The 72,089-nt window shown below is 43.2% G+C and overlaps 1 long non-coding RNA gene across 1 annotated transcript; it reads right to left on the reverse strand.

The window, feature by feature from the left end:
* Positions 1 to 27,358: 27,358 nt before the first annotated feature.
* On the reverse strand, positions 27,359 to 45,423 carry LOC117506062. The gene is made up of 3 exons (XR_004559359.1): positions 45,260 to 45,423; positions 44,656 to 45,160; positions 27,359 to 27,475 (listed from the first exon to the last, which is right to left on the reverse strand). It is a non-coding gene; the product is annotated as an uncharacterized LOC117506062 (long non-coding RNA).
* Positions 45,424 to 72,089: the final 26,666 nt, after the last annotated feature.

Below are 72,089 nucleotides of genomic sequence, written 5' to 3' on the forward strand. Positions count from 1 at the left end.
CATGAAAAACCCCAACGGTCAAAACGACCCCCTGTGAGCAAGCACTTGGCAACAGTGGGAAGGAAAAACTCCCTCTTAACAGGAAGAAACCTCCAGCAGAACCAGGCTCAGGGAGGGGCAGTCTTCTGCTGAGACTGGTTGGGGCTGAGGGAGACAAATATGATTCAAACCACCGCAGCACAGTGCCCTTAATACCTAAGCATAATAATAATACTATAATACTTAATACTATAAGCATTTCAAGCTTATAGAGTCATACTTTTGTTTTATTTTGCAATTTCAACCAAATAATTAAAGAAATAAGAAATATATTTCTCATTTTCTTTGTATCTAAGCACAAACAGCAGACAGAACAGCACGTCAGCTGCTTTCAGCGCTCTGTGAAGCCATAGAGCGCTGAAAGCAGAGATTAGAGCCGACAGAGATGCACCGCACTCTGACTTAATGAGAAAAAACCCTCCAGAAAAATGCTTCATAATCCAGAGTTGCTTCTGTGTCGGCAGATGCTAATCAGGGATAACTGGCTTGTGGCGGCCAAGCGTTCATAGCGACGTCGCTTTTTAATCCTTCGATGTTGGCTCTTCCTATCATTGTGAAGCAGAATTCACCAAGCGTTGGATTGTTCACCCACGAATAGGGAACGTGAGCTGGGTTTAGATCGTCGTGAGACAGGTTAGTTTTACCCTACTGATGATGTGTTGTTTCAATAGTAATCCTGCTCAGTAATAGGGGAGGAATAGAGGAACTGCAGATTCAGACATTTGGTGTATGTGCTTGGCTGAGGAGCCAATGGTCCGAAGCTACCATCTGTGGGATTACCATCCCTTAGTTATGCTGCTATAGACGTAGACTGCTGGGGGGTTCCCATGATGCACTGAGTGTTTCTTTCTCTTTTTGCTCTGTATGCACCACTCTGCATTTAATCATTAGTGATCGATCTCTGCTCTCTTCCACAGCATGTCTTTTTCCTGGTTCTCTCCCTCAGCCCCAACCAGTCCCAGCAGAAGACTGCCCCTCCCTGAGCCTGGTTCTGCTGGAGGTTTCTTCCTGTTAAAAGGGAGTTTTTCCTTCCCACTGTCGCCAAGTGCTTGCTCACAGGGGGTCGTTTTGACCGCTGGGGTTTTTCTACAATTATTGTATGGCTTTTGCCTTACAATATAAAGCGCCTTGGGGCAACTGTTATTGTGATTTGGCGCTATATAAATAAAATTGATTTGATTTTATTTGATTTAATATACTCAGAAGTTCACAGCTTAATTTACAGTTTAAAGGCTCCCTGTTTCCAAAACGTTTGGAGAAAAACAGACAGTGAGACTGGGCGGGGGGCAGAATAGAGTCCCTGACTGAGGAGGCGAACATCACCTCAGAACACGGCGCCATGTTGACTCCAGCAGCACTAAAAACAGTTAAACAATCAAATTTACCTACAAAAACAGTTCATGATGATTTATGGAATTAATTTAAAGCCTGATTTATGCAGCTGCAGCTCTGTAACTCCGTGTCATACAATCACGTGTGTGATAGTTTTAAAGTTCTCTGTCTCTGGATTATGATTTATTCTGGACTAATTTGACCCTCAACAAGTTTTTATTTCTACAATCATCACCTGCAAATCAAAGGTAAACTGAACAATTTCCTCTTTTACCAACCAAGTTTTTAATGGAAATTCATTGTGATCAGACAAGACATTTTATCTGATGTGAGCAAAAAATCCATTATACAAAATCCGTTATATATGATGTTTATTACATGGAAAACAATACAAAAACTGTGACTGTGAATATGTGGTTTATACGATGACGGTTTAGGTGAGTTTTACTGAACATGGGACTGAACAATAAATTTACCTCTCAAAGCTTGATGATGAAGTCACTTCCATCCCACATGACTTTATTTCCCCAAATGTTTCTTCTGTTTGGATCTGAAGGGAATCTGTACATTTTGAAGCCCTTGTTGTGTCTATTTGTGCCTCCAAACGCACAACAACCCAACATTTTCAGTGAATAATTAAATAAAATCACTGGACTTACATGCAGATTAACAGCCAACACTATTTTGAACCCAAGATGGCACCTGATTTTTTCGACTCGTCATGTCGACTCGTCACTCTTTCTAATCAAGACACGAGGGCAGAGGAGGAGTGAGGGAGGAGCCTCAGACAGTCACTGACAATCAGTCAAATCAATCCAGCTTCAGCTCTTGTTCATAAGGAAATTAGAGGTTATATTGTTTAAAATAATAATAATAATAATAATAATAATAATAATAATAATAATAATAATAATAATAATAATAATAATAATAATAATGCTCTCCCACTGAAACATGTTGGGAAATAAAACTGTCATGACAGAAAAACACTGCCTGCTTCACATATTAATGTGTTTTTAACCTTTTCAATGTTATTTATTTTATTAACGTAGACTTTGACAGAAACATTTAAAAAAGAACTTTGGCATTACAAATATTACATCATAAATGTAATTTTTTTGTCTATTATTCTTTCCTTCAATGCATTTAATACCACTCAAAATTAATTAAATAGGGTTTGCCATAGGGTTTGGGATCAGTGCAGCGTCTGCAGTGATGCGGTCGCTGTATCGGACCGTCGTGGTGAAAGAGAGCTGAGTAGGGGGGCAAAGCTCTCGATTTACTGATCGATCTACGTTCCGATCCTCACCTATGGTCATGAGATTTGGCTCATGACCGAAAGAACAAGATCGCGAGTACAAGCGGCCGAGATGAGTTTCCTCCACAGGGTGGCTGGGCGCTCCCTTAGAGATAGGGTGAGGAGCTCGGTCACTCTGGAGGAGCTCGGAAGTCGAGCCGCTGCTCCTCCACGTCGAAAGGAGACAGTTGAGGTGGCTCGGGCATCTTTTCCGGATGCCCCCTGGACGCCTCGCTGGAGAGGTGTTCCGGGCACGTCCCATTGGGAGGAGGCCCCGGGAAGACCCAGGACATGCTGGAGGGACTACATCTCTCGGCTGGCTTGGGAACGCCTTGGGGTTCCCCCGGAGGAGCTGGGGGAGGTGTGTGTGGATCGGGAGGTCTGGGCGGCTTTGCTTGAGCTGCTGCCCCCACGACCCGACTGCGGATAAAGCGGAAGAAAATGAATGAATGAATGAATGAATGAATGAATAGGGTTTGCCAATAACATTTTAGATGTTATAAAACCCTATTGCTTCAGGGGGCTCTGCCCCCTTGACCCCCGCTGGGGCCCCCAGACCCCCGGCTGTGAGTCGTGATCATGTAATTTACCCGGCACTAAAATGGGTCTAGCCTGTAAAGCACAGTAAATTCTTCTGAGTAATATATATATATATATATATATATATATATATATATATATATATATATATACGAGGTCTGTCAATAAAGTATAGGTCCTTTTTATTTTTTCAAAACTATATGGATTTCATTCATATGTTTTTACGTCAGACATGCTTGAACCCTCATGCGCATGCGTGAGTTTTTCCACGCCTGTCGGTGACGTCATTCGCCTGTGAGCACTCCTTGTGGGAGGAGTCATCCAGCCCCTCGTCGGAATTCCTTTGTCTGAGAAGTTGCTGAGAGACTGGCGCTTTGTTTGATAAAAATTTTTTTCTAAACCTGTGAGACACATCGAAGTGGACACGGTTCGAAAAATTAAGCTGGTTTTCAGTGAAAATTTTAACGGCTGATGAGAGATTTTGAGGTGATACTGTCGCTTTAAGGACTTCCCACGGAGCGAGACGTCACTCAGCGCTCTCCAGGTGCCGTCGTCAGCCTGTTTCAAGCTGAAAACCTCCACATTTCAGGCTCTATTGATCCAGGACGTCGTGAGAGAACAGAGAAGTTTCAGACGAAGTAGGTTTCAGCATTTTATCCGGATATTCCACTGTTAAAGGAGATTTTTTAATGAAAGACGTGCGGACGGATTGCAGCGTCGGCTCGCAGCCGCCGCGACGCTCCGCCACAGGAAAAACACCTCTGTTGGAAGCCTTAAGGACAAGTTGGAACATGTCCAGCTGTTAAACAATTTCTCATATACTCACTCCACTGAAAGCCATCAAAAGCCACCTGGATTTTACAAATGGTTATCAACACGGAGGTGTTTTTCCTGTGCCGCCACACTGCGTCGGCTGCGTCCCGACGCACGGACCCGTCCGCACGTCTTTCATTAAAAAATCTCCTTTAACAGTGGAATATCCGGATAAAATGCTGAAACCGACTTCTTCTGAAACTTCTCTGTTCTCTCACGACGTCCTGGATCAACAGAGCCTGAAATGTGGAGGTTTTCAGCTTGAAACAGGCTGACGATGTCGCCTGGGACCGCTGCGCGACGTCTCGCACCGTGGGAAGTCCTTAAGCGACAGTATCACCTCAAAATCTCTCATCAGCCGTTAAAATTTTCACTGAAAACCAGCTTAATTTTTCGAACCGTGTCCACTTCGATGTGTCTCACAGGTTTAGAAAAAATATTGATCAAACAAAGCGCCAGTCTCTCAGCAACTTCTCAGACAAAGGAATTCCGACGAGGGGCTGGATGACTCCTCCCACAAGGAGTGCTCACAGGCGAATGACGTCACCGACAGGCGTGGAAAAACTCATGCATGCGCACGAGGGTTCAAGCATGTCTGACGTAAAAACATATGAATGAAATCCATATAGTTTTTGAAAAAAATAAAAAGGACCTATACTTTATTGACAGCCCTCGTATATACATACACACGAGGTCTGTGAGAAAAGTATCCGACCTTATTATTTTTTTCAAAAACCATATGGATTTGAATCACGTGTGATTGCATCAGCCAAGCTTGAACCTTTGTGTGCATGCGTGAGTTTTTTCACGCCTGTCGGTTGCGTCATTCGCCTGTGAGCAGGCTTTGTGTGAGCACTGGTCCACCCCTCTCGTCGTTTTTTTATTGCGAATAAATGTCTGAACAATTTGGAGCTTTGCTGCATCATTTTTTTTTCCAGAAACTGAGAGAGACCTCCAGGTGGACACTGTTCGAAAAATTAATATGGCTTTAAGGGATGATTTATGGGGATTAAACAGATTACGGAGTATTACTGCCGCTTTAAGGACGGCCCACAACTGCTGAGATCGCGGCGCGCTCCCAGCGCCGATCAACATGCTCAGACCCCACTGAAACAACCAGATCATTTCCAACGTGAAGGCTTTGTTGATCCGGGAGGTCGTCTGACTTTCACAAAAAGGCAGGAGACATGGACATCAGCACTTTTTCGGCACATTCCACTGTTACAGGAGTTTTTTCATGGAAAGAAAAGTGGAGGGACGCGCCACGGAGCTGCTCATTATGCGGCACAAAACCACCTCCATGTTGGTCTCACAGGACGGCATTGAGATGGCTTTCAGACAGATTCCGGTTGCTTTCCAGTCGTGTGATTATCTGATTGTGCTTGTGCATGAGCTGGACATGCTGGAACATGTCCTGTGAGGCTTCATCACGGCGTTGCTTTGCGCCATGCGACACACGGTGGAGCCACTCCTCTTTCCATGACAAAAACTCCTGTAACAGTGGAATGTGCCATTCATTTCTAAACCGGGCGCTGTCTTGATGCGGTATGTCATCTGACTAGCACAGTAATTGTGAAAAGACGTGGACATCAGCACTTTTTTGGCACATTAAGACAGACGTGCGGAGGAGTTCCGCACGTCGCGGTGGAGCCGCACGGCGCAAAGCAATGCCGTGATGAAGCCTTGACATAGTCAATTGTCTTCCGGGGGCCAGAGCAGGCGACATTGAAGGAAATTTGAAACTGCTGGCTAAGGCTAAGCGTAAATTTGGTAAGATTGTAATTCACGTCGGCAGTAATGACATCCGGTTACGCCAATCGGAGGTCACTAAAATTAACATAATCGGTGTGTAACTTTGCAAAAACAATGTCGGACTCTGTAGTTTTCTCTGGGCCCCTCCCCAATCAGACCGGGAGTGACATGTTTAGCCGCATGTTCTCCTTGAATTGCTGGCTGTCTGAGTGGTGTCCAAAAAATGAGGTGGGCTTCATAGATAATTGGCAAAGCTTCTGGGGAAAACCTGGTCTTGTTAGGAGAGACGGCATCCATCCCACTTTGGATGGAGCAGCTCTCATTTCTAGAAATCTGGCCAATTTTCTTAAATCCTCCAAACCGTGACTATCCAGGGTTGGGACCAGGAAGCAGAGTTGTAGTCTTACACACCTCTCTGCAGCTTCTCTCCCCCTGCCATCCCCTCATTACCCCATCCCGTAGAGACGGTGCCTGCTCCCAGACCACCAATAACCAGCAAAAATCTATTTAAGCATAAAAATTCAAAAAGAAAAAATAATATAGCACCTTCAACTGCACCACAGACTAAAACAGTTAAATGTGGTCTATTAAACATTAGGTCTCTCTCTTCTAAGTCCCTGTTGGTAAATGATATAATAATTGATCAACATATTGATTTATTCTGCCTAACAGAAACCTGGTTACAGCAGGATGAATATGTTAGTTTAAATGAGTCAACACCCCCCGAGTCACACTAACTGTCAGAATGCTCGTAGCACGGGCCGGGGCGGAGGATTAGCAGCAATCTTCCATTCCAGCTTATTAATTAATCAAAAACCCAGACAGAGCTTTAATTCATTTGAAAGCTTGTCTCTTAGTCTTGTCCATCCAAATTGGAAGTCCCAAAAACCAGTTTTATTTGTTATTATCTATCGTCCACCTGGTCGTTACTGTGAGTTTCTCTGTGAATTTTCAGACCTTTTGTCTGACTTAGTGCTTAGCTCAGATAAGATAATATAGTGGGCGATTTTAACATCCACACAGATGCTGAGAATGACAGCCTCAACACTGCATTTAATCTATTATTAGACTCTATTGGCTTTGCTCAAAAAGTAAATGAGTCCACCCACCACTTTAATCATATCTTAGATCTTGTTCTGACTTATGGTATGGAAATAGAAGACTTAACAGTATTCCCTGAAAACTCCCTTCTGTCTGATCATTTCTTAATAACATTTACATTTACTCTGATGGACTACCCAGCAGTGGGGAATAAGTTTCATTACACTAGAAGTCTTTCAGAAAGCGCTGTAACTAGGTTTAAGGATATGATTCCTTCTTTATGTTCTCTAATGTCATATACCAACACAGTGCAGAGTAGCTACCTAAACTCTGTAAGTGAGATAGAGTATCTCGTCAATAGTTTTACATCCTCATTGAAGACAACTTTGGATGCTGTAGCTCCTCTGAAAAAGAGAGCTTTAAATCAGAAGTGTCTGACTCCGTGGTATAACTCACAAACTCGTATCTTAAAGCAGATAACCCGTAAGTTGGAGAGGAAATGGCGTCTCACTAATTTAGAAGATCTTCACTTAGCCTGGAAAAAGAGTCTGTTGCTCTATAAAAAAGCCCTCAGTAAAGCTAGGACATCTTTCTACTCATCACTAATTGAAGAAAATAAGAACAACCCCAGGTTTCTTTTCAGCACTGTAGCCAGGCTGACAAAGAGTCAGAGCTCTATTGAGCTGAGTATTCCATTACCTTTAACTAGTAATGACTTCATGACTTTCTTTGCTAACAAAATTTCATCACCATAAAAGCCGGAGTACAACTCCACCTCCCCGCCGAGAAATCAGCAACCAAGAGGTGATCTTCTCTGTGGTAAATTTCTCTGCTAACGTAACTCTTCCTTGCAGCTGCTTGCCCTGTGGTGTTCTTATCGGAGCTGGAGAAGGGCGTGACCGCGACGACTTCGCATCACGCTCCGTAGCAGATAAGTGGTTACACAGGAGCTGCACGAGTGTGTGATTGGAGGTGGAGGTGCTCCCCCCTTGGAGAACATTGACTGTGAGTGGACTACTGAGTGTGCGGATTCACACTCACCTGGATTTTCTCTGTTCTCTGCCAGCAGTACCAGGGTCGACAGCCAAAGGCAGAGGCCACCTGGGGACTCGGGACTTGGCAGCTCCGGTGTTCTTCAGGCCCGCTGGTGTTGGAAGCTGTGTGGGAATCAACTCTTCTCTCGCCAGAGGTCTTCTATCTTTGAGCCTGCCCACACGTCACCTGGTGTATCATTGGCAATCCATATCTCTGTCTGTATTCCGTTGTGTGTTTCCACAACATTAAATTGTTACTGGTTGGTTTATCCATTGTCCATTCCTTAGCGCCCCCTGTTGTGGGTCCGTGTCATGACACCTTCCCAACACCATCATGGTAAAGAGAGAGCTGAGCAGGGGGGCAAAGCTCTCGATTTACCGATCGATCTACGTTCCGACCCTCACCTATGGTCATGACATTTGGCTCATGACCAAAGAACAAGATCACAAGTACAAGCGGACGAGATGAGTTTCCTCTGCAGGGTGGCTGGGCCTTAGAGATAAGGTGAGGAGCTCGGAGTCGAGGCGCTGCCCCCTCCACGTTGAAAGGTGGCTGTGGACATCTTTTTCGGATGCCCTGCCCCCCTGGACGCCTCGCTGGAGAGGTGTTCCGGACACGTGCCATCGGGAGGAGGCCCCGGGAAGACCCAGGACACGCTGGAGGGACTACGTCTTGCAGCTTGCTTGGGAATGCCTCGGGGTTCCCCCGGAGGAGCTGGGAGAGGTTGTGGGTGGATCGGGAGGTCTGTGCGGCTTGAGCTGCAGTCCCCTTGACCCGACCTCAGATGAAGTGGAAGAAAATGGATAGATGGATGGATGGTGCACCAACAGTGTTGGGCAAGGGGAGTGAATACTTATGTACATGTGATTTATTTGTTTTGTATTTTTAATACATTTACAAAAAAATAGCAAAAAACTCATTTCATGTTGTCATTTTGGGGTGTTGTGAGTAGAATTTGAGGGGAAATTTTGGTTGTAATATAACAAAATGTAGAAAAAGTGATGCATTTTGAATACTTTCCAATGCACGGTAAAATTCTGATCTGCATAGTCTTTGCTGTCTCCTCACCATGTAGTAGATATTATATTAAGCAAGGCTACAGGGCCAGACCTGCACCACGCATAGGCAAGTCAGACCGCATCTCTCTGCAGCTCATCCCTGCATATACCCCTCTCCTGAAATCCACTCCCACCACCATTAAGACGGTCAAAACATGGCCAGACGGTGCTTCTCAGCAGCTGCTGGACTGCTTCAACAGCACTGACTGGGACATCTTTGAGGATGAGGACCTGGATGTATTTACAGACACTGTACTGTGTTACTGTGTTATTAAGAAATGTGTAGATTCAGTCCAGTGGAGAAACCAGCTCTACACCAATCAGAAGCCCTGGATGAACAGGGAGGTGAATTAGCTGCTGAAGGAGAGAAATGCTGCCTTCAAAGATGGTGAAAGGACTCTCTACAGCACAGCCTGCACCAATCTGAAGAGAGCCATCAGGAAGGACAAGGAGGATTTCAGTAGGAGGATTGATGGCCACCTGTTCAGCAACAGCAGGCAGGCATGGAAGGTGGTCCAGCACCTCACCAACTAAAAACCCGGCATCAGAGCTGCTGAAGGTGATGCTGCATTGGCAGAAGACACCAGAAGCAGCCACACTGCCACCAGCAGTCAGGAGCAACTTCACGGTGAGGGAACACAAGGTAAGGCACATACTGAGGGGTGTCTACCCATGCAAAACAACTGGCCCCAATGGCATCTCTGGGTGGGTGCTGAAAGACTGCGCAGACCAGCTTCATGCTCCAGACACGAGGGGTGTGTCCAGCTCAGACTCACTCTCTCAGCTGATACTGACAGGGTGAACACAATGTGTTAAATGAAAACAAAGAACAGTAAGTAATGCTAAAATAAAACAATGATCAGCATGTCATGAGAGCCCCGGCCACACGTGCTTTGCTGTGGTGTGTTGAGAGTTGATGTTCTTCATGGCAGATGTGTGTTCTCCAGCTGTGATTTGCACCGGACAGGTGGGTGTGTCGACGACAAGGTGCAGCAGCTCAGTGTCTTCGCTACTCACAGCTGGAGAACACATATTGTGTCATGTAGACCACCTCTCAACAAGCTGAGGTGATAAAAAATAAAAACACACACATCACCTTTGCAATGCCTTCAGCAGCGGCTCACTGCATACTGCAGATGCAATCAGCCAGGCTGCCCCATATGAATGTATCCCTCTCATCATAGGAACACTCAGCTGGCAATCCAAATGTCACGTCCACCATGTAAGTTATAGTCTACATGACGTTGAGTCCTTTGGCGCGCTGCGCACTGGACACCTGGACATGCAAAGCTGGCTGATGTGTTCATGATATGAACATTCATTCATGTCAGTTCATTAATTCCTTGTTTACGTCCATGGCCATGGTTCATGTACAGAGGAACAGGGAACAGAGAGACGTTAATTATTGTATTGTCTGCTCTTCATAAAAGGAATGAAATATTTTAACAGACAAAACTAAATACATTTGATTCGTTATTTCCAACAGAAACAGTCACATCATCAGGCATCTATAACATATCATAAGAATAATAATAACTTCATCAATCCTGAAGGAAATTGTTTTGCCAGAGTGCCGAAATAGTAACACACCAGGATTCTAGCAATGGTGGGTGGCGCTGGGCGCTCGCGTTCAAATTGGTTGTCCCGCCCATCATGGATTTTACAAAACAATTAACTGAAAAGTTGCTGAAAAATGTACCAATTTGATCGCATTTCAATCAATCAACTTTTTTCTTATATAGCGCCAAATCACAACAAACAGTTGCCCCAAGGCGCTCCACATTGTAAGGCAAGGCCATACAATAATTATGAAAAACCCCAACGGTCAAAACGACCCCCTATGAGCAAGCACTTGGCTACAGTGGGAAGGAAAAACTCCCTTTTAACAGGAAGAAACCTCCAGCAGAACCAGGCTCAGGGAGGGGCAGTCTTCTGCTGAGACTGGTTGGGGCTGAGGGAAAGAACCAGGAAAAAGACATGCCGAGAAGGGGGGCAGAGATCGATCACTAATGATTAAATGCAGAGTGATGCATACGGAGCAAAAAGAGAAAGAAACAGTGCATCATGGGAACCCCCCACAGTCTACGTCTAAAGCAACATAACCAAGGGATGGTCCAGGGTCACCCGATCCAGCCCTAACTATAAGCCTTAGCGAAAAGGAAAGTTTTAAGCCTAATCTTAAAAGTAGAGAGGGTATCTGTCTCCCTGATCTGAATTGGGAGCTGGTTCCACAGGAGAGGAGCCTGAAAGCTGAAGGCTCTGCCTCCCATTCTACTCTTACAAACCCTAGGAACCACAAGTAAGCCCGCAGTCTGAGAGCGAAGCGCTCTAATGGGGTAATATGGTACTACGAGGTCCCTAAGATAAGATGGGACCTGATTATTCAAAACCTTATAAGTAAGAAGAAGAATTTTAAATTCTATTCTAGAATTAACAGGAAGCCAATGAAGAGAGGCCAACACGGGTGAGATATGCTCTCTCCTGCTAGTCCCCGTCAGTACTCTAGCTGCAGCATTCTGAACCAACTGAAGGCTTTTTAGGGAACTTTTAGGACAACCTGATAATAATGAATTACAATAGTCCAGCCTAGAGGAAATAAATGCATGAATTAGTTTTTCAGCATCACTCTGAGACAAGACCTTTCTAATTTTAGAGATATTGCGTAAATGCAAAAAGGCAGTCCTACACATTTGTTTAATATGTGCTTTGAATGACATATCCTGATCAAAAATGACTTCAAGATTTCTCACAGTATTACTAGAGATCAGGGAAATGCCATCCAGAGTAACGATCTGGTTAGACACCATGCTTCTAAGATTTGTGGGGCCAAGTACAATAACTTCAGTTTTATCTGAGTTTAAAAGCAGGAAATTAGAGGTCATCCATGTCTTTATGTCTGTAAGACAATCCTGCAGTTTAGCTAATTGGTGTGTATCCTCTGGCTTCATGGATAGATAAAGCTGGGTATCATCTGCGTAACAATGAAAATTTAAGCAATACCGTCTAATAATACTGCCCAAGGGAAGCATGTACAAAGTGAACAAAATTGGTCCTAGCACAGAACCTTGTGGAACTCCATAATTAACTTCAGTCTGTGAAGAAGATTCCCCATTTACATGAACAAACTGTAATCTATTATCAATCAATCAATCAATCAACTTTTTTTTTATATAGCGCCAAATCACAACAAACAGTTGCCCCAAGGCGCTTTATATTGTAAGGCAAGGCCATACAACAATCATGAAAAACCCCAACGGTCAAAACGACCCCCTGTGAGCAAGCACTTGGCAACAGTGGGAAGGAAAAACTCCCTCTTAACAGGAAGAAACCTCCAGCAGAACCAGGCTCAGGGAGGGGCAGTCTTCTGCTGAGACTGGTTGGGGCTGAGGGAGACAAATATGATTCAAACCACCGCAGCACAGTGCCCTTAATACCTAAGCATAATAATAATACTATAATACTTAATACTATAAGCATTTCAAGCTTATAGAGTCATACTTTTGTTTTATTTTGCAATTTCAACCAAATAATTAAAGAAATAAGAAATATATTTCTCATTTTCTTTGTATCTAAGCACAAACAGCAGACAGAACAGCACGTCAGCTGCTTTCAGCGCTCTGTGAAGCCATAGAGCGCTGAAAGCAGAGATTAGAGCCGACAGAGATGCACCGCACTCTGACTTAATGAGAAAAAACCCTCCAGAAAAATGCTTCATAATCCAGAGTTGCTTCTGTGTCGGCAGATGCTAATCAGGGATAACTGGCTTGTGGCGGCCAAGCGTTCATAGCGACGTCGCTTTTTAATCCTTCGATGTTGGCTCTTCCTATCATTGTGAAGCAGAATTCACCAAGCGTTGGATTGTTCACCCACGAATAGGGAACGTGAGCTGGGTTTAGATCGTCGTGAGACAGGTTAGTTTTACCCTACTGATGATGTGTTGTTTCAATAGTAATCCTGCTCAGTAATAGGGGAGGAATAGAGGAACTGCAGATTCAGACATTTGGTGTATGTGCTTGGCTGAGGAGCCAATGGTCCGAAGCTACCATCTGTGGGATTACCATCCCTTAGTTATGCTGCTATAGACTTAGACTGCTGGGGGGTTCCCATGATGCACTGAGTGTTTCTTTCTCTTTTTGCTCTGTATGCACCACTCTGCATTTAATCATTAGTGATCGATCTCTGCTCTCTTCCACAGCATGTCTTTTTCCTGGTTCTCTCCCTCAGCCCCAACCAGTCCCAGCAGAAGACTGCCCCTCCCTGAGCCTGGTTCTGCTGGAGGTTTCTTCCTGTTAAAAGGGAGTTTTTCCTTCCCACTGTCGCCAAGTGCTTGCTCACAGGGGGTCGTTTTGACCGCTGGGGTTTTTCTACAATTATTGTATGGCTTTTGCCTTACAATATAAAGCGCCTTGGGGCAACTGTTATTGTGATTTGGCGCTATATAAATAAAATTGATTTGATTTTATTTGATTTAATATACTCAGAAGTTCACAGCTTAATTTACAGTTTAAAGGCTCCCTGTTTCCAAAACGTTTGGAGAAAAACAGACAGTGAGACTGGGCGGGGGGCAGAATAGAGTCCCTGACTGAGGAGGCGAACATCACCTCAGAACACGGCGCCATGTTGACTCCAGCAGCACTAAAAACAGTTAAACAATCAAATTTACCTACAAAAACAGTTCATGATGATTTATGGAATTAATTTAAAGCCTGATTTATGCAGCTGCAGCTCTGTAACTCCGTGTCATACAATCACGTGTGTGATAGTTTTAAAGTTCTCTGTCTCTGGATTATGATTTATTCTGGACTAATTTGACCCTCAACAAGTTTTTATTTCTACAATCATCACCTGCAAATCAAAGGTAAACTGAACAATTTCCTCTTTTACCAACCAAGTTTTTAATGGAAATTCATTGTGATCAGACAAGACATTTTATCTGATGTGAGCAAAAAATCCATTATACAAAATCCGTTATATATGATGTTTATTACATGGAAAACAATACAAAAACTGTGACTGTGAATATGTGGTTTATACGATGACGGTTTAGGTGAGTTTTACTGAACATGGGACTGAACAATAAATTTACCTCTCAAAGCTTTGATGATGAAGTCACTTCCATCCCACATGACTTTATTTCCCCAAATGTTTCTTCTGTTTGGATCTGAAGGGAATCTGTACATTTTGAAGCCCTTGTTGTGTCTATTTGTGCCTCCAAACGCACAACAACCCAACATTTTCAGTGAATAATTAAATAAAATCACTGGACTTACATGCAGATTAACAGCCAACACTATTTTGAACCCAAGATGGCACCTGATTTTTTTCGACTCGTCATGTCGACTCGTCACTCTTTCTAATCAAGACACGAGGGCAGAGGAGGAGTGAGGGAGGAGCCTCAGACAGTCACTGACAATCAGTCAAATCAATCCAGCTTCAGCTCTTGTTCATAAGGAAATTAGAGGTTATATTGTTTAAAATAATAATAATAATAATAATAATAATAATAATAATAATAATAATAATAATAATAATAATAATAATAATAATGCTCTCCCACTGAAACATGTTGGGAAATAAAACTGTCATGACAGAAAAACACTGCCTGCTTCACATATTAATGTGTTTTTAACCTTTTCAATGTTATTTATTTTATTAACGTAGACTTTGACAGAAACATTTAAAAAAGAACTTTGGCATTACAAATATTACATCATAAATGTAATTTTTTTGTCTATTATTCTTTCCTTCAATGCATTTAATACCACTCAAAATTAATTAAAATAGGGTTTGCCATAGGGTTTGGGATCAGTGCAGCGTCTGCAGTGATGCGGTCGCTGTATCGGACCGTCGTGGTGAAAAGAGAGCTGAGTAGGGGGGCAAAGCTCTCGATTTACTGATCGATCTACGTTCCGATCCTCACCTATGGTCATGAGATTTGGCTCATGACCGAAAGAACAAGATCGCGAGTACAAGCGGCCGAGATGAGTTTCCTCCACAGGGTGGCTGGGCGCTCCCTTAGAGATAGGGTGAGGAGCTCGGTCACTCTGGAGGAGCTCGGAGTCGAGCCGCTGCTCCTCCACGTCGAAAGGAGACAGTTGAGGTGGCTCGGGCATCTTTTCCGGATGCCCCCTGGACGCCTCGCTGGAGAGGTGTTCCGGGCACGTCCCATTGGGAGGAGGCCCCGGGAAGACCCAGGACATGCTGGAGGGACTACATCTCTCGGCTGGCTTGGGAACGCCTTGGGGTTCCCCCGGAGGAGCTGGGGGAGGTGTGTGTGGATCGGGAGGTCTGGGCGGCTTTGCTTGAGCTGCTGCCCCCACGACCCGACTGCGGATAAAGCGGAAGAAAATGAATGAATGAATGAATGAATGAATGAATAGGGTTTGCCAATAACATTTTAGATGTATAAAACCCTATTGCTTCAGGGGGCTCTGCCCCCTTGACCCCCGCTGGGGCCCCCAGACCCCCGGCTGTGAGTCGTGATCATGTAATTTACCCGGCACTAAAATGGGTCTAGCCTGTAAAGCACAGTAAATTCTTCTGAGTAATATATATATATATATATATATATATATATATATATATATATATATATATATATATACGAGGTCTGTCAATAAAGTATAGGTCCTTTTTATTTTTTTCAAAAACTATATGGATTTCATTCATATGTTTTTACGTCAGACATGCTTGAACCCTCATGCGCATGCGTGAGTTTTTCCACGCCTGTCGGTGACGTCATTCGCCTGTGAGCACTCCTTGTGGGAGGAGTCATCCAGCCCCTCGTCGGAATTCCTTTGTCTGAGAAGTTGCTGAGAGACTGGCGCTTTGTTTGATAAAAATTTTTTCTAAACCTGTGAGACACATCGAAGTGGACACGGTTCGAAAAATTAAGCTGGTTTTCAGTGAAAATTTTAACGGCTGATGAGAGATTTTGAGGTGATACTGTCGCTTTAAGGACTTCCCACGGAGCGAGACGTCACTCAGCGCTCTCAGGTGCCGTCGTCAGCCTGTTTCAAGCTGAAAACCTCCACATTTCAGGCTCTATTGATCCAGGACGTCGTGAGAGAACAGAGAAGTTTCAGACGAAGTAGGTTTCAGCATTTTATCCGGATATTCCACTGTTAAAGGAGATTTTTTTAATGAAAGACGTGCGGACGGATTGCAGCGTCGGCTCGCAGCCGCCGCGACGCTCCGCCACAGGAAAAACACCTCTGTTGGAAGCCTTAAGGACAAGTTGGAACATGTCCAGCTGTTAAACAATTTCTCATATACTCACTCCACTGAAAGCCATCAAAAGCCACCTGGATTTTACAAATGGTTATCAACACGGAGGTGTTTTTCCTGTGCCGCCACACTGCGTCGGCTGCGTCCCGACGCACGGACCCGTCCGCACGTCTTTCATTAAAAAAATCTCCTTTAACAGTGGAATATCCGGATAAAATGCTGAAACCGACTTCTTCTGAAACTTCTCTGTTCTCTCACGACGTCCTGGATCAACAGAGCCTGAAATGTGGAGGTTTTCAGCTTGAAACAGGCTGACGATGTCGCCTGGGACCGCTGCGCGACGTCTCGCACCGTGGGAAGTCCTTAAAGCGACAGTATCACCTCAAAATCTCTCATCAGCCGTTAAAATTTTCACTGAAAACCAGCTTAATTTTTCGAACCGTGTCCACTTCGATGTGTCTCACAGGTTTAGAAAAAATATTGATCAAACAAAGCGCCAGTCTCTCAGCAACTTCTCAGACAAAGGAATTCCGACGAGGGGCTGGATGACTCCTCCCACAAGGAGTGCTCACAGGCGAATGACGTCACCGACAGGCGTGGAAAAACTCATGCATGCGCACGAGGGTTCAAGCATGTCTGACGTAAAAACATATGAATGAAATCCATATAGTTTTTGAAAAAAATAAAAAGGACCTATACTTTATTGACAGCCCTCGTATATACATACACACGAGGTCTGTGAGAAAAGTATCCGACCTTATTATTTTTTTCAAAAACCATATGGATTTGAATCACGTGTGATTGCATCAGCCAAGCTTGAACCTTTGTGTGCATGCGTGAGTTTTTTCACGCCTGTCGGTTGCGTCATTCGCCTGTGAGCAGGCTTTGTGTGAGCACTGGTCCACCCCTCTCGTCGTTTTTTTATTGCGAATAAATGTCTGAACAATTTGGAGCTTTGCTGCATCATTTTTTTTTCCAGAAACTGAGAGAGACCTCCAGGTGGACACTGTTCGAAAAATTAATATGGCTTTAAGGGATGATTTTATGGGGATTAAACAGATTACGGAGTATTACTGCCGCTTTAAGGACGGCCCACAACTGCTGAGATCGCGGCGCGCTCCCAGCGCCGATCAACATGCTCAGACCCCACTGAAACAACCAGATCATTTCCAACGTGAAGGCTTTGTTGATCCGGGAGGTCGTCTGACTTTCACAAAAAGGCAGGAGACATGGACATCAGCACTTTTTCGGCACATTCCACTGTTACAGGAGTTTTTTCATGGAAAGAAAAGTGGAGGGACGCGCCACGGAGCTGCTCATTATGCGGCACAAAACCACCTCCATGTTGGTCTCACAGGACGGCATTGAGATGGCTTTCAGACAGATTCCGGTTGCTTTCCAGTCGTGTGATTATCTGATTGTGCTTGTGCATGAGCTGGACATGCTGGAACATGTCCTGTGAGGCTTCATCACGGCGTTGCTTTGCGCCATGCGACACACGGTGGAGCCACTCCTCTTTCCATGACAAAAACTCCTGTAACAGTGGAATGTGCCATTCATTTCTAAACCGGGCGCTGTCTTGATGCGGTATGTCATCTGACTAGCACAGTAATTGTGAAAAGACGTGGACATCAGCACTTTTTTGGCACATTAAGACAGACGTGCGGAGGAGTTCCGCACGTCGCGGTGGAGCCGCACGGCGCAAAGCAATGCCGTGATGAAGCCTTGACATAGTCAATTGTCTTCCGGGGGCCAGAGCAGGCGACATTGAAGGAAATTTGAAACTGCTGGCTAAGGCTAAGCGTAAATTTGGTAAGATTGTAATTCACGTCGGCAGTAATGACATCCGGTTACGCCAATCGGAGGTCACTAAAATTAACATTAAATCGGTGTGTAACTTTGCAAAAACAATGTCGGACTCTGTAGTTTTCTCTGGGCCCCTCCCCAATCAGACCGGGAGTGACATGTTTAGCCGCATGTTCTCCTTGAATTGCTGGCTGTCTGAGTGGTGTCCAAAAAATGAGGTGGGCTTCATAGATAATTGGCAAAGCTTCTGGGGAAAACCTGGTCTTGTTAGGAGAGACGGCATCCATCCCACTTTGGATGGAGCAGCTCTCATTTCTAGAAATCTGGCCAATTTTCTTAAATCCTCCAAACCGTGACTATCCAGGGTTGGGACCAGGAAGCAGAGTTGTAGTCTTACACACCTCTCTGCAGCTTCTCTCCCCCTGCCATCCCCTCATTACCCCATCCCCGTAGAGACGGTGCCTGCTCCCAGACCACCAATAACCAGCAAAAATCTATTTAAGCATAAAAATTCAAAAAGAAAAAATAATATAGCACCTTCAACTGCACCACAGACTAAAACAGTTAAATGTGGTCTATTAAACATTAGGTCTCTCTCTTCTAAGTCCCTGTTGGTAAATGATATAATAATTGATCAACATATTGATTTATTCTGCCTAACAGAAACCTGGTTACAGCAGGATGAATATGTTAGTTTAAATGAGTCAACACCCCCGAGTCACACTAACTGTCAGAATGCTCGTAGCACGGGCCGGGGCGGAGGATTAGCAGCAATCTTCCATTCCAGCTTATTAATTAATCAAAAACCCAGACAGAGCTTTAATTCATTTGAAAGCTTGTCTCTTAGTCTTGTCCATCCAAATTGGAAGTCCCAAAAACCAGTTTTATTTGTTATTATCTATCGTCCACCTGGTCGTTACTGTGAGTTTCTCTGTGAATTTTCAGACCTTTTGTCTGACTTAGTGCTTAGCTCAGATAAGATAATTATAGTGGGCGATTTTAACATCCACACAGATGCTGAGAATGACAGCCTCAACACTGCATTTAATCTATTATTAGACTCTATTGGCTTTGCTCAAAAAGTAAATGAGTCCACCCACCACTTTAATCATATCTTAGATCTTGTTCTGACTTATGGTATGGAAATAGAAGACTTAACAGTATTCCCTGAAAACTCCCTTCTGTCTGATCATTTCTTAATAACATTTACATTTACTCTGATGGACTACCCAGCAGTGGGGAATAAGTTTCATTACACTAGAAGTCTTTCAGAAAGCGCTGTAACTAGGTTTAAGGATATGATTCCTTCTTTATGTTCTCTAATGTCATATACCAACACAGTGCAGAGTAGCTACCTAAACTCTGTAAGTGAGATAGAGTATCTCGTCAATAGTTTTACATCCTCATTGAAGACAACTTTGGATGCTGTAGCTCCTCTGAAAAAGAGAGCTTTAAATCAGAAGTGTCTGACTCCGTGGTATAACTCACAAACTCGTATCTTAAAGCAGATAACCCGTAAGTTGGAGAGGAAATGGCGTCTCACTAATTTAGAAGATCTTCACTTAGCCTGGAAAAAGAGTCTGTTGCTCTATAAAAAAGCCCTCAGTAAAGCTAGGACATCTTTCTACTCATCACTAATTGAAGAAAATAAGAACAACCCCAGGTTTCTTTTCAGCACTGTAGCCAGGCTGACAAAGAGTCAGAGCTCTATTGAGCTGAGTATTCCATTAACTTTAACTAGTAATGACTTCATGACTTTCTTTGCTAACAAAATTTTAACTATTAGAGAAAAAATTACTCATAACCATCCCAAAGACATATCGTTATCTTTGGCTGCTTTCAGTGATGCCGGTATTTGGTTAGACTCTTTCTCTCCGATTGTTCTGTCTGAGTTATTTTCATTAGTTACTTCATCCAAACCATCAACATGTTTATTAGACCCCATTCCTACCAGGCTGCTCAAGGAAGCCCTACCATTATTTAATGCTTCGATCTTAAATATGATCAATCTATCTTTGTTAGTTGGCTATGTACCACAGGCTTTTAAGGTGGCAGTAATTAAACCATTACTTAAAAAGCCATCACTTGACCCAGCTATCTTAGCTAATTATAGGCCAATCTCCAACCTTCCTTTTCTCTCAAAAATTCTTGAAAGGGTAGTTGTAAAACAGCTAACTGATCATCTGCAGAGGAATGGTGCTGCTTTTGATACTGTTGACCATAAAATTTTATTACAGAGATTAGAGCATGCCATAGGTATTAAAGGCACTGCGCTGCGGTGGTTTGAATCATATTTGTCTAATAGATTACAATTTGTTCATGTAAATGGGGAATCTTTTTCACAGACTAAAGTTAATTATGGAGTTCCACAAGGTTCTGTGCTAGGACCAATTTTATTCACTTTATACATGCTTCCCTTAGGCAGTATTATTAGACGGTATTGCTTAAATTTTCATTGTTACGCAGATGATACCCAGCTTTATCTATCCATGAAGCCAGAGGACACACACCAATTAGCTAAACTGCAGGATTGTCTTACAGACATAAAGACATGGATGACCTCTAATTTCCTGCTTTTAAACTCAGATAAAACTGAAGTTATTGTACTTGGCCCCACAAATCTTAGAAACATGGTGTCTAACCAGATCCTTACTCTGGATGGCATTACCCTGACCCTGAAAATAATTTAAAATTCTTCTTCTTACTTATAAGGTTTTGAATAATCAGGTCCCATCTTATCTTAGGGACCTCGTAGTACCATATCACCCCAATAGAGCGCTTCGCTCTCAGACTGCAGGCTTACTTGTAGTTCCTAGGGTTTGTAAGAGTAGAATGGGAGGCAGAGCCTTCAGCTTTCAGGCTCCTCTCCTGTGGAACCAGCTCCCAATTCAGATCAGGGAGACAGACACCCTCTCTACTTTTAAGATTAGGCTTAAAACTTTCCTTTTTGCTAAAGCTTATAGTTAGGGCTGGATCAGGTGACCCTGAATCATCCCTTAGTTATGCTGCTATAGACGTAGACTGCTGGGGGGTTCCCATGATGCACTGTTTCTTTCTCTTTTTGCTCTGTATGCACCACTCTGCATTTAATCATTAGTGATCGATCTCTGCTCCCCTCCACAGCATGTCTTTTTCCTGGTTCTCTCCCTCAGCCCCAACCAGTCCCAGCAGAAGACTGCCCCTCCCTGAGCCTGGTTCTGCTGGAGGTTTCTTCCTGTTAAAAGGGAGTTTTTCCTTCCCACTGTAGCCAAGTGCTTGCTCACAGGGGGTCGTTTTGACCGTTGGGGTTTTACATAATTATTGTATGGCCTTGCCTTACAATATAAAGCGCCTTGGGGCAACTGTTTGTTGTGATTTGGCGCTATATAAAAAAATTGATTGATTGATTGATTATTTGTTTGTAATTTAGCACTCACTGTTATGTTATTAAATTCTGTTATCTTTTGAACCGTGCTCTGCTTCTTTTATACTGGGTCCTGTCAAACACTGGTCGGTTCTCCGCCCGCGTCCGACACATAACAGTAGTCTCTGGCCAAGACATCACGGACCCAGCGGTAGCAGAGGCGGTACTGCACCGGGAAGGCGGCAGCAGACGTCAGAAGTTATCCGGATCAGTTGCGGGTGCTCTCCACCCAGATGGTGCGTGTCAGAGAACCCATTATTGAATAGTGATTTGAGCTCTCTTGCAGCAGTGTTCCTGTGGTGTTGCCTTATCCGTGGGTTGTTGTGGAGTGTGAATAGCGACGGCTTCGCGTCACACTTCGTCCGGATAAGAGGTAAAACGGGAGCTGCATGAGCGTGTCTTTAATGGGTGAACGCGCACGGCGGAGCTCTGTGGCACGGGTCGCTGTGCTTCCTGTTGTTACAGTTGTAGCCCCGTCTCCCCGGGTGAAGATAGCTACTGCGTCTGTTGTGTCAGCTCCAGCGTAATTTAGTTGAAGCACATTTTGGTTGTGTGTTACACGTAGCTGCGCACTGGGAAAGCAGCATGAGTTGTTTTCTCGGTTACCAAAGGGGTTTTTATTTTTTAGCACTTTGGCTCCCCCTGTTGGTGACTGAGTCACATTACCGTCATAGCTCTTAAGGTGGAACAGGTGTGTTCCATTTGTTTGAGCTTGACGGTATAAGTCACTTATTAGTTTTGTGTTGGTTCATTTTTTGTGGGTGTTTTTTGAGTTGGTTTTCGTGTGGGATTTTCTACACTATTAGTGTTCTGGGGTCGTGACCTTGCAGGCTGTCTGGAGTATGGACAGGACTCAGGTGACCTTGTGTTGGTCTGTTAGTCTTTCTTTTTGTTTCTTTTGGTTTCACCTCCCAGTGTTTGATGGGACGGTCCTCTGGGGGGTAATTGGGTTGTTTTTTCTTTTTTCTTTGTTTTTTTTTGTTTTTGTTGTGCCCTCTCTTCTCCTCTGGCTCCAGCCGTGTGAGCCGTAGGTTGTCAGCGTTGCTGGAGTGGTGCAGTTTGGTTATGCTGGGCGTTTCCCAGATAACCTCTGCACCCGGGAGGGGGGGGGGGTGTTCAGGGTGTTGTTTTTTTTTGTTGATTCCCTGTTCCACCTCCGGCTTCAGCGCGCCTTTGAGCCGTCTGCCATCGGCGTAGCTGAGGTTTGGGGCAGTGGAATATACCCGCAGCTGGTGGCTGGTTTGGAAGTCGGAGGGGTGGCGCCGTTTTGTGCCATCTGCCATTACCGCTGTTCCACTCCTCCCGGTTGACTTCTGGGGTATAGTCGTGGTTGGTGACACTGGACGTACTTCCAGTTTCCACTGCACCGAGGGGGTGGGGTTGGGGTTGTTTTGTTTGTATGTTTTTTTTTCTTTTGTTTTTCCCCCCAGTTTCCGCCCTCAGGGTGTGACTGTGGTGTCCTGTGGGGGGGAAAGGGCTGTGGGTCCATCTAGCCATAGACGGCCGGGGCTGGGTCCGTTAGTCATGAGGGGGGGCGTCTCCTGGGGTTTGATGGAACGGTCCTCTGGGAGGCGCTGGGAGTCCCCATGGGTGACTTTGATCCCAGAGGGACCTCGGCTGTGGTTATTACTCCTGGAGCTGGCGGGATGTCCTCTGGGGGGTGTTGGTCCCTACATGTCGTCCGGGGGGGTGTTAGCGTTTTTTTTGTTTGCAAGCTTAAGTTTGGGTTGTGTTTTTCTTTTCTCCTCTTCCCGGGGTTTGATGGGACGGTCCTCTGGGGAGGGGGGGTGGTGGTTTGGTTGTTTGTGTTTGTCTTTTTTCTTTTATGACTAAACAGACTTTAAACATGGTTGGACAAAGGCTGACCGCACAGGTTTAAGAACTCCTGGCCACACCTGTGCAAATTGATTGACAGAAACAAAGGCAAAGATGCAGTCAGAGGAGAAGACGTCAACAGTTCTGTTAAATGAAGATTCAGTTGGAAGATGAATGCAGATACTGTTTCCAGCCATGGTCCCTGGAGGGGGGTGTTTTTCCTGGGCCAGGTTTGTGTGGTCGCCGGGAGGCTTCCCGTGAGGGTGGGGTGCTGTTGTATGGCTGGGGTGCCTGGCTGCCTTTTGTTTCTGTCTTCTGTTCTCTGTCTTTTGTTTTTCCTTCCAGGTGGCATGGGTTTAGGACTGAGTGGCTGTGTGGCTGAGTTATCAGGACCTCACCCTGATCACCTGAAGCTTGTCATGTGCAGCTCATCAGGACTCACAGCTGTGGTGCATCTTTATGGATTGGGGCATGGTTGCATTTAAGTCTGGAGTACACAGTGTGTATTTGCCAGAGACTCGACCTTGTGACCAGACGGGTGAGATCGTCGTCTAGAGAGCCATCTCATCATCATGGATGCAGAGACCGTACCAGGTTTGATGCCATGGTCTGTGAAAGAGGAGGGGGTGAGGTCTCACGCTCGTCAGCACACTTCCTGAGGTACTTTAGGTTTTGTGACTAACATGAGTACAGTCAGTAGATGTGGTGTCCCTCACACCTTATTATATTGAGCTGTTATGTTAGTCGTTTCATCAGCTTCCACTGCAGTGGAGAATTGAACTGGGTGTTCCATGCCTGCAGGGTGGGAAGCTGATTGGTGATTAAGCCAGGAAGTGTTTGCTGTTTATGTACACCTTTGAGTGGTCTCTCTGTGTGTGGAGTGGTGGACTCATATGATGGTTTCTTCTTTCACAGACTCGGTTGGTCGCGGCCACCTGGGGGGTGTTGGCGGGGTCCTTGGGTCCGAACTGTTCTGGCTCCGGACCGTTTGTGCTGCTGGGAGCGCACCGTCTTTCCACCTCGCCAGACCGCGCACTTATTTGTTTGTAATTTAGCACTCACTGTTATGTTATTAAATTCTGTTATCTTTTGAACCGTGCTCTGCTTCTTTTATACTGGGTCCTGTCAAACGCTGGTCGGTTCTCCGCCCACGTCCGACACATAACAGTGATAGACTATATTTAACTCTATTTGTACTGGGACCAAATGTTATCCTAGCAGAGTAAATTTTACTCTGCAAAATTTACTGTGCAGTAAATTGCTTTTTTTTTTTTTTTTGCTTTGTTCTGTTTTATTGTTTGTTTGTTTTTTTTTACAGTGAGAACAGAATCATTACCAGTAACATGAATATCTTACATTTAAACAGGACATTAATTATTCTTATAAGGTTGTGTGCTTTCTCTTTATTTTGTCCTTACACATTTTTGTGGATTTATGTACATATATCCAACATGTGATTACTTCCGCGGCTGTGTGAACACAATGTGGTATCATACCTCTCACGTGCTCACACTGCGTTCGTGCACATGCTCACGAGCATGCACAAAACCGTTGCTGCGGGATCGTTCATGCCTGTTTGACTGTGAGTCCCTCCCGACAGCGGCTGGAATGTTTTGCGGTTTGCTAATTCGTTTTTCCCCTTTTTTGGACGGTTTGTGCCTCTTTTGCCCAACTTCGTATTATTTGTGAAGGGGCCCAAAACTAACTCATCCCAGCCAGGGCAGTCTCTGTTTGAGCTACTGCCATCAGTAAATAAAGCTGAACAGCTACAAATATTTATAAAATTTAAAATCAGTTGAGCACCTACCTGTTAAATGTTTTGTAGCGGATGTGTAGTTCTACACTCTGCAAACAGAGAAGAGCTGCTTTAAGAAGAAACCGCTCTATCCTCTGCAGACAAACGAGAACTGGTAACAAAAAAATCTCATTTCTTTTAACCCCATAAAGATACGCGGGCAATATCACCCAAGTCATCCAGAGACATTTTTAACTTATGGTTCAAGTTTTAACCAAACTAATTTCGGACAAGTTATTTAAATTAACATCACGTCTGAAGTTTTATAAAGTGAAAATATCAGATACATGTTTTCGTTTTAAAGTAATGCGCTAGGTTCAGGTGCATTATGGGTAGGATAGGGTCATCTCAGTACGTTTACGACATGAGAAATGCATTTGAAACACTCTGATCAGGCTCCACGGACAATAGCATTAAACTCTAGTGCCTAAAACACTCGTGAATATATTCTCTGGGTTTATAGACGTTATTGTGTTTGTGTTTATTAAATTCCACGCATCTCAAATGTAGCAGACACAGATTATCTGGAATTTTGTTTTGGCAAGTTTTCACGGTCTCTACTGCCATCTACTGGCCAGTAGTGTTCATGGCAGTATTCGCCCTGAAGCTGGGCTGATATTTTCAATCACTGTACTCAGTTCCAGCTCAAACTGTACGACAGAACCGCATGATGTAAATGTTCAGAGGGCACGATTTATGTTCTCACACACATTGTACGTTCAAAAACCACACGTCGAACTTGTGTCTCCAGAAGCAAAACAGAAGCTTTTTTTCAAATTTAATTTACATTTCTTATTTTTTACAAAAACTCTCAATGGGAGACGTTTTAAAGTTTAAAAAAAACATTACAAGACAGGTCTGTGGTGTTTGCACAGGCACAGTGCAAGAGGTTGGACGCTTGTAGCTCTTCAGCAGCAGGATACCCTCACGATGACTGACCAGAATATCAAAAAGGTTTGATTTTCATCTGACCATACTATCGCCGATCAGGAGGTGGTCGTGAGAGGTTAAACGCAGCTCGTTACTCCATGTATACTAAATGATGCAGGACGTGTGATTAACCTTAAACTCGGTGCGATACAAAAAATTCTCGCACAAATGAAAAATCAGCTGAAAAAGGGCCAAAACCTGCACAGTGTAAACCCAGCTTAAGTAATGAACATCTGGCACCAGTAGATCATGGCAGTGTTCTATTTATTTTTGACACCGGTTATATCAGACGATTGATTATCTAATTACAGCTTGGCTTTTTTTTGTTTTTGTTTTTCTTTTTTTTTCTTTTTTTTTTTGGAAATGCCTTTTTTTTACAAATAAAGAATGGAATATTTTACAAAAACACATTAATCTGCAAACAAAAACACACGACACACCTAACATTAACGTGTTGGTTTACATAGAATGAATGAGTCAACCAATCAGTGTTAGCGGAGGCACATTTTACCCAGAATCCCTTGTGATCTGTCTGTGTTTATTACAAAAATTCAGAATTATTGCATTATTCAACATTAAAAAATATATGTTATATTTTAACTTTGTACAAATGACAGAATTGACATTAATGGAGTTTTTCTATCAGTATTCATTTTATTTACACCAAACCATAAGTCAGCATTGCTTTATTTTCCAAGACCTCGGCCTGATGGCAGCATTGTGATTGAGTAGAGAGTTGAGCTTTGTGGCTCCTCTCAGTTGCTTCTGTGCTGGAAGCCATGTAGTAAACTGGAGCTTCCAGTAGGGGGCAGGACACTCAAAGACAGAAGTGCTAACTCATTGTTTGGGTCTGTTGTCACTTTGATGCTACCAAAAGTGATTGTGGTGTTAAAACTCAAAATCAGCTTCTTAGTAGTTGCAAGTGTCCCGGAGACAGTACTGGAATTTATCGGTTATCTGTAACTTCTGATACATTTTTTGGGTGGTTTATCAGTTTATCTTTATCAAAGATAACTTTTCAGTTATCTGATTATCTGTTATCGAAGTTAATTTTTTTGGTTATCTGTGCCCACCACTGTACAGGGCCATTACAAATAGTACAAACAGACTTATACCCAACTGCTGTTAGAGCTTTGAATGCCACTGGAGCCAAATAGTCAGGTCACATGCCACACTTGAATGAGTGTAATATTTGTTTATGTGCAATATTCACTGTCACAGAAGTACCCACAGCTTTGTACATATTTTTCTCTCTTTTTTATATGTAATCTCTTTTTTTGCTATTACGAACTTAGATTTTTTTTATTTGTGCTCTGAACATACCGTCTGTTAAATTTTATGTGTATTTTCTTTTCTTCTCCAGATCTTTCAAGTCTGTGCATGCTTTACTCAGGTTTATATTTGCACCGAAAGGCAACCTTCTGTACTACTTACAATGACAAAAAAAGAATCTGTATCTATATAGATAAGAAGACTGGTACCTCTGCTCCTGCGATGTCTTCTTATGTGCAAGATGCATGCGGCCACAAGGATGACTGCAGTCACAATGGATCCTCCAGTGATTACCCAGAACCACCAGCTGTAATGAAGAACTGTGGGAGACCAGAATGCTGGCATTAAAAAAAGTCTGCATAATCCCATTTCATCATTTTAGGCACCCTGCAACTTTATATCAATGTAACGTTTATTGTATGAGGTCTGTTAGAAACGTTTCTGACCTTTTTATTTTTTGCAAAAACCATATGGATTTGAATCACGTGTGATTGCATCACCCAAGCTTGAACCTTCATGCGCATGTGTGAGTTTTTTCACTCCTGTCGGTTGCATCATTTGCCTGTTCGCAGGCTTTGTGTGAGCAGTGGTCCACCCCTCTCGTCGGATTTTTATTGCGAATAAAATGTCTGAACGATTTGGAGCTTTGCTGCATCAGTTTTTTCCAGAACCTGTGAGAAACCTCCAGGTGGTAACCATTCGGGAAATTCAGATGGCTTTCAGGGACGATTTTATGGGGATTACACAGATTAAGGAGTGCTCCAGCCGGTTTAAAGACCGGCCACAGCTGCTGAGTGCGCGCCACGCTCCGAGCGCCGATCGACAGGCTCAAACCCCGCTGAAACAACCAGATCATTTCCAATGTGAAGGCTTTGTTGATCCGGGATGTCGTCTGACTTTCACAAAAATGGCAGAAGACGTGGACATCAGCACTTCTTCAGCACATTCCACTGTTACAGGAGTTTTTTTCATGGAAAGAGGAGCGGAGGAATGCGCCACCGTGCTGCTCATGGCGTGGCACAAAACCACCTCCGTGTTGGTCTCACAGGACGGCTTTCAGACGGCTTTTGGTGGCTTTTCAGTCGTGTGACTATCCGAGAAATTGTGCATGAGCTGGACATGCCGGAACATGTCCTGTGAGGCTTCATCACGGCGTTGCTTTGCACCATGCGGCTCTGCCGCGATGTGCAGAATTCCTCCGCTCCTCTTTCCATGACAAAAACTCCTGTAACAGTGGAATGTGCCATTCATTTCCAAACTGGACGCTGTTTTGATCCGGGACGTCCTCTGACTAGCACAGGAATTGCGGAAGACGTGGACATCAGCACTTTTTCGGCACATTGAGACAGACGTGTGGAGGAATTCCGTGTGTTGGGACGGAGCCGCATGGCACAAATCAACGCCATGACGAAGCCTCACAGGACATGTTCTGGCATGTCCAGCTCATGCTCAATTTCTCGGATAGTCACACGACTGAAAAGCCACCGAAAGCCATCTCAAAGCCGTCCTGTGAGACCAAGACAGAGGTGGTTTTGTGCTGCGCCATGAGCGGCACGGTGGCGCATCCCTCCACTCCTCTTTCCATGAAAAAACTCCTGTAACAGTGGAATGTGCCGAAAAAGTCGTGATGTCCACGTCTTCTGGCATTTTTGTGGAAGTCAGACGACGTCCCGGATCAACAAAGCCTTCACGTTGGAAATGATCTGGTTGATTCATCCTGTTGATTGGCGCTCGGAGCGCGGTGCGCTCTCAGCAGCTGTGGGTGGTCTTTAAACCGGCTGGAGCACTCCTTAATCTGTGTAATCTCCATAAAATCATCCCTGAAAGCCATTTGAATTTTCTGAATGATGTCCACCTGGAGGTCTCTTACAGTTTCTGGAAAAATTTGATGCAGCAAAGCTCCAAATCGCTCAGACATTTAATCACAATAAAAATCCAACGAGAGGGTAGACCACTGCTCACACAAAGCCTGCTCACAGGCGAATGACGCAACCAACAGGGGTGAAAAAACTCACGCATGCGCACGAAGGTGCAAGCTTGGCTGATGCAATCACACGTGATTCAAATCCATATGGTTTTTGCAAAAAATAAAAAGGAAGGATACTTTTCTAACAGAGCTCGTGTATCTAAATTAAAAATAAAAACATTTATTTATTGAAGGAACTAATCAATTATCAAAGTATAAAGCACATTTTCATATAAAAAGAAACAGAAATATCACAGAAAAAAACATGATTTTTCATTGTATACTGCCCGATTAAACAAAACTGTAAAAATCTTATTAAATACAAACTGCCCTTGTTAAAAAAAAAAAAGAAAAAAGTCAATGATATGACTTTGTAGCTGTCAAAAGTACTGCTGAAATTCAACAACAGCTGTTGTCTGAACTGTGGTTTGTTTGTGATTGAATTGATGTTAATCTGTTTCTGCACCGAAGAAAGATGGAATCCGTGCAACTCGGCTCAGAAATGAAAAAAATAGAAAGAAATGAAAAATAGAGACTATTGATGTCATCTGCAATGGTCAAAGTCTTTCAAGTAAAACCTGTTTGAAGTATCACTGCAGATCTTGACCAGTCATTAACTGGGAGCCAAACATTAGATACTGTCATAAGTACATCTAACAACAGACAGAAAAGACAGCTGAATAAACATCTTTAAAAAAAAAACAACAAAAAACTTCTAGTTTAATCTTTATTACAGTGTCATTTGGATTATGACTGTGCTGCCTGGTATTCTGGTTTGATCGAGAGAAATCAAATTCATCTGCAGGACACTCAGAACAGAAGAGTATGGTTTCTTTTAAACACCCCTCCCTGGGCTCACTGGGTTAGTTAAACAACTGCAACTTAGTCACACGTGGGAATGCACCAAAATATTTAACTTCTTCATGGGTACTAAATCCATTTCATCTTAACAATCACTCAGGTCTGCTCTGCCTTTATCATTCCTTCTGTTAAATTTTTTTGGTCCATTCCATTTTTCTTTTACTTGTGCCAGGCTATGGAAGACGTTACCAGGGCACATTGTCAGGATCTGGGTTTTGCCTGGTTTTATTTTCATGGTTCGATTAGGTTTGTTGCTTCTCTGTGTGTTTATTCTCTTGTCTGGGTTTTTCTGCTTTGTTCTTTCTGTCTCTACTTCTCTTGTTTGTTCCCTCTGACGCTTGGTGGTGGGCCTCTCCACCTCTCTGGCCACTCCCCCATCCTACTGCTTCCATGCACACCTGCTTCCTATTTGCACCTGATCACCTGGGTGTATATATATATATATATATATATATATATATATATATATATATATATATATATATATATATATAGTAATACTGTGAGAAATCTTGGAGTCATTTTTGATCAGGATATGTCATTCAAAGCGCATATTAAACAAATATGTAGGACTGCTTTTTTGCATTTACGCAATATCTCTAAAATTAGAAAGGTCTTGTCTCAGAGTGATGCTGAAAAACTAATTCATGCATTTATTTCCTCTAGGCTGGACTATTGTAATTCATTATTATCAGGTTGTCCTAAAAGTTCCCTAAAAAGCCTTCAGTTAATTCAAAATGCTGCAGCTAGAGTACTAACGGGGACTAGAAGGAGAGAGCATATCTCACCCATATTGGCCTCTCTTCATTCTCTTCCTGTTAATTCTAGAATAGAATTTAAAATTCTTCTTCTTACTTATAAGGTTTTGAATAATCAGGTCCCATCTTATCTTAGGGACCTCGTAGTACCATATCACCCCAATAGAGCGCTTCGCTCTCAGACTGCAGGCTTACTTGTAGTTCCTAGGGTTTGTAAGAGTAGAATGGGAGGCAGAGCCTTCAGCTTTCAGGCTCCTCTCCTGTGGAACCAGCTCCCAATTCAGATCAGGGAGACAGACACCCTCTCTACTTTTAAGATTAGGCTTAAAACTTTCCTTTTTGCTAAAGCTTATAGTTAGGGCTGGATCAGGTGACCCTGAACCATCCCTTAGTTATGCTGCTATAGACTTAGACTGCTGGGGGGTTCCCATGATGCACTGAGTGTTTCTTTCTCTTTTTGCTCTGTATGCACCACTCTGCATTTAATCATTAGTAATCGATCTCTGCTCCCCTCCACAGCATGTCTTTTTCCTGGTTCTCTCCCTCAGCCCCAACCAATCCAAGCAGAAGACTGCCCCTCCCTGAGCCTGGTTCTGCTGGAGGTTTCTTCCTGTTAAAAGGGAGTTTTTCCTTCCCACTGTCGCCAAGTGCTTGCTCACAGGGGGTCGTTTTGATCGTTGGGGTTTTTACGCAATTATTGTATGGCCTTACCTTACAATATAAAGCGCCTTGGGGCAACTGTTTGTTGTGATTTGGTGCTATATAAATAAAATTGATTGATTGATTGATTGCCCTGGCTGTGTGTTTGGGGTCATTGTCATGCTGGAAGACCCAGCCATGACCCAACTTCAATGCTCTTACTATTGTGAGATTTTGTTTGCCAAAATCTCACAATACACAACCCCATCCATCCTCCCTTCAATACAGTGCAGTCGTCCTGTCCCCTTTGCAGAAGAGCACCCCCAGAGTATGATGTTTCCACCCCCATGCTTCACAGTTGGGATGGTTTTCTTGGGGTTGTTCTCATCCTCTAAACTTGAGTGGAGTTGATTCCAAAAAGCTCTATTCTGGTCTCAGCTGACCACATGACCTTCTCCCATGCCTCCTCTGGATCATCCAGATGGTCACTGGTGAACTTCAAACGGGCCTGGACATGTGCTGGCTTGAGCAGGGGGACCTTGCTCCCCTGCAGGATTTTAAACCATGACAGCATCATGTGTTACTAATGTAATCTTTGTGACTGTGGTCCCAGCTCTCTTCAGGTCATTGACCAGGTCCTCCTGTGTAGTTCTGAGCTTTCTCAGAATCATCCTTACCCCACAAAGTGAGATCTTGCATGGAATTCCAGACCGAGGGAGACTGAGAGACTTGCGTTTCTTCCACTTTGTAATAAATAATCATAACAGTTGTTGTCTTCTACCAAGCTGCTTGCCTGTTGTCCTGTAGTCCAACCCAGCCTTGTGCAGGTCTACAGTTTTGTTCCTGGAGTCCTTAGACAGCTCTTTGGTCTTGGCTATGGTGGACAGGTTGGAGTGTGATTGATTGAGTGTGTGAACAGGTGTCTTTTATACAGGTAACAAGTTCAAACAGGTGCAATTAATACAGGTAAAGAGTGCAGAATATGAGGGCTTCTTAAAGAAAAATAACAGGTCTGTGAGAGACAGAGTTCTTGCTGGTTGGTAGGTGATCAAATACTTATTTCTTTCTTTCTTTAATATTTATTTCATTCATTTAAAAGAAAAAAAAACAGAAAAGCAGAAATAAAGCATCACAAAACACCAGAATGAAAAGGAGCAGAGAGTAGAACAAGTCTTATGTTTTCTGCCCCTTTTTACAATACAATCTTTCAATATCCAGCGTCATTATTCAACATTATTTAACAGATTGTATTTCTTTAACTTGTCACATACCACTGACTTATTTCATAATTATGTCCATTATTTAATAGATTACATCTCTAACAGGTTACATTTTAAACTTAAGACATTTTAAACATTATTAACAGATTACCTTTTTTTGACTTTCTTACAGCCCACTGACTTATTTCATATTTTCATACTTACTTAATACATCTAATTTAATACGTTTTTTAAATAATTTAAGCAACCTTAATTCTTTAATTTCTTTGTTGAGATTGTTCCATAATTTTACACAATTTACTGCAATACTGCGTTCCTTTACTTTGGTTCTAAATCTTGTTTTTTTTAAAGACTTCTATTCCTTTCAATTTATATCTACTTACTCTTTTTTCAAACATATTTTGAATGTTTGTTGGCAAAGTATTTTTATTAGCTTGGTACATTGTTTGTAATATTTTCAAATCGACTAAATCATGAAATTTAAGTACCCTATACTTAATGAACAATGGATTAGATAGATCTCTAAAACCACTGTTGCTAATCACTTTTAAAGCTCTTTTCTGCAGAATAAATAAAGGTTGTATATAAGTTGTATATGTTGATCCCCAGATTTCTATACAATAAGTTAAATATGGAACAATCAATGAATTGTACAATGTTAATAAACCATAACTATTTAATGAATATTTTACTTTATGCAAAACAGCAATGGCTTTCGCTATTTTTCCTTTTATGTAATTTATGTGTGACTTCCATGTAAGATCTTCATCAATCATGACTCCTAAAAATTTTGTTTCTTTTACCCTTTGTATATCCATTCCATCTATTTGTAATGACACTTTTTTTTTTTTTGCTCTGTCATTAAACAATATGAAATTTGTCTAATATTTAGTGACAATCTGTTTATATCAAACCAATGTTTAACTTTTTCCAACTCTGTATTTATCACTTGTGCTACTTCCTTTATATCTGATCCAGAGTAAAACAGCGTTGTATCATCAGCAAATAAAATGCTGCCAAGCGCATTGGATACATTCACAAAATCATTGATATACAAAATAAACAGTTTAGGTCCAAGTACCGATCCTTGTGGTACTCCATAAATAATGTTACACAATTCTGATTGGTATTATTTATCTGAACAAACTGTTTTCTATTTTCTAAGTAGCTTTTTACCCACTGATGTGCAATACCTCTTATTCCATATTGTTGTAACTTGTGAAGCAGTCTTGAGTGGTCTATAACATCAAAAGCCTTTTTCAGGTCAATAAAAATACTTACAAAATAATCCTTATTTTCTATTGTTGTTGATATTTTCTCTATTAATTCCATAATTGCCATAACTGTCGAATGTTTTGTTCTGAATTCTTACTGAGCATTATTTAAAATATGATGTTTCTCAATGAATTTATCCAACCTTGTCACAAAAACTTTTTCCATAATTTTAGAAAACTGTGGAAACAATGATACTGGCCTGTAATTAGAAAAATTATGTTTGTCTCCATTTTTATATAATGGGACTACCTTGGCAATTTTCATTTCATCTGGAAAAATCCCTGTTGACAGAGACAGATTACAAATATAAGTAAATGGTTCAATAACAATTTCTATTATAGTTTTTACAGTCATTATGTCTAAATCTTCATGGTCAGTTGATCTTTTGCTTACACAGTTTTTTACAATATTTCTTATTTCATCTTTTTCCACATTGTCCAGGAAAATACTATTGACTGTATTTACGTGTATGTAATTTATCTTCTACTATTGGTTTATTTCCCACCAGACTTGATCCTACATTTGAAAAATAATCATTAAACCCATTTGCAACTTCTTTTATGTCATATATTTCTTTATTTTCCTTGACAAAGTAATTTGGAAAAGTTGCTTTCGCTCCATCACTTTCAATCACACTTTTTATAATTCCCCATGTTACCCTCATATTATCTTTACTCTTATTTAATTGTACACCGTAATAATCTTTTTGTTTCCTAATTATTGTTAATAGTTTATTTTTATATTTTTTGTATCTGTGCAGCAGTAACATACAAATAAATTATATATAAAAAAAATCATACATTGTGATTTCCAGATTTTTTTTTTTTTTTAATTATGTCTCTCACAGTGGACATGCACCTAAGATGAAAATTTCAGACCCCTCCATGATTTCTAAGTGGGAGAACTTGCAAAACTGCAGGGTGTTCAAATACTTATTTTCCTCACTGTATATATAATTCTCCAGTTTTCCTAGTCATTCGTCAGACTGGACTAGGAAAACATTGTATTGTTTTCTCATCATGCTGGCCTCTTGTGTATTTATGACCACCTGTTTGTTTCCTGGACCATGCCTTAGCCTTATGCTCTTTGTACTGCTGCTCATTTTGGACGGTCTACCTGTGTACCGGACCCTGTTTGCTTCTACAGTAAACTGTTTTTACCTACAGACGCTTGTGTCTGAGTCCTGTATTTGCATCCAGCCAAACATGTCAACCAGACCTGATACACATCAAATCCCAGTCTGATGAGACCTGTTTTAAATATAATGGTAAAACTGTATGCTTACACCATTTCTCCATAGAATGTATAAACAAGCCCAACTGGATGGCACCCTACCACCAACACTAACTCAGGCAACAATCACAGTTCTCCATAAAAAGGTAAAGCTCAATTAATCATAGGCTCATACTGTCCAATTTTTCTGTTAAATATACATTCTAAAATATATGCAAAAATCCTAGCTAATAGATTAAATCCTTTAATGAATATATTAATCCACTGTGACCAAACTGGCTATATAACAAACAGAAGCTCAACATCTGATCCACACCAACTGTTTAATATTTTATACACCAACAGAAAAATGTATAATGATCTAGCTATTTTGACTTTCAACGCTGAAAAAGTATTTGATCAGATAGAGTGGGAATATTTGTTTGAAGTACTTAAATGATTCAACTTGGGCAATAGGTTTAGAAACTGGGTATGGCTCTTGTATACAAATCCTGAAACACAAATTCACACAAATCAAAGCCTATCTACATCTTTTCATTTGTTGAGAGGACTTTTTGCTCTTGCTATCAAACCACTTGTGCAAAGTTTCCGTTTAGATGCCCAAATAAATGGTTATCAAACTAACACTACAATTAATAAAAATTTATTATATGAAGATGATATTTTATTATATGTGACTAAACCCCATTGTTCGATACCATCTATTCTTGAACAAATTGAAATGTTTGGAAAATTTTAAGGTTATCGTATAAATTTGACCAAAAGCATATTAATGCCAGTTCAATCCATCCCCCAACAACAAGCAAGATTTCCCTTCAAAGTATCCACTGACAAATTCACTTATCTAGGCATTGAGGTTACAAAACAATTCTCCTCTGTCATATGCTACTGGATCAACTTTGAAACAAAATTCAGTTTTGGAAAACTTTGCCAGTATCATTATTGGGGAGGATAAATGCTATCAAAATGATTTTTCTACCACAAATATTACATTTATTTCAAAATATTTCCATATTTTCTTTTCTTTTTTTTTTTTTTGAAGATAGGAGGAAATCGTGTGGTTCCGGTTCATCTCAGGACAGACGTCTTCTATCCTCGAGCCTGCCCACACGTCACCTTTGTAATTTGACTGTAATTATATTCTGAGGTTGTCTGTATATTCGTTGTGCACGTTTCACAACATTAAATTGTTACTTTTTGGCTCATCTATTGGCCGTTCATTTGCGCCCCCTGTTGTGGGTCCGTGTCACTACACTTTCACAACAGATGCCCATAAGATCTTCACCGAAAGCCATCTGAATTTTCCGAATGGTGTCCACCTGGCTGTGTCTCACAGTTTCTGGAAAAATCTGATGCAGCGCTGCTCCAGCCGTTCAGACATTTTTCTCACAATGAAAATCTGATGAGGGGGGAGGACCAGTGCTCACTCAAAGCCTGCTCACAGGCGAATGACGCAACCGACAGGCGTGAAAAAACTCACGCATGCGCACGAAGGTTGAAGCTTGGCTGATGCAATCACACATGATTCAAATCCATAAGGTTATTGCAAAAAATAAAAAGGTCCGATACTTTTCTAACAGACCTCGTAATTGACTCAATTATCCAACCTTTCCTGTTGAATTACATGACTCCGAGAATCACCAAAAACCATTTAACTCAGTCTAAGCTGAACGGTGGCCTGTCCATTCCAAACTTCATAATGTATTACTAGGTATGTGCCTTTAAAAGTTTGAAATTTTTTCTATCATCCTAACACCAGTCCCACCTGGTTAACTATAGAACTTGAAGACTGTGATCCATATTCACCTGCCGCCCTTGTACTTTCGCCTATTCCTTTTGACAAATCAAAATATCGTCAAAATCGAATAATATATCATTTAATCTGCATTTGGAAGCAAATCAAATCACACGTCACTTACAAGTCAATACCCCTCTCTTTACCAGCTGTGAAAAATCCATCTTTTGCCCCTTCTAATCCAGATGTGACTTTTTGTGATTGGAGTAGACGAGGAATATGTTGCATTTGTGACCTGTATATTGAGGGTAAATTTGCTACTTTTGCACAACTATAGACAAAGTTTAAACTACACAGTATCAATTTTCTGATACACTTGCAAGTTAGGCACTATGTACAAAAATATATGTCAGGTTTTGAAACAGAACCGCAGACTATAATTGATGAATGTTTAAACAGACCCCCACGTGAAGATAACTATAAAGAAGGATATGGGCATTCAAAGGTGGTGATGGTCTGGTGGTTAAGCGTTGGGCTTAGGGATCCTCAGTTCAAATACCAGCCTGACTAGAAAATCACTAAGGGCTCTTGGGCAAAGTCGTTAATCGTGTGTGTGTGTGTGTGTGTGTGTGTGTGTGTGTGTGTGTGTGTGTGTGTGTGTGTGTGTGTGTGTGTGTGTGTGTGTGTGTGTGTGTGAGAGAGAGAGAGAGAGAGAGAGAGTGAAAGAAAGCGAGAGAGAGACCTCCCCTTTAGGGGAGGTGATGGTCTAGTGGTTAAGGCGTTGGGTTTGAGACCAAAAGATCCTCGGTTCGAATCCCAGCCTGACTGGAAAATCACTAAGGGCCCTTGGGCAAGGTCCTTAATCCCCTAGTTGCTCCCGGTGTGTAGTGAGCGCTTTGTGTGGCAGCAGCCTGACATCGGGGTGAATGTGAGGCATTATTGTAAAGCGCTTTGAGCGCTTGATGCAGATGGAAAAGTGCGGTATAAATGCAGTCCATTTACCATTTACCCTTCACACACAGTGCGAATTTAGTTGAATTGTGCATTAAGTGCGCATGAAGCAGGAATTGTATGCAAACCGTGTAATTTCATACCTGCCTCCAACGCCTCGTACACCTGCTGCTACAATTATTTGCACACACTAGTAGCTGAAAGACAGAGTGTGTGCTGTGCGAACCCATGGCACCCTCTCGTGGCAGGTATTGGCCAAATTCCAGGTGACATGCATGCACCGCTCACACTTAGACAAATTTCACTGTGAGTATGTAGTAATAGTCTGTTGTCGTGCCAAGAGTGCAACTGGCCACACATTTTCTAAGTTCCCCACGAGTGTGACTTTGCAGACACACAATGACACATGGGTGTGTGCGCTTCACTGACTGGAGGTGTGGCTTCCAACAGAAGCAGCTGTGGAGATCTGTCATTCTGGACATCCCAGCTGGACAACACCTACTGTGTTTGGACAGACATGGACTAACAACTGTCCACTGTGAGGCGTGTGTGTCTGATTGCTGTACTTATGTGGACATAAATAAAAACATATATTGCCATGGCGACAAGCTGCAGCAAGCGCACGTGCATGGAGCGGACATTGACAGCCTGCCAGGTTGAAACGAACAATCAGATCAGAACACACAGCGGGCGATGTGACCGTCACATCACCCATGTGAGCTCTGTTCCACATGATGTGGTGTCTGTGCTATTACACGCCGTCCACAAGACACGTGTGTCAAGCAGAACATGCGCGCAGGGCGACTAGACACACCAGACCAGTAGATGTGGACATGATCAGAGCACACTGCTTCTCCTTCATGTCATTTCATGACTGTATGTCTGTGATCATGAGTCATCTACAGAGGAACAGACAGATCATATTTGTTTTGCTCACTTTATAAATGCTGTGTTTTTATATTGTGTGTGATTTAATTTTTTTTTTTTTTTGTAATACCTCCATGACCTTCCTGATATGAGGCAAGTTCCCCCAGCTTTCAAAGGACAGCTGCGTAGCTCAGTGGTAAAGTTTCTGACTGACAATCAGAGCTTTTGGAAGGTGCGGGTTTGAGTCCTGTGGGTGGTATGTTTTTTTCTTTTTTTAATGTATTCCACATAAGCGGTGCGATGTGGACCCACAGGTATCAATTCAATCAATCAATTTTATTTATATAGCGCCAAATCACAACAAACAGTTGCCCCAACGCGCCTTATATTGTAAGGCAAGGCCATACAATAATTACGTAAAAACCCCAATGGTCAAAACGACCCCCTGTGAGCAAGCACTTGGCGACAGTGGGAAGGAAAAACTCCCTTTTAACAGGAAGAAACATCCAGCAGAACCAGGCTCAGGCTTATGTGGAATAAATAAAAAAATAAAACCAGCCGGTACCTGTGGGACCACATCGCACCGCTTATGAGGAATAAATAAAAAATAAAAACCAGCCGGTACCTGTGGGTCCACATCGCACCGCTTATGTGGAATGAATAAAAATAAAACCAGCCGGTACCTGTGGAACCACATCGCACCGCTTATGTAGAATAAATAAAAAAATAAAAACCAGCCGGTACCTGTGGAACCACATTGCACCGCGTGTGTGGAATAAATAAAAAATAAAAACCAGCCGGTACCTGGTATATATATATTCAATTTTTATTTTATTGTATTGTTACAAGTATTATTACTATTGTTTTATCTTTGCACATACTGTTTGATGCACATTTCCTTTTTGTTCGCACTCATCTTGCGTGTTTGCTAAGAGCTGATGTAACAAGTGAATTTCTTCATTGTGAGATCAATAAAGTTTTATCTTATCTTATAAAAGAAACTAGTTTTAAAAAAATTGTTGGATTCAATCAATGATAGAGATTTAGAATTAAGTTTAAACTCATTTCTCCAATGAGTAATGTTTGGTATTGTTTAGAAAAAAAAAACACATTTGTGTATGTAATGTTTGCTTAGTGGGGGGAGTGTTGGTACGCACGGGCAGAGATAATTTGTGTGCGCGATGTGATAATTTGTGAGTGAATATGTCTTCGCGCAAAAAACATGCAAAATTTAGATTTTTAAGCGTTTCGTTAACTCACTGTGCAGCACACAGTTTACATCACAGACTCTTGCAGCTTCATATATAGCAGCCATAGCAAAGTCCCTTTTAGCACACAAAAGGGTCAGGCTGGAGGTCAAAGGTCAAGGTCACAGCAAGGTCAAACACTAAATTCAATGAAACAACTTTCCTAGTCGCAATTTTTGATATTTTGCCTCCATATTTGGCATTGACATTGTGATAGGCCTTGCCCATAAGCCATTATTTTTGATAAGCGATTGACCTTGACCTTAAGGGTTTCACTTGAGGTCAAACTAAATTACAACCCCAATTCCAATGAAGTTTGGACGTTGTGTAAAATGTAAATAAAACAGAATACAATGATTTACAAATCCTCTTCAACCTATATTCAATTGAATACACCACAAAGACAAGATATTTAATGTTCACACTGATAAACTTTATTGTTTTTGTGCAAATATTTGCTCATTTTGAAATGGATGCCTGCAACACGTTTCAAAAAAGTTGGGACGGGGCAAGAAAAGACTGGGAAAATTAATGAATGCTCTAAGGACACCTAATTGGAAATAGGTGAGTGTCATGATTGGGTATAAAAGGAGCATCCCCAAAAGGCTCAGCTGTTCACAAACAAAGATGTGGTGAGGATCACCACTTTGTGAACAACTGTGTGAAAAATAGTCCAACAGTTTAAGAACAATGTTTCTCAAAGTTCAATTGCAAGGAATTTAGGGATTCCATCATCTACAGTCCATAATATAATCAGAAGATTCAGGGAATCTGGAGAACTTTCTAAACGTAAGCAGCAAGGCCGAAAACCAACATTGAATGCCCGTGACCTTTGATCTCTCAGGTTGTACTGCATTAAAAACCAACATCATTGTGTAAAGGATCTTACTGCGTGGGCTCAGAAACACTTCAGCAAACCATTGTCAGTTAACACAGTTCGTCACTACATTTACAAGTACAAGTTAAAACTCTACCATACAAAGTGAAAGTCATACATCAACAACATCCAGAACCACCGCCGCCTTCTCTGGGCCCGAGCTCATTTGAAATGGACAGACACAAAGTGGAAAAGTGTGCTGTGGTCTGATGAGTCCACATTTCAAATTGTTTTTGGAAATCATGGACGTCGTGTCCTCCGGACAAAAGAGGAAAAAGACCATCCAGATTGTTACCAGCACAAAGTTCAAAAGCCAGCATCTGTGATGGTATGGGGGTGTGTTAGTGCCCATGGCATGGACAACTTACACATCTGTGATGGCGCCATCAATGCTGAAAGGTCCATCCAGGTTTTGGAGCAACACATGCTGCCATCCAAGCAACATCTTTTTCAGGGACGTCCCTGCTTATTTCAGCAAGACAATGTCAAGCCACATTCTGCATGTGTTACAACAGTGTGGCTTCATAGTAAAAGAGTGTGGGTACTAGACTGACCTGCCTGCAGTCCAGATCTGTTGAAAATGTGTGGCGCATTATGAAGCGCAAAATACGACAATGGAGACCCCGGACTATTGGACAACTGAAGTTGTACATCAAGGAAGAATGGGAAATAATTCCACCTACAAAGCTTCAACAATTAGTGTCCTCAGTTCCCAAACACTTATTGAGTGTTGTTAGAAGGAAAGGTGATGTAACACAGTGGAAAACATACCACTGTACCAGCTTTTTGGAAACGTGTTGCAGGCATCCATTTCAAAATGAGTAAATATTTGCACAAAAACAATAAAGTTTATCAGTTTAAACATTAAATATCTTGTCTTTGTGGTTTATTCAATTGAATATAGGTTGAAGAGGATTTGAAAATCATTGTATTCTGTTTTTATTTACATTTTACACAACATCCCAACTTCATTGGAATTGGGGTTGTCGGTCAAACTTCAGATTACCTTAAAACATGTCATGTAATACATCAAATTAAAAGGCTTGATGAGAGGACCCAGAATATAGCAAAGGTTTTATGTTATGATGTCATTTGATGACATTATCACAATATAACCTGCAAAATGTAGATTTTTTTTCAGGGTGTTACAAAGCATGTAAATCATCATTCCAGACTCTTGTAAGTTCACATATAACAATCCTATCAACATACCTTCCAACACACAAAAGGATCAAGCTCAAGGTCAAAGGTCAAGGTCTCAGCAAAGGTCAAACACTAAATTCAATGAAACAATTTTCCTGGTCGCAATTTTTTAAATTTCGCCTCCAAATTTGGCATGGATATAGTGACAGGCCTTGCTCATAAGCCATTACCTGGGATAAGCAATTCAGGGTTTTGCATGCATAAAATTAAAGGGCTCAATGAGAGGATCCATATTATAGAAAAGGTTTTACGTTATGTTGTCATTTGGTGACATCATCATGAAAAGAACAAGCAAATTTTTGATTTTCAAAGGTTTCATTTAACTCACACACACATTTAACTCACACTTTTTCAAATATTGCCTCTAAAGCTCACAGGATGATAGCAGGTAGTCTGGCACATAAGCCATTCCATGGGATAACTGATTCCCTTGGGGGAGGTGATGGTCTCGTGGTTAAGTGTTGGGCTTGAGACCAGAGGATCCTTGGTTCAAATCCCAGCCTGACTGGAAAATCACTAAGAGTACTTGTGCAAGCTCCTTAATCCCCAAGTTGCTCCCGGTGTGTAGTGAGCGCCTTATATGGCAGCATCCTCACATCGGGGTGAATGTGAGGCATTATTTGTTAAGTGCTTTGAGCATCTGATGCAGCTGGAAAAGTGCGACATGAATGCAGTCCATTGATCACTTCCCTGGACCTTCAGAGTTTATCTTGAGGTCAAAGATCACCTAAAAGTATGTCAAATTTAATATGTGAGTAAAACATGTCATGTAATGCAACAAATTAAAGGGCTTGTTGAGGGGATCCAGAATATATCAAATATTTTATGTTATGCCATTGTATGATGCCATCATGATGAAGAAAATGTGCAAGATTTTGCAGCAAATCTGCAACAATGTACAAGAAAAGGCAAATGATCCAACACAAATCCAGGAAGACACAGACAAAAAAAAAAAAAAAAAAAAAAAAACAGCGATAAATCATCTACTTTGACTTATTAAAAAACCCTTTGTGTTCAGGAATTAGATGTCTACGTTGTTGATTTTTTTTTTTTTAAAAACCATTTGCTTTCAGCAATGAGGTCTACTTTGATATAAAAAAAAAAAACCCTTTGCATCCAACAATCAGAGGTCTACTGTGTCTTTTAAAAAACTCTTTGTGTTTGATGATCAAAGATCTACTTTGTCTTTTTAAAAAACTCATTGTGTTTGACCATCAAAGGTCTAACTTTGACTGAAAAAACACTCTTTGTGTCTGACAATCAGAGGTCTACTTGTACTTTAAAAATAAACTTTGTGTCTTGCCATAAGAGCTGATTTGATTTACAAAACTTTTTTTGTCAGGCAACTCTTTTTGTCAACTTTGATAGAAAACAAACAAAAAAACTGTCTAGCGACAAGAAGTCTACTTTGACTTAAAAAAAAAACCTTTGTATCTGGCAATAAGAGGTATACTTTGATTAAAAGCCTTTGTGTCTGGCAATAAGAGGTGTACTTTGATTAAAAACCTTTGTGTCTGGCAATAAGAGGTATACTTTGATTAAAAACCTTTGTGTCTGGCAATAAGAGGTGTACTTTGATTAAAAACCTTTGTATCTGGCAATAAGAGGTATACTTTAATTAAAAACCTTTGTGTCTGGCAATAAGAGGTGTACTTTGATTAAAAACCTTTGTATCTGGCAATAAGAGGTATACTTTAATTAAAAACCTTTGTGTCTGGCAATAAGAGGTGTACTTGTTGTGGGCTGCCTGTTCTGTCCTCCTGCTGCTGCTCCTCTCTCCCTCTCCTACACAGGTGGCACGCCGCAAGCTGAACGACACACCTGATTCCCATCTAATCAGCATCAGCTTATGAACCCCGGCTCCTCATTCCATCTTTGCCAGAAACTCTGCAAACCTTCCACGGTAAGCCTGGTCACCTTGCTTCACTTTACATATCTTTGTCTCGGTGTTTTCACACACCAGCCTGGAAGAGCCGCAGCTTATCACTGATGCAACCTGATTACTACCAAGACTCATCTGAAGCCTGTTACGGAGGTCCCACGCTCTACACCAGTCAAGCTAAGTATTTGCTCTCCTTTGGTCATATGAGCTTCAACTCACTGAACACTGCCTGGAATAATCATATGAACTGAACTGTGAACTTTTCCTGATAAGAACAACCAGAAGAACCTGAACTGAATCATTCTGTCTAACTGCCTGCATATCTGGACCAGCTGTGATAGTTTGTCACTGATTGACTGTGAGAACCACTTCTGGAAGTGACTGTTTCAGCACTCACCCTTCTGTGTATCTTCCCCAGCCTCGTCGACAGCTTGTGGCGGCCACCTGGCTCCGAACCCACCGCACCAGAACTGAAGTTGTCGGGACTGCAGATCCCCTGGTTCCACCGCTGTGCGGGCCGGTCTCCACTCGGCTAGACTATGCTCCTGCATATTATTTCCTCTGTATATTATTCCATTGTAAAATAAATCCATCTTCTAATGTCCATTTCTCTGCTCCTTGCTTTTGGGTTCGTCCTCCACGCTCATCTGAACCATAACAATACTTTGAGGTTTACTTTGATTAAAAAAAAACCTTTGTGTCGGGTGATAAGAGGTCTACTTTGATTAAAAATCCTTTGTGTTGGGTGATAAGAGGTCTACTTTGATAAACGCACACATTACTCACTCGGCAGTACAGCAGGCGATGGGATTGTTGTGTAGTCCACTGTGCCATTTTCTGTAACAGAGGCAAAAACATTCTTGAAATGACAGCAAGACACAATGACAATAAGCTTTCTCTTAAACGCTGTACTTGCCAACAAGTACTTGTGTTCCGATGCTGTTAAAGCTAGCATAATTAGGCACTTCTACAGTGGCTTTGCAAAAGTACAACCCACTGTCGTCGTGTTTCGCGTTTGATATGGTGAAATGGGTCCGCAGTGTCCTGACATTGTCATGTTTTGTTATATCAAAGAGTTTTGTTGATTTGTTCAAGATGTCTTCTTTGCATGACCGTAACCATCCAGGTGGTTTGAAGCACCAGCTAACCCGGACTCTCTGGATGTTCTCATCTATCACGAAACTGCAGGTCAGTTGCCTCGATGAGCCGAGAAGAATGGAAATGGAACTCGGTGGCTCATTTGTGAACTGAATCCTCATTTGATCTGATGTCACCTTAACTACTGCTGCCACTGGAGGTACACAGGTGAGATTTAGAACATTAAAACATCTCCAGAAAAAGCTAATGTTGATGTTGTTAGTACAGCATCACACCTGTGTGATAGTCCTACCTGTCAGTAATGCCGGCACTGACCATTTCCACCACATTTCCATTGCATAAGGTCAAAGATGGTCTTCCTAGACACTTATGTCTCTGCAGATCTGCCACAGTGAGATGAAACCCCATCAGTAGGTGGGAGGAGTTTATGTCAAGCAAATGAGCCTCCCACTCTGAGGGCATGGAAAGACTGTAAACTTCAGAAAGAGATTAGAGATTCTGACACAGTGCAAAGCTGTTTCAACAAGAGATATGAGCTGCTGCTAGATGTTTGACACATAACCATAGTGTGGAGAACTTCACCCTGAAATCACAATCACACAGGGGCTTCTGAAACCATTGTGGGTTTTGGTGCAAAGATGCTACAACACATTTTACCATTCTGCACACCCCTCAGAGTGCTGAACTTGAAAAACATTTGGCTTCCTGTGAGAAGACGCAGTGACACCTCATAAAACCACAACAGCCAGAAATGATGAACCATGTTCATTTTTATAGAATGTTTATTGAAAAATAGTAACTCAAATATAAAGAAAAAGCATAGCACACTCAAAATATTGATGTCCTGCTGCTGTTTTATTTCATAATAACGTTTCGGCCAAAGGCCTTCGTCAGATTGCAGCTTCAGTTGGACCAAGTGTTCAAAATTGTTTGTCAACCCAGGTGCTCAAAACCCCCTCCAACGAGTGGGAGGTCCCAAGAGTGATCTAAAAATCAGAAGATTATTAAATGTTCATAGGAAAAACATCATCATAAACAATACATGATTATAAAAACATAATCACAAAAAACATCTTAAATCGAAGTCAATATGAGGAGTGAGAGTCTTCAAATGGTGGATCCAGAAGTGCTCTCTCTTTGTCAGTAGCACTTCCAGGTTCCCACCTCTTGGTGGCAGAGTTACATGTTCAATACCAATATATGTTAAAGAAGAGATCGGATGATTGAACTCCACAAAATGAGCTGCCACAGGATCATTTCAGTTTTTACATCTTATTGTGATCCTATGTTCTGCAATCCGTGTTTTTAAAGCCCTGCTCGTTTTTCCCACGTAGGCTTTTCCACATGGGCAGGTAATCATGTAGATAACAGATTTTGTGATGCCTCTGATGGGTATGACTTTACCGGTGTGGGGATGTTTCAAACTGTTACAGCAGTAGGTGTAGTTACATTGACTACAGCCTCCACACCTGCGATTACCATCAGGGATCGGAGTCAACATGATTTGGCCTGTTTTGGGTGGAGAAGGAGGAAGATAGGAATGTACCAGTTTGTCTCTAAGGTTTCTTCCTCTTTTGTACACCACCAGAGGGTGCTGTTTAAAGCCCTCCCCCAAGGTAGAGTCAGTGTGTAAAATGTGCCAATGCTTTGAAATGATCTTTTTAAACTGTTCAGCAGGTTTTGAATAAACAGTAGAGAATATGATCCTTTTGTTGGCACTTTTGGGGGGGCAGTGGAGGTCCTAGCCTGTTTGGCGCCCTGGGCGAGCAACCCCACCGGCGCCCCCCCCCCCAATGCAATCTCGGCAGCAGGGCATACTGCGCTACTCCACTTGGGGGGATAATAAGCGCCCTCTACCTGCTATGTGGTGCATGTATCTTCCTGCCATTGTCTGACAGACAGGTTTTAACCGGAGGATCCCCCACCATCACAGGCACAATCAGAATTTCTTTTCAATTTTTATTTGAAAAAATGTGGAAGAAACTTAAATATTACTATAAACATAAAGAAACAAACTGTAATACTGGGTTAGTTAAAAGTACAACACACAAATAAGAAAATAAATAATGTAATACAAAAAATAAATAAAATACAAATATTACTGTAAACAAACATATCAAGACAAAAATAAACTGTAATACTGTGTAAGTTAAAAGTATAAAATACAAATAAAAAATAAATACTGTATCCTTCATTAATAATAATTCAATAAGAGATAATGATTCAATAAGAGATAATGATTCAATAAGAGACTGCTAACACACTATAACTTTTCAAACAAGAAATACAAAATAAAATGTACAACTGAACATTGTAGAAAACCTATTTGCTGGTACTGTACTTTGAACAACAAGATATAGTTTAATGTGCACATCAACTGTCACCTACATGTTGACCATCCTTGCCTTCCTTGATGCAAAATCATCAATAATATCATCATATGAAATCTGCAGATGACTGCCAGGTCACTGAGGCGTTCCTGAGACATAGTAGACCTCAGATATGTTTTTATCATTTTCAACTTTGAAAAGCTTCTCTCTGCTCCAGCCACCGTGACAGGAAGGGTAACTGCAATTCTAAGAGCAGTCCACAAATTTGGATAGATTTCTGAGAGGTCACTCTCATGGACAAAGTTTAGCAGCTCAAGAGCAGTCATAGACTTTGATGGCAAATCAGGAAAGTTCCTGAGTTCCCGTACAAGTTCTCTGCCATCCAAGTCTGAGTTCCCATTAAAGTGCAGCATTGTACTGAGGACATTGCATTGTTCTGTGAGGTCTTCATCTGAAAGGTTTGGAAAATTTGTGAGCACCCCAAAATTCTCTCCCACATTTTGCAATGTGGCAAATCTTTCCTGAATGGCAAAAACTGCAGCATCAACAAGAACATTAAAAAAGATCCCCTCCAGCTTCTTTAGAGCATCACTAAAAGGCTCATCAAAAGATTCATAAGAGAAGTGGCACTTTGTGGATCTCAGCCTCTTCTGTTGGAGAACAGCTGCTACATTCATGTTCTCACAAATGTCCTTGACTGACACTTGTGCAGATGCAAACCCTGTGTAAAGCTTCTGCAAAATCCCAAAGTAGCTTGTGGCATCAGTGGATCCTTTTGCAGCATCTGCCACAACCAGATTTAGTGTATGAGCTCCGCAAGGAACAAAAAGAGCTCTGGGGTTGACCTGAAGAAGCCTAGCTTGAACTCCCTTATTTTTTTCCTCTCATGTTGGCCCCATTGTCATATGACTGACCTCTGCAGTCCTCAAAGGAAATTTTGAGCTCTTCTAGTTTTTTCAGAACCAAGGAGTCCAAATGCTCCCCTGTGGATTTTTCTGCCTCCAAAAACCCATGAAATGCTCCTTTATTTGGGGCTTCTCCTTCAGTGAAATCATTCTAATCACAACAGACAACTGTTCAATGTGGCTGAAATCTGGAGTGCAATCAAGAATTATAGAAAAAAACTTTGCCTGTTTAATGTCACTAACAATTGTTGAAATTGTTTTGCTGCTTAACAAACCAATCAGTTCATTTTGTATGTGGTGGCTGAGGTAGCTGTGGTGCTTGCAGGTCCCTTTCTCAACACGGTTCAGGTGTTCTTTCATTATAGGGTCAGATTTTGCCATCAGTTCAACCTCTTTCAGAAAACTGCCATTTGATGGTGAAAACAATGCTTCTGTGTGTCTCCTAAGTGCCAAATTTCTAACTGCTGGAGACTGTATTATAGCAGTGAGACGTATCAGCACAGCTCTCCATCTCACGCTCTCAGCCTCCAATAGTCCCATCTCCTTTTTATCAATTGTTGCCTCTTTTTTCATCCTCACTGCCAACTCTTTCCATGCTTTCAATGAATTTTGGTGTTCTGGGCTGTTGTCATGTGAGCTGAGCAGAGAACTGGCATGTTTCCAGTCTGTGAGACCTGAATTTGTTAGACTTGTATTCCTTTTAGAAAACAACTTGCAACTTCTGAGTACACCAACCAGCTTCTCAGCATCTTTTCACCACTTACTAATGTCTTCCAAAAATACTGGTGGTGACAACTTCTTCCATCTCCCTCGTTCTTTGGAAAAACAAAGTCAGCTGTTACTTGACTTGATCCTCAGCAAACCAACAGTGTGAATGTTCTCAGTCAGAACTGAAGGCCAGTCAGCAGGATCAGTAGGAAGGTGCTCATCAGCAGCAGAACTTGGTGGGAATTCAGCTCCTGACATTTCTATAATGGCAAAACATTTGTGTCAGTATACACATGTTTTTTTGAATTTATAGTGGTGGAAAATAAAATGTAATTAAAAAAACTTTTCAAAATGGACCTCCTACCCTCTCCACACACACACACTAACACCCACCTGAAGATTCCTGGTAGGATGTAGATGTAAATGGGTCTTCATCCTGACGATCAAACAACATATGTGGGGGAGGAGGAGGAGGATGGTTCCTGTTCCTGAGGCTCCAAGTCCACTGCTGAAGATAGCTGTTCAGCTGAAAACGTGGATAGCTCTTCATCCTGGCCTGTGGCAGTGGGTGCTCCAAAATATTTCAGAAGTGCCCCTGAATTTGCCTCAAAATACCAAACATACAAACTCTCATACACCATCAATTGCATCCTCATCAAACATTCCTAATTCTGTCCCTCATGGTTATTTAATAGGCTATAAAACCTTTGTTAAGAAGCAGCCTTTATGTAATAGAGTAATTCCAGCAGACTAACAGGGACTGTCACACTGACACAGAAAATGACTAACAACTAAGACAAAAACAAACCAGCGTATACATATATATCCAATTTATGAAATTCAGAGGAGGAGAAATTGTTGAGGCGTCTAAATATACATGGTCCAAACTACATCACAAAATGCTGTTTGTTTAGTTCAAGAAGAATTTTGATCTTCTAATATTTTCTGCTGCTGTTAACAAATATGTCGTCCTAAGCAGCTAAACGTAACCAGTTAGCATCTTATGTAAAAAGTCTGTCTTGCAGCAGCAGGTTATAGCCTACGTAACACATTTCACACAAGAAATGACACAGCTTCTGCTTACCTTTAGCTTTTGCTCGTTTCTCTTGTTCTGCTTTTCTCTTTTTCCTAAACTGCGTACCTGATGGCTTTGCCCTTTTCTTTTCCATCTTCCATAATATGCACTGAAGAGGAATAGGTTATCACCCCCACCCATCCCCAGGGTTGCCAGATTGACAGTTGCCAGCACCAACACAACAAAACCTCCTCCAAACCTCCAGAACCTGTTACCTGTCTGTCAGACCATGGCAGAAATCTACATGCACCACACAGCAGGTAGAGGGCGCTCATTACCCATAAGTGGAGTATAGCGGTAGGCACTGCTGCAGTGATTGCAATGCGTTTGGCGGGACTGGGGGTCGTTCATACCGGCCCAGATAAGATGCCGCCCTGGGCAGCTGCCCATATCGCCCATATCAGAAACCGCTTCTGATGGGAGGCTCTTCTTCAATGGAAGTGGATGATTGGAGTCAGCTCTAAGTAAAGAGTTCATTACTGTAGGCTTCTTGTATAAGTCCGTATACAGCCGATTCCCCTCCCTAATAATCCACAAATCCAAGAAGCTCAAGCACTCTTGGTCAGAGTCCATGGAGAAAGATATAAATGGACAACATGAGTTCAAATATGCATAAAAGGATTCAAGTCTCTGTCTTGTCCCTTTAAATAAGTAAAAAATATCATCCAAATATATCTTCCACATACACACATTTTCTTTCAATGCATGTTCCTGATAAATGAATTTTTCCTCAAACAGACCCATATACAAATTACAGAATGATGGTGAAAAGGGGCTACCCATAGGTACTCCATGTTTCTGAATATAAAAATTATCTTGGAAAACCCAGTAATTATGTTTTAAAATAAGCCATGCCATATCCAGGATGGAGTTAATAGAGGGAACTCCAGTGTACATTTTAGAGACATAATGTTTCATGGCCTCAATACCTCCATCATGTGGTATAGAAGTGTACATAGCATTTATGTCAAAAGAAACTAAATGCCATTCATCATCACTGGAGACAAAATCGACAGATTCAATCATATTTATTATGTGGCCAGTGTCCTTTATGTAAGAAGGCAAACCTTCAACAGCAGGTCTTATGATACTGTCTACAAAGATTGACAGATTAGATGTAAGGGAGTCAATACTGGCTACAATAGTAAAACCCTGGTGGGTTTTCAAGATTTTTATGTATTTTTGGCAATGCGTAAAAAGTAGGAACTACAGGATGGTCTACTTTTAAAAAAATTATGTTCATTTTCAGAAATTTCCCCATTCTGTAATAGTATATTTAGAGCATCATGAATAGAGTTCTTAAAATCCTCTGTGGGGTCCCTTGGAAGTTTCTCATAGAACATGTCATCAGATAATTGTCGCATACATTCTTTTATGTAGTCAGATTTATTCATCACTACAATGACCCCACCTTTATCTGCTTGTTTTATAACGAAAGTTTTATCCTTCTGCAGATCATCTAAAGCGGACAGTTCTTCCTTTGTTAAGTTTGTGTGAGTGTGGTAACTCTTTTTACTTTTTAGGATAGCATCCACATCATGTTCCACTAGTCTACAATAGGTTTCAATAGAGTTATTGCGGTTAGGAGGGGGCACAAATTTACTTTTACTCCTAAAATTTGTCTTTTGTATGTTTTCAGACAGCCAGTAAGGACTGGTGGTCTACAGATATGTTTGATTTAAAGAATTCTGCCAATCGTATATTTCTAAAAAACCTAAATAGGTCAACTTTAACATCAAAGTCTTTAACAGTATTTGTAGGCACAAATGAAAGTCCCTTATTTAAAACCGATAAGTGGGACCCACGACAGGGGGCGTAAATGAACGGCCAATAGGAAGTCTGAATAAATAACAATTTATTCTGCAAATGTGCACAACAACCAAATATGCTTTTAGTCTGTCAATCAATCTACACAAAAGGTGACGCGTGGCAGGCCCGAGGGTAGGAGACACCTATCCAGAGAAGAGCCGGGACCCACAAGGTTCCACCGCCAACAGAGGCCTGCAATACACAGGAGCCGCCAAGTCCTGAGTCCCTAGGTGGCCACTGCTTCCAGCTGTCAGATCCGGTACTGCTGGCAGGAACAGACACAGGTTAAAGGTGGGTGTGTGTACACCCAGCAAACAGTCAGCAAAAATACAGTTCCTTCCTGAGGGAAATTCCTCCACCTCCAAACACAGGAACACAGAGTACGTGCAGTGCCTTATGTATCACTTAACAAGTCTGGAGTGAGGAGTGGGTACGCCAACTCCTTCCAGCTTTCACAAACTCGGCTACAAGCTGCAAGTGTACAAAAACGTTAACGACTGCAAAAAGCTCTGCTGCAAAAACGTGTGCGTACGGCACAGAACGGCTGAGTTGATTATCTGACGGGTAAGCTGATAACTCGGCAGAGTTATGATGTCTCTCCCAGGCTTTTATGATGTGATGTGATGAATGATGATGTGTGACAGCTGTCAGCTCCGAGCACCTGGCGGACTCCTGTGGTGACTGCGCCCTCTGGTGCCTGAAACCCGACGACAGGCAGGGCGCCCTCTGGTGTTGGGCCAGCAGTACCTCCTCTTCGGGCGGCCCACACAACAGGACCCCCCCCCCCCCCCCCAACGGGCGCCTCCTGGCACCCGACCAGGCTTGTCAGGGTGTCGCTGGTAGAAATCAGCCAGAAGGGCCGGATCCAGGATGAAGCTCCTCTTCACCCAGGAGCGCTCTTCGGGTCCGTACCCCTCCCAATCCACCAGATATTGGTAACCCCGACCCCTCCGGCGAACATCAAGGAGCCTGCGTACCGTCCACGCAGGCTCGCCGTCGATGATGCGGGCAGGAGGCGGCGCTGGTCTGTGGGTGCAGAAGTCCGAGGTGTGGTGCGTCTTGATTTTTGACACATGAAACATGGGGTGGATCCACAGTGAAGCTGGGAATTTCAGCTTCACTGCGGCTGGACTGATGATCTTCAGGATGGGAAAAGGTCCGATGTACCGATCTGTCAGTTCCGTGTTCATTGGAATGTTTTTTGTGGAAAGCCAGACCTCCTGCCCGGGCTCGTAAGCGGGGGCCGGGGCGCGTCGGCGATCTGCATGGTCCTTCACCCTCGTCCGGGTTCTCAGAAAGGCAGAGCGGGCTGTCTGCCACACCCGACGGCACCTCTTGAGATGGGCCTGGACCGAGAGGACCTCGACCTCTCCCTCTACAACTGGGAACAATGGGGGCTGGTACCCCAAACATACCTCGAATGGGGAGAGGCCGGTCGCCGATGAGATCTGACTGTTGTGAGCGTACTCGATCCAGGCCAGATGTTGACTCCAGGCCATCGGGTGTGCAGAGGTGACACACCGCAGGGCCTGCTCCAGATCTTGATTAGCCCGCTCTGCTTGTCCGTTGGTCTAGGGGTGGTACCCGGATGACAGGCATGCGGTGGCCCCCAGTTCCCTACAGAAACTCCTCCAGACTTGCGAGGAGAACTGGGGACAACGATCAAAAACGATGTCTGTCGGGATACTGTGCAGACACACGATGTGGTGGACCAGGAGGTCTACAGTCTCCTGGGCCGTTGGGAGCTTCGGGAGGGCCACGAAGTGGGCCGGCTTGGAGAACCGGTCCGCTATCGTCAAGATGGTGGTCATTCCCTGGGATGCAGGGAGGCCTGTGATGAAGTCCAGGCCTATATGTGACCAGGGGCGTCGAGATACGGGCAACTGCTGGAGGAGTCCTTGTTCTGGCTGATGCACAGCCTTGCCCCTGGCGCAGGTGGTACAGACCCAGATGTACTCCCGGACATTGGTCTCCATTGACGCCCACCAGAACCGCTGCCGGACCACTGCCACGGTTCTTTGCACCCCTGGATGACAGGAGAACTTGGAACCGTGACAGAAGTCCAGAACCGCAGCCCTTGTGTCTGGTGGGACATACAAACGGTTCACTGGTCCACCGCCGGGGTCCGGGTGATGGGTCAGGGCCTCCCTGACAATGTTCTCCACGTCCCACGTGTAGGTGGTGACGATAGTGGACTCTGGTAAGATGGTGACTGGTGGATCAGACAGCTCTGTTCCACCTTCCTCTTCGTGGACCCGGGACAGTGCGTCAGACCGCTGGTTTTTGGTCCCGGGGTGGTAGGTGATTTGGAAGTTAAAACGTCTGAAAAACAGTGACCAACAGGCTTGCATGGGGTTCAGACGCTTAGCGGTCTGAATGTACTCCAGGTTCCGATGGTCAGTGAAAACCGTAAATGGAACCACAGCTCTCTCCAACAGGTGTCTCCACTCCTCCAGGGCCTCTTTCACCACCAGGAGCTCCCGATTGCCGATGTCATAGTTCCGTTCTGCCGGGGTCAACCTGCGGGAGAAATAGGCACAGGGGTGGAGAACCTTATCAGAATCCCTGCTCTGGGACAGCACGGCTCATATCAGCCGTTAGTTCCCCCCTGGCAGATCCCGAGCAGCCGGGAAAGCAGGCTGACTGAGTGACTGTGAGGAGGAAGCGTAGCCCTAAACAGAAGCCCCGTGTACACCGCCAACCCGTTCACATCTCTAACCGTTTTTCCCCACTCGATGACACACCCGCCGAGGATCAAACTCTGGTTATTGGCGACTCTGTTTTGAGAAATGTGAAGTTAGCGACACCAGCAACCATAGTCAATTGTCTTCCGGGGGCCAGAGCAGGCGACATTGAAGGAAATTTGAAACTGCTGGCTAAGGCTAAGCGTAAATTTGGTAAGATTGTAATTCACGTCGGCAGTAATGACACCCGGTTACGCCAATCGGAGGTCACTAAAATTAACATTAAATCGGTGTGTAACTTTGCAAAAACAATGTCGGAGTCTGTAGTTTTCTCTGGGCCCCTCCCCAATCGGACCGGGAGTGACATGTTTAGCCGCATGTTCTCCTTGAATTGCTGGCTGTTTGAGTGGTGTCCAAAAAATGAGGTGGGCTTCATAGATAATTGGCAAAGCTTCTGGGGAAAACCTGGTCTTGTTAGGAGAGATGGCATCCATCCCACTTTGGATGGAGCAGCTCTCATTTCTAGAAATCTGGCCAATTTTCTTAAATCCTCCAAACCGTGACTATCCAGGGTTGGGACCAGGAAGCAGAGTTGTAGTCTTACACACCTCTCTGCAGCTTCTCTCCCCCTGCCATCCCCTCATTACCCCATCCCCGTAGAGACGGTGCCTGCTCCCAGACCACCAACAACCAGCAAAAATCTATTTAAGCATAAAAATTCAAAAAGAAAAAATAATATAGCACCTTCAACTGCACCACAGACTAAAACAGTTAAATGTGGTCTATTAAACATTAGGTCTCTCTCTTCTAAGTCCCTGTTGGTAAATGATATAATAATTGATCAGCATATTGATTTATTCTGCCTAACAGAAACCTGGTTACAGCAGGATGAATATGTTAGTTTAAATGAGTCAACACCCCCGAGTCACACTAACTGTCAGAATGCTCGTAGCACGGGCCGGGGCGGAGGATTAGCAGCAATCTTCCATTCCAGCTTATTAATTAATCAAAAACCCAGACAGAGCTTTAATTCATTTGAAAGCTTGTCTCTTAGTCTTGTCCATCCAAATTGGAAGTCCCAAAAACCAGTTTTATTTGTTATTATCTATCGTCCACCTGGTCGTTACTGTGAGTTTCTCTGTGAATTTTCAGACCTTTTGTCTGACTTAGTGCTTAGCTCAGATAAGATAATTATAGTGGGCGATTTTAACATCCACACAGATGCTGAGAATGACAGCCTCAACACTGCATTTAATCTATTATTAGACTCTATTGGCTTTGCTCAAAAAGTAAATGAGTCCACCCACCACTTTAATCATATCTTAGATCTTGTTCTGACTTATGGTATGGAAATAGAAGACTTAACAGTATTCCCTGAAAACTCCCTTCTGTCTGATCATTTCTTAATAACATTTACATTTACTCTGATGGACTACCCAGCAGTGGGGAATAAGTTTCATTACACTAGAAGTCTTTCAGAAAGCGCTGTAACTAGGTTTAAGGATATGATTCCTTCTTTATGTTCTCTAATGCCATATACCAACACAGTGCAGAGTAGCTACCTAAACTCTGTAAGGGAGATAGAGTATCTCATCAATAGTTTTACATCCTCATTGAAGACAACTTTGGATGCTGTAGCTCCTCTGAAAAAGAGAGCTTTAAATCAGAAGTGTCTGACTCTGTGGTATAACTCACAAACTCGTAGCTTAAAGCAGATAACCCGTAAGTTGGAGAGGAAATGGCGTCTCACTAATTTAGAAGATCTTCACTTAGCCTGGAAAAAGAGTCTGTTGCTCTATAAAAAAGCCCTCCGTAAAGCTAGGACATCTTTCTACTCATCACTAATTGAAGAAAATAAGAACAACCCCAGGTTTCTTTTCAGCACTGTAGCCAGGCTGACAAAGAGTCAGAGCTCTATTGAGCTCAGTATTCCATTAACTTTAACTAGTAATGACTTCATGACTTTCTTTGCTAACAAAATTTTAACTATTAGAGAAAAAATTACTCATAACCATCCCAAAGACGTATCGTTATCTTTGGCTGCTTTCAGTGATGCCGGTATTTGGTTAGACTCTTTCTCTCCGATTGTTCTGTCTGAGTTATTTTCATTAGTTACTTCATCCAAACCATCAACATGTTTATTAGACCCCATTCCTACCAGGCTGCTCAAGGAAGCCCTACCATTATTTAATGCTTCGATCTTAAATATGATCAATCTATCTTTGTTAGTTGGCTATGTACCACAGGCTTTTAAGGTGGCAGTAATTAAACCATTACTTAAAAAGCCATCACTTGACCCAGCTATCTTAGCTAATTATAGGCCAATCTCCAACCTTCCTTTTCTCTCAAAAATTCTTGAAAGGGTAGTTGTAAAACAGCTAACTGATCATCTGCAGAGGAATGGTCTATTTGAAGAGTTTCAGTCAGGTTTTAGAATTCATCATAGTACAGAAACAGCATTAGTGAAGGTTACAAATGATCTTCTTATGGCCTCGGACAGTGGACTCATCTCTGTGCTTGTTCTGTTAGACCTCAGTGCTGCTTTTGATACTGTTGACCATAAAATTTTATTACAGAGATTAGAGCATGCCATAGGTATTAAAGGCACTGCGCTGTGGTGGTTTGAATCATATTTGTCTAATAGATTACAATTTGTTCATGTAAATGGGGAATCTTCTTCACAGACTAAAGTTAATTATGGAGTTCCACAAGGTTCTGTGCTAGGACCAATTTTATTCACTTTATACATGCTTCCCTTAGGCAGTATTATTAGACGGTATTGCTTAAATTTTCATTGTTACGCAGATGATACCCAGCTTTATCTATCCATGAAGCCAGAGGACACACACCAATTAGCTAAACTGCAGGATTGTCTTACAGACATAAAGACATGGATGACCTCTAATTTCCTGCTTTTAAACTCAGATAAAACTGAAGTTATTGTACTTGGCCCCACAAATCTTAGAAACATGGTGTCTAACCAGATCCTTACTCTGGATGGCATTACCCTGACCTCTAGTAATACTGTGAGAAATCTTGGAGTCATTTTTGATCAGGATATGTCATTCAAAGCGCATATTAAACAAATATGTAGGACTGCTTTTTTGCATTTACGCAATATCTCTAAAATCAGAAAGGTCTTGTCTCAGAGTGATGCTGAAAAACTAATTCATGCATTTATTTCCTCTAGGCTGGACTATTGTAATTCATTATTATCAGGTTGTCCTAAAAGTTCCCTAAAAAGCCTTCAGTTAATTCAAAATGCTGCAGCTAGAGTACTGACAGGGACTAGAAGGAAAGAGCATATCTCACCCGTGTTGGCCTCTCTTCATTGGCTTCCTGTTAATTCTAGAATAGAATTTAAAATTCTTCTTCTTACTTATAAGGTTTTGAATAATCAGGTCCCATCTTATCTTAGGGACCTTGTAGTACCATATCACCCCAATAGAGCGCTTCGCTCTCAGACTGCAGGCTTACTTGTAGTTCCTAGGGTTTGTAAGAGTAGAATGGGAGGCAGAGCCTTCAGCTTTCAGGCTCCTCTCCTGTGGAACCAGCTCCCAATTCAGATCAGGGAGACAGACACCCTCTCTACTTTTAAGATTAGGCTTAAAACTTTCCTTTTTGCTAAAGCTTATAGTTAGGGCTGGATCAGGTGACCCTGAACCATCCCTTAGTTATGCTGCTATAGACGTAGACTGCTGGGGGGTTCCCATGATGCACTGTTTCTTTCTCTTTTTGCTCTGTATGCACCACTCTGCATTTGATCATTAGTGATCGATCTCTGCTCCCCTCCACAGCATGTCTTTTTCCTGGTTCTCTCCCTCAGCCCCAACCAGTCCCAGCAGAAGACTGCCCCTCCCTGAGCCTGGTTCTGCTGGAGGTTTCTTCCTGTTAAAAGGGAGTTTTTCCTTCCCACTATAGCCAAGTGCTTGCTCACAGGGGGTCGTTTTGACCGTTGGGGTTTTACATAATTATTGTATGGCCTTGCCTTACAATATAAAGCGCCTTGGGGCAACTGTTTGTTGTGATTTGGCGCTATATAAAAAAATTGATTGATTGATTGATATCCCTGAGTCAGAGGCATCCACTTCAACTACAAACTGGCGGTTAGGATCAGGCTGCACCAGAACTGGCGCAGTCGAAAACTGGCGTTTTAACTCCCTAAATGCGGCCTTGCACCGATCTGACTAGGTGAAGGGGACTTTTGGGGAGGTCAGGACTGTAAGGGGACCAACAACCTGACTATAGCCCTTAATGAACCTCCTATAGAAATTTGCAAAGCCGAGGAACTGTTGCAGCTTCCTACGGCTTACCGGTTGGGGCCAATCTCTCACCGCCGCTACCTTGGCCGGATCGGGTGCGACGGAGTTGGAGGAGATAATAAATCCCAGGAAGGACAAAGAAGTACGGTGGAACTCGCACTTCTCGCCCTTCACAAACAGCCAGTTCTCCAACAACCGCTGCAGGACCTGACGTACATGTTTCACATGGGTCTCAGGGTCTGGGGAGATGATGAGGATATTGTCTAGATACACGAAGACGAACTGATGCAGGAAGTCCCACAAAATGTCATTTACCAACGCTTAGAACGTCGCGGGGGCGTTAGTGAAGCCGAACGGCATGACCAGGTACTCAAAGTGACCTAAGGGGATGTTAAATGCCATCTTCCATTCGTCTCCCTTCCGGATCCGAACCAGGTGATACGCATTTTTAAGATCCAACTTTGTGAATATTTTGGCTCCATGCAGGGGCGTGAACACTGAATCCAATAGAGGTAACAGGTATCGGTTGCGAACCATGATCTCGTTCAGCCCTCTATAATCAGTGCATGGAAGGAGTCCGCCGTCCTTCTTGCCCACAAAAAAGAAACCTGCACCCAACGTGGAGGAAGCGTTCCGGATCAACCCGGCAGCTAAAGAGTCCCGGATGTAGGTCTCCATTGATTTGCGCTCAGGACGTGAAAGATTGTACAGTCTACTGGATGGATACTCAGCACCTGGGACCAAATCAATGGCACAATCGTACGGTCGGTGGGGAGGAAGCGTGAGTGCCAGATCTGGAGGAAGCGTTCCGGATCAACCCGGCAGCTAAAGAGTCCCGGATGTAGGTCTCCATTGATTTGCGCTCAGGACGTGAGAGATTGTACAGTCTACTGGATGGATACTCAGCACCTGGGACCAAATCAATGGCACAATCGTACGGTCGGTGGGGAGGAAGCGTGAGTGCCAGATCTTTGCTGAAAACGTCAGCAAGATCATGGTACTCAGCCGGCACCGCAGTAAGATTGGGGGGGGACTCGGACCTCCTCTTTAGCAGTCGCACCGGGTGGGACCGAGGATCTTAGACACTCCTGGTGGCAGGTTTCGCTCCATTGAGCCACAACCCCAGCCGGCCAATCGATCCGGGGATTGTGCTTAATCATCCATGGATAACCCAAAATAATTCTGGAGGTAGAAGGTGTTACAAAAAACACAATCTCCTCCCTGTGATTTCCAGACACAACCAGTGTTAAGGGCTGTGTCTGATGTGTTATTAATGGAAGAAGAGTGCCATCTAGTGCCCATACCTTCAATGGTGAAGGAAGGGCCACTAGAGGGAGCCCTACTTCCTTAGCCCATCTGATATCAAGCAGATTCCCCTCTGACCCCGTGTCAATTAGTGCTGGGGCTTGAAGGGTTAAATCCCCACAGAGGATCACAACTGGGATTCGTGCGGATTTCCGTGTTTTTCCCTCGTGAGTATTATGGCTCACCCTCAGCCCAGTCTCTGAGGGCGAGTGTTGACGTTTTGACCGTTTGGGGCAATTCTTCTGCATGTGCTCATTCGAGCTGCAGTAAAAACACTCTCCACGGGCCAGCCTCCTTTGTCTGTTATCTGATTTCATTTTGGCCCAGCTCGTTTCCACAGCATCGTCAGCAGGGGGAGCTGTTGTCACGTGGAACGCTCTGGCCTTGTTGCGGGGGTTGGACGGGGCTGCTTCAGACCCGGAAGGGAGAGGGACGGCGCGTGCCCGGTCACGCCCCTCGTCTCGCTCCTGTCGACGTTCTTCTAATCGGTTGTCTAACTGTATAACCAGGTTGATAAGCCCGTCTAAATCCCGTGGCTGGTCCTTTGCCACCAGGTGCTCCTTTAGGGCCGGAGACAGCCCCCTTATAAAGGCAGCGTGGAGCGCTACCGTATTCCAGCTGGCTCTCGCTGCCGCAACGCGGAAGTCGACTGAATACTCATCGGCGCTCCAGCGCCCCTGTCGGATTGACAATAGTACATGAGAAGCAGATTCGCCTCTGTACGGATGATCAAACACCTGTCGAAACTCCCGGATAAACTCAGTATACGTCGACAGGAGCCATGAGTTCTGCTCCCAGAGTGCCGTAGCCCAGGCGCGTGCCTTGCCTCAAAGCAAATTAATCACAAAAGCCACCCGGCTGTGGTCTGACGCGTACATCACGGGGTGTTGTGAAAAAATGAGCGCGCACTGCATCAGAAAGTCCGCGCACGTTTCGACACAACCCCTGTATGGTTCTGGGGGGCTAATGTAAGCTTCGGGAGAAGGGGGGGAGACCTTTGAACTACCACTGGATCATCATTATTAGGCAACAGGACCGCAGGAGGGGTGGCTGCAGCCGCGTCTGACACGCGCGCCTCTACCTGAGTGGTGAGAGCCTCCATCCTGCAGGTGAGGTGAATCTCCTGCTCGGTTAACCGATCCAGCTGAGCCATAAAGTTGGTGAGGATGCGCTGCAGCTCACCCAACTCACCTCCTGGTGGAGCCTGCGCACCTTGCATTTCCATTGGTGGTTCAAATGGTGGTAAACGCCCCTCGGAGTCCATGACGTGGCAGAGTTATCCTGTTGGGAAAGTGAAGTACATGGACCCACAACAGGGGGGCGTAAATGAACGGCCAATAGGAAGTCTGAATAAATAACAATTTATTCTGCAAATGTGCACAACAACCAAATATGCTTTTAGTCTGTCAATCAATCTACACAAAAGGTGACACGTGGGCAGGCCCGAGGGTAGGAGACGCCTATCCAGAGAAGAGCCAGGACCCACGAGGTTCCACCGCCAACGGAGACCTGCAATACACCAGAGCCGCCAAGTCCTGAGTCCCCAGGTGGCCACTGCTTCCAGCTGTCAGATCCGGTACTGCTGGCAGGAACAGACACAGGTTAAAGGTGCGCGTGTGTACACCCAGCAAACAGTCAGCAAAAATACAGATCCTTCCTGAGGGAAAATCCTCCACCTCCAAACACAGGAACACAGAGTACATGCAGTGCCTTATGTATCACTTAACAAGTCTGGAGTGAGGAGTGGGTACGCCAACTCCTTCCAGCTTTCACAAACTCGGCTACAAGCTGCAAGTGTACAAAATGTTATGTGCTGACGTGGGTCAGAGAACCGAACCAGCATCTGACAAGGGCCCAGCGCTAAATAACCAGAAAGCGGTTCCAAAAAACAAAACAAATTTATTTCCCTCCTGTGCAATAATTTGTGTACAACATAAATGTTCGGTTGTCTGGCGAGGTGAAGGACGGCGCGCTCTCCAACGCCCAAATGGATCAAAGCCCGACGCTTCTGGACTCAGATTCACCGCCAAACACCCCCCAGGTGGATACGACAAACTGACTCTGTGAAGGATGGAAAAGGTGAGGTAAGTCAACAGAGCTACAATAAATAGGTATTGCCATGCCATAGGTATTAAAGGCACTGCGCTGCGGTGGTTTGAATCATATTTGTCTAATAGATTACAATTTGTTCATGTAAATGGGGAATCTTCTTCACAGACTAAAGTTAATTATGGAGTTCCACAAGGTTCTGTGCTAGGACCAATTTTATTCACTTTATATATGCTTCCCTTAGGCAGTATTATTAGACGGTATTGCTTAAATTTTCATTGTTACGCAGATGATACCCAGCTTTATCTATCCATGAAGCCAGAGGACACACACCAATTAGCTAAACTGCAGGATTGTCTTACAGACATAAAGACATGGATGACCTCTAATTTCCTGCTTTTAAACTCAGATAAAACTGAAGTTATTGTACTTGGCCCCACAAATCTTAGAAACATGGTGTCTAACCAGATCCTTACTCTGGATGGCATTACCCTGACCTCTAGTAATACTGTGAGAAATCTTGGAGTCATTTTTGATCAGGATATGTCATTCAAAGCGCATATTAAACAAATATGTAGGACTGCTTTTTTGCATTTACGCAATATCTCTAAAATCAGAAAGGTCTTGTCTCAGAGTGATGCTGAAAAACTAATTCATGCATTTATTTCCTCTAGGCTGGACTATTGTAATTCATTATTATCAGGTTGTCCTAAAAGTTCCCTAAATAGCCTTCAGTTAATTCAAAATGCTGCAGCTAGAGTGCTGACGGGGACTAGAAGGAGAGAGCATATCTCACCCATATTGGCCTCTCTTCATTGGCTTCCTGTTAATTCTAGAATAGAATTTAAAATTCTTCTTCTTACTTATAAGGTTTTGAATAATCAGGTCCCATCTTATCTTAGGGACCTCGTAGTACCATATCACCCCAATAGAGCGCTTCGCTCTCAGACTGCAGGCTTACTTGTAGTTCCTAGGGTTTGTAAGAGTAGAATGGGAGGCAGAGCCTTCAGCTTTCAGGCTCCTCTCCTGTGGAACCAGCTCCCAATTCAGATCAGGGAGACAGACACCCTCTCTACTTTTAAGATTAGGCTTAAAACTTTCCTTTTTGCTAAAGCTTATAGTTAGGGCTGGATCAGGTGACCCTGAACCATCCCTTAGTTATGCTGCTATAGACGTAGACTGCTGGGGGGTTCCCATGATGCACTGTTTCTTTCTCTTTTTGCTCTGTATGCACCACTCTGCATTTAATCATTAGTGATCGATCTCTGCTCCCCTCCACAGCATGTCTTTTTCCTGGTTCTCTCCCTCAGCCCCAACCAGTCCCAGCAGAAGACTGCCCCTCCCTGAGCCTGGTTCTGCTGGAGGTTTCTTCCTGTTAAAAGGGAGTTTTTCCTTCCCACTGTAGCCAAGTGCTTGCTCACAGGGGGTCGTTTTGACCGTTGGGGTTTTACATCATTATTGTATGGCCTTGCCTTACAATATAAAGCGCCTTGGGGCAACTGTTTGTTGTGATTTGGCGCTATATAAAAAAAAATTGATTGATTGATTGAAATATCCTTCAAAGGCACACACTATCAGCAACACATTCAGGTCTGAAGTTAAACTGTATGTAAATGAGCAGCTTCTCACAACAGGTGGAGGATCATCAATCCGTACGCCACGACAGTGAGGAGCAAACTGCACAATTCTCATCAATGTTCAAATATACTGCGTAACAAAATACCAAATTACTGTTAACACTTATTCAGACAATCATCACCTCTGATGTGTGCTGACAGCATGTGTCCCTCACCTGTCCTCCTTCACAGGCACGATGTGTCAAACCCTGGCGCGGTCCTCAGCGTCTCACAAACGAATGTCACAAGGTCGAGTTCCCGGCAATTCTGCTCGAATCACTCATGGCTTAAATGCAGAACGCCATCTCATTATCTGCTTCAGCTGAAAGTCTTTAAGTTTGCACGTGAGCATCATCCACAGGTGCTGCAAGTTGTTAGGCCTGCACATGAACATCCTCCGCAGGTGCAGCCAATAGTTCTAATGAAGGTGAAGGACTCTTCCGCCAGCACCTTCTCCACAGAAAAAAACAGTTTGCATACCACCTGGAGAGCAAAGAAAAGAAAACAACACCAAATGTCCAGCCAAACCCCCCAACACACAACAGTACCCCCCCATCAACGGGAAGCCTCCCGGCGACCGAACAGACCAGGCCCGAGAACAGCACCTCCCTCCGGGGTCCACGACAGGAAGCAGATGGCGTAACGCTCCCAAAGTCCACAGCAGACAGCAGGACAGGGCACCGCGGCTGGAAGACCGGCTGGCATCAACAAAAACCCCAAAAGAGTCCCATATACAACCCAACATACAAGAAAAACACAAAACCCACCCAAACCCTCCCCAGGGGACCGTCCCATCCAACCCCGGGAAGAAAAGAAAAACTCCCAAATCCAATAACCCAACATAGCCCCAACAACACAATACAAACATAAATTCACAAAGAAAAATAACAAACAACCCCCCCAGAAGACCTTTACCGCCAGTTCCAGGAGTAACAACCAAAGCCGGAATCCCACAGAGGTCCCCAGGTATACATGGAGCAACAGCGCCCCCCAGAGGACCGTACCATCAACTCCAGGAGGCACCCTCCCCACAACCCAGGAACCCCAGACCCGGCCACACTTGGCTAGTCGGCCCCACAATCAATTCCCCCCCAGAGGACCGTCCCATCAACCCTGGAGGTGGAACCTGGAAGGAAACATAAAAAACACAAAAATCCAACCCCCGGCGGACTTCATTAAACCACCCCGGGAGCAAATAAAACAACTGGCAAACCCTGTTACTCCCCCCAGCACCCCGAAAGACCCCAGATCACTCCCAGAGCCTATCGTCAGCTCAATTTTGGCGAACGGCACAAAACTACCAAGCTGGGGAAGGAAACAGGAAAAACTAACCCAGTCCCATCCCCTAAGCGCAGCGGAAAACCGGAAACACGTCCGGTGCCCCAACCCGACCATACCACCAGCCCATCGGGAGGGGTGGAACTACCGAAATGGCGAACGGCACAGATCGGCCCACCACTCCGACTGAGGTACGTTCCCGCTGCACCACACCCCGGTAACACCAATGACGAACGGTCAAAGGCCCACCGGGGCTGGAGTGAAACCGGGCATCAACCAAACCCAAAAAAAACGCCCCTGACAACACCCCCCTAGGTGCAGAGGTTTTCTGAGAAACGCTCAGCGTAACCAACCTGCACCACCCCACAATCCAAAAGACAAACGGTCTTAGAGCATGTGAGGTTGGGGTTAGGGAAACAGGGAAATAAAAACAACAAAACAAAACGACCCAATCCTCAAACAGAAATTACCTAAATCCAAATAATGAAAACATACGATTACCTGAGTCCAGCCGAGCTCCGAACTGCCAGTCGTTCACTCCACCAGAACTGCCTCTAAGTCCCTAAACAATTTATAACCCCTAAATGAAAACAAAAACAGACCAAACAACTAAATAACCAAAGGTCTGCCCCCCTTTTTTTTTCTTTTTTTTTTCTGTGCATTATTATGCCTGTCTAAAAACACCTGGAGATACGTCATCATTATCTTTCTTGACGCTTATGTGAGCGGGGCAATATGGCGGCTTCAGCTCGTCCGAGCTGCATGGGCTCATCCGCAAGAGGAGCCAGAGGTCCCGTCGGAGGAGTCTCAGTGGGGCGAAGAAGAGACAGCCCTGATCTGTGTCGGGGAAAGCCCCGAGACGAAAAGACCCGCTCTGATGTCCGCCCTCTCTCGCGTCCACGCTCCTTTATCTGATCATCTAGATGAATAGCCAAAGATATTAGCTCGTCTAAGTCTTTTGGTTCGTCACGGACTGCTAGCTCGTCTTTTAATGAATCGTTCAAACCATCCACAAACACTCCTCTCAAAGCTGCGGCATTCCAACCAGACTGAGCAGAAAAAATTCGGAAATCCATGGAATAACCCGCCGCACTCCGCCTCCCTTGCCTGAGATTCAGCAACCGTTGGGCAACGGTATTTGTTTTCACCGGATGGTCAAAAACCAATCGGAACTCCCGGGAGAAATCCTTAAAGGATCCTAACAATGGAGAGTTATTGCTCCACAACGCAGTGACCCAAGCTAAGGCGTCACCTCGGAGCAAATTTGTCACATAAGAGACACGGCTACCATCAGAAGAGAAGGAAGCCGGTCACTGAGCAAAAACCAGAGAACACTGCATCAACAACGGAGCACAGGCTTCAACGTTTCCCGCATAAGGCTCCGGATGACAAATAATTGGTTCGGAAGCCGACTCTCTGGGTGACGGAGTAATCTGCACCGGTATCGATGGTGCCGCAGCTGGAGCAGCAGGAAGCGGAACGGCTTGCGCTGCAAGCCCCGTAATGCAGGCATCTGTTAGTTTAATTTGGTTTGCGAGATGTTGTAATTGCTCCCATATCTTCTCCAAGTGTTCTTGAACTCTTTCCGCAAATGGAACCGCTTCTGCCGCTGGGTCCATTTTGGAATGTACGGGAACTACTGTTATGTATGACGCAGGTCAGAGAACCGAACCAGCATCTGACAAGGGCCCAGCGCTAAATAACCAGAAAGCGGTTCCAAAAAACAAAACAAATTTATTTCCCTCCTGTGCAATAATTTGTGTACAACATAAATGTTCGGTTGTCTGGCGAGGTGAAGGACGGTGCGCTCTCCAGCGCCCAAATGGATCAAAGCCCGGCGCTTCTGGACTCAGATTCACCATCGAACACCCCCCAGGTGGATACGACAAACTGACTCTGTGAAGGACGGAAAAGGTGAGGTAAGTCAACAGAGCTACAATAAATATCCTTCAAAGGCACACACTATCAGCAACACATTCAGGTCTGAATTTAAACTGTATGTAAATGAGCAGCTTCTCACAACAGGTGGAGGATCATCAATCCGTACGCCATGACAGTGAGGAGCAAACTGCACAATTCTCATCAATGTTCAAATATACTGCGTAACAAAATACCAAATTACTGTTAACACTTATGTTGGGTATTTTCTCCTCCAAACATTCTTAAAACCTTTGATAAGACAAACAGAGTCAAGAAACACCAGTGAGACAGAAAGTCAAATTAATCACGCGCGGAGTGCGGCCAGGCTGTACACCAAGGCTACACTAAAGTCTGGCCTGTGCTCCCGCTCTTTTTATTAGAGAAGCCCTCATTACATCATAAAACTTGTCCTAAGGGGGGGGGGGGGGGGGGGACAACGCGAGACAAGTTTCTTCCCGTAACATAAACACATACGTCAATAAGTGCAGCTGTAAGGAAAAACAGTTTCTTTCTTTTACTCTTATCGTCGAAGGTCAGCACATCCCGTTCGTCTGTTGCAGTTATCAGCTGTTGTGCATCTGCCTGGAGTGTCCTGGTCTTCACACTAAGCATCACATCACAACAGTCAAAACAACCTTCAGTTCTTTTACTCCCAGTTCAGCCTGACCCCGTCATGCTTCACTCCCAGTCGTTAGCGGCTACGAAAACAAGTTTTATAATAATAATAATAAGTACATCCAGCTCTTCATTCCCAGTTCAGATTGACCCCAGCATGCTAAAAACAAGGTTGAATAACACGTACATTCTCAGGGTTAGGTGCAAAACAGCACAATAACGTTTTCATAAGAAAGAAGACAAAGGTACAAATGTTTAACAGTGATAACATATATATATATAAAATCCTTAACATTTCCCACCTGTTTATCGCCTGTTAAACATATAGTAGTAGTTATCACCTAGCTTAGCACTTCTTTCTTGAGATTTTCACTAAGAGGTTCATCATGGTACGTAAAGCATCTATTTCAGTGTTTTGAGCTGCTACTATTTTTTCAGTTACATTCATGAACAGACCCAATCGATAATCCAGTGTTTCAATCATTAATGAATTTTTTTTTTTTTTTCCCCACTCCTATCCAGGGGAACAATGAATGTGCTATTTTATCTCCTACAGACCACAATTTTTGGTCCTTTGGTACATCCGAGCCCCACATGTGATCATGTGGTAACACATCTGGGTATATCAATCTCCTCTGTCTGGTGCTGCCATTCTTCTCTGTGGAGGTCCTTGGCACTACCACATATGTATGGTCAGTCACCTGGGTAGGTGCACACACACCACCCCAATTTGGTGGGAGACTCATGTACAGTCTGGAACCACAAAGCCAATAGATGTCATCATACACCGGAGTACCATTTACAGGTGGTAGCAAAAACTTACTAACATAAGCACATGATTCATCCGTTCCCCATGGACAGGAGCCTGTATAATTACATCCCCGTCCAATGTGAAGAAGATAAGTACCATCCACATATTATGTTTTGGTTAGGCTTAAATTATTTAATAAAACATACGTTTGGGTACACAGACGTTTCTTAATTTTACCTACAGTTTTATTCCCTGTCCCGTAAAAGCAAATTGGGAATGGCCGTTGTGATGACAAGTTAACGTGATGATATTTTTGCGTTTCCCTTCAGTCTAGTCAATGGAGCAGCACTTGGGCACGCTTGTACGTCCTCTGTTGAAATCCCTATCATATAAGTGGTTGCACTGAGGCAAGTGGTGTTAGAACTGCCCCCGAAATACAGTTTGATTATGCATCCGTATGATAAGACATTTTGTCACCCTAGCAGGGTACGGTTTAGCCGTCAGAGCTGGGTGTGTTGAGGATATAGGTATTTGCGAACAAACATAACAATTAGTAACGTAATTCCATAGCCAATAAATGAACATCTCTGTACCACAAATTAGTATGGTATATATGAGGGTGTCCATCTGTCTCATTCACATTATGAATAACCCTCTTCTGACGTTGCTTGCGTTGTTCTCTGGCTCGGTCCACGGTGAGCTGCAATTCTTGGGTCAACCACCAGGCCAGGAATCCGAGGAGCACGAAACACACTAAGATCACAACGCAACCAGCTGCCCTACCAACAGTCCGGCAGCGGCGGCGCTGAGCACGCCGCTCCGGGGTCTGCTGTAGTTCAGTCATGATTGCTAGGATACAGTGTTGTTAACCACCTCACCTAATAGTGCAAGGATCTCCCTGCTTCACTGGCATTGAGACAATCTATTGCTAATTAAATAGACTCCCTTTGTAGCCAGACTTCCCCTTACACTGTGGAGGCAGCCAACACACGCTGTATCTTACAGTGATGTATCCACGTTGATCTCTCCGCTATCTTTACTGCAGTTGGTGTTGTTAACAGCACTTGGTATAGACCTTCCCAACGAGGACTGGACCAGTTCTTCCTCTTAATCACTCTGATGAACACCCAGTCTCCTGGCTAGACTACTGGAAGGCCGTCCTGTGGAAGATCAAAATTATTCGGCAGTAAATGTGTTTAAGTTATCTCTTTCTGTGTTAATGTCTTTTTCATAAAATTTGCTAATGTTTGTTCCTCATCTGCTGTTTTAGTATCCATGTCAAAATTGGTAGACGATATGGTCGTCCATAAAGTATCTCAAATGGTGTTAACCCTGATGGTGTTGGTGTTATTCTCATATACAATTTTACTAGGTCCAAACATTCAATCCAGATTCGTTTTGTCTCTTCTATACATTTCCTTAATCTTATTTTTATTGTGCCCTTTGTCCTTTCCACTAATCCTGCACTGTGTGGATGATAAGCACAATGATTTTTGAGATTGACCTGTAGCGCTTCTCCTACGTATTGCATTATTGTATTAACAAAATGCGCTCCATTATCTGAATAAACTGTTTCTGGTATTCCAAATCGTGGAATGATGTCTTTGCACAATGCCTTAGCCACTGTAAGTGCATCTGCATGTTTTGTAGGGAACAATTCTACCCATTTTGAGAAGGCATCAATTATGACTAAACAAAATTCCTTCCCTTCATGTTTACTCAGCTGTATATAATCCATGTGAATCACTTGAAAGGGATATTGTGGTGTTGGAAATTTGCCTCTTTGGGGTCTCAAATTGCCTTGTGAGTTGTGTTTTGCACATATCATGCATGCTCTACAATGCTGTTTTGCATATGCATCGAACCCATAAAGACAAAAAATAGATTGCAATTGCGATATCATACCCCCTGATGAGACATGCGTCACGCCATGGCTCATAATAGCTGCCCATTTAAACATATTTTTTGGCAATATGGGTTTCTTTTGTGGGCATACGTACAAATCATTTGCATACATAGCTCCTTTATTTATCCACATCTGTTTTTCTCTTTCAGTTGCCTGCTGTTGCATGTCAGCAAGCAGTGTACGACCTAAATGCAAATCTGGAGTGGTGTCCTGTACAACAAAAATAGAAGAAGCCGCTGCTGCCTCTTTTGCTGCTCTGTCAGCAAAATCATTTCCTTTTGAAATACTGTCAGAGCCTTTGGTGTGAGCCGCACATTTGCATATAGCAATTTGGTTAGGCAATCTCACAGCCTTCAGTAGTGCAGTTAGGAGAGTGGCATGAGTCACCGGCTTTCCAGATGATGTCACCATTCCACGCTCTTCCCACAGTTTTGCAAACACATGCACTGTGCTGAAAGCGTACTGGCTGTCTGTATAAATTGTTACAGCCATACCTTTAAACAGATAGCAAGCTGCAGTTAAAGCAACTAATTCAGCTGCTTGTGCTGAAAATGACGATGGCAATGAAGCAGAATCCAATACTTCTGAATTTGTGACAACAGCATATCCAGATTGTGTTTGTCCATAAGCGTTTTTAGTGGAAGAACCATCCACATACACAATTGTACTGTTTGGGATGGGTGTGTCCTGGAGGTCTGGGCGTGCTTTCGTACAGACTGTAGCTACATCAAGACAATTGTGCGGCTCACCATCCTCAGGTAAGGGTATCAATGTGGACGGATTCAATGTTGTACAGCGCTCTACCGTAAGGTGTGGTTGTGATAATAGCAAGGACACGCACGAAAGATGTCTTGCTGGGGACAAAAGGCTCATGTTTGTCTGCAACAGAAGTGCAGAAACTGCATGTGGAACTTTCAGTGTCAACTGATGGAATAGAACAACATTACTGCTACTTTGAACAGCCATAGAGGCTGCAATAATAGCTTGTACGCATGGTGGTAGAGCACTTGCCACTGCATCCAATTTAGATGAGTAGTAGGCAACTGGCCTCAATTTTGAGCCATACACTTGAACCAAAACACTAGTCATGAACTTATTCTTACAATCAATTGTTTGAATGAATGGTTTACTATAATCTGGTAGTGCCAAAACTGTGGATGACACTAATGTTTGTTTTACTTTTACAAAAGCTTCCTCAGCATCTCTGTTCCATTCCAACACGGTTGACATTGAAATATCATCCTTGTACATCAAATCAGAAAGTGGACTAGTCAATTCTGCATAGCAGGGAATCCATGCCCTGCAGTAATTAGTCAGTCCAAGAAATGACATCATCTGCTTTTTGGTTTGTGGTTTTGGAGCGTGCAAAATTGCTTCCTTCCTGTCAGACAGGATCGTGCGCCCTGTGGCTGATAATTCATGTCCTAAATATTTTACTTTATCCCTACACAACTGAACTTTGTTTTTACTCACTTTTGTGGCCATTATCAAATAAGAAACATAATAATGCTACTGTGTCAGTTATGCAGTTTTCTCGTGTGTCAGAGGCAATCAAGATGTCATCAACATACACCAATAGTTGGCTATCTGCCGGTGGAACAAAATTGGCTAAACATGCTGACATGACTTGAGAATAAATAGTTGGACTCTCTGCGTAACCCTGCGGTAATCTGGTGAATGTATATCGTTGTCCCTTAAAGGTAAAAGCAAACCAGAATTGACTATCTGGATGTACTGGCACAGAGAAAAATGCATTACTTATGTCAATTACTGAGAAACTATTAGAATTTGGTCTCAGCGAATTTAACAAGGTGTGTGGATCTGGAACGCATGGTGCTCTTTTAATCACAGCAGCATTTACTGCCTGCAGATCTTGAATCATTCTCCACCCCACTGAGGGCGGAGCCTT

The sequence above is a fragment of the Thalassophryne amazonica genome, unplaced genomic scaffold (assembly GCF_902500255.1).
Source record: "Thalassophryne amazonica unplaced genomic scaffold, fThaAma1.1, whole genome shotgun sequence".
In the NCBI taxonomy this organism is placed as follows: domain Eukaryota; kingdom Metazoa; phylum Chordata; class Actinopteri; order Batrachoidiformes; family Batrachoididae; genus Thalassophryne; species Thalassophryne amazonica.